Raw genomic sequence first — 72,089 nt, forward strand, 5'->3', positions numbered from 1 at the left:
TCTGACTGGTGTGAGGTGATATCGCATTGTGGTTTTGATTTGTATTTCCCTGATGCTGAGTGATATGGAGCACTTTTTCATGTGTCTGTTTGCCATCTGGATGTCTTCTTTGCAGAAATGTCTGTTCATGTCCTCTGCCCATTTCTTGATTGGATTATTTGTTCTTTGGGTGTTGAGTTTGCTAAGTTCTTTATAGATTCTGGACACTAGTCCTTTATCTGATATGTCATTTGCAAATATCTTCTCCCATTCTGTCAGTTGCCTTTTGATTTTGTTAACTGTTTCCTTTGCTGTGCAAAAGCTTTTGATCTTGATGAAATCCCAATAGTTCATTTTTTCCCTTGCTTCCCTTGCCTTTTGCGTTGTTCCTAGGAAGATGTTGCTGCGGCAGAGGTCGAAGAGGTTGCTGCCCGTGTTCTCCTCAAGGATTTTGATGGATTCCTTTCGTACATTGAGGTCCTTCATCCATTTTGAGTCTATTTTTGTGTGTGGTGTAAGGAAATGGTCCAATTTCATTTTTCTGCATGTGGCTGTCCAATTTTCCCAGCACCATTTATTGAAGAGGCTGTCTTTTTTCCATTGGACATTCTTTCCTGCTTTGTCGAAGATTAGTTGACCATAGAGTTGAGGGTCTATTTCTGGGCTCTCTATTCTGTTCCATTGATCTATGTGTCTGTTTTTGTGCCAGTACCATGCTGTCTTGATGATGACAGCTTTGTAATAGAGCCTGAAGTCCGGAATTCTGATGCCACCAACGTTGGCTTTCTTTTTCAATATCCCTTTGGCTATTCGAGGTCTTTTCTGGTTCCATATAAATTTTAGCATTATTTGTTCCATTTCTTTGAAAAAGATGGATGGTACTTTGATAGGAATTGCATTAAATGTGTAGATTGCTTTAGGTAGCATAGACATTTTCACAATATTTATTCTTCCAATCCAGGAGCATGGAACATTTTTCCATTTCTTTGTGTCTTCCTCAATTACTTTCATGAGTACTTTATAGTTTTCTGAGTATAGATTCTGCGTCTCTTTGGTTAGGTTTATTCCTAGGTATCTTATGGTTTTGGATGCAATTGTAAATGGGACTGACTCCTTAATATCTCTTTCTTCTGTCTTGCTGTTGGTGTAGAGAAATGCAACTGATTTCTGTGCATTGATTTTATATCCTGACACTTTACTGAATTCCTGTATAAGTTCTAGCAGTTTTGGAGTGGAGTCTTTTGGGTTTTCCACATATAGTATCATATCATCTGCGAAGAGTGATAATTTGACTTCTTCTTTGCCAATTTGGATGCCTTTAATTTCCTTTTGTTGTCTGATTGCTGAGGCTAGGACCTCTAGTACGATGTTGAATAGCAGTGGTGATAATGGACATCCCTGCCGTGTAAAGGTCAAGATTCTTAATATAGCCTGCAGGGCCCTGGGTGACTTGCCCCCTGTCTATTCTTCCAAGGGCAATTTTCACCAAATCTATTTCTGTTCTTGGTGGTTGTAGCACATGGGTCTTCAGTCAGCTTCTCGAACATACCAAATTCCTTGGGTTCAGGGCTTTTACACATGTTATTTCCACCCTTGGAAAGATCTTCTTCCTATCTCTCTAAACTCCCCCATCTATTAATCTCTACTCATCTTTTGTATCTGGACTCAGTGTAAGGCTTTTCTAAGCCCCTACACTAGGTCAGGTTCCTCTGTTACGACACCAGCATGCACAAGGTAAGAGAGGTATTTTGCCTAGTCCATCCTAGTAATGTAATTGATGGGTAGAAGACAGATTTCCACTGCCAACTTCCTACTGTGTATATCCTGAATTTGCTTCTACATTATGGAAAGGGTATGTATATTTGTTTCTCTTTCATAAGCACTCTGGGCATTGAAAATTAAAACACATGAAACTAGCTTAATTCCTAGCACTAATCTCATTTAATACATATCCTGTCTTTCTTTTAAATTTTGCCAGTTATTTGTGTCCTTTATAAAATATCAGCAATTTTAGAATATAATCAGCAATTCTCACATTAGTGTGAATCACATCGTTTTTCTCTGGATGGCATGGGACACTAAGAGAGCTGAGCCGATGAACAGGAGAAAGATGAAATGTCAGAAGACTTCAAACTGCAGAGGAACAGAGGAATAGATGGATGTACCACAAAGACAAAAGTGATTATTTCAAATTCCTGTCTGGGTTTGTATACCCTTAGGCTAGAGAACCATCACCGAAAGTCTTGTTTCTCTGGTATTGTCCAAGATTAGTCTGTTTCTTTCACATGGAAAACCCAGATGTATTTGTTTCCTCTCTAGATCTGTTGTGTATTACAGCTTGTATAAATGAACTAATTTCATATTTTGGCAATGATGACTACATTCTAAGATATGAAGTAAGGTATACACATGCATGTGTGTATATGTCTGCAATTTCACCTTAAGTTGGTGAAGTATAGGTGGGATTTTGACAACCTACTCATGTTTCACAGAAAATTGTTTTGAGCACAATTTTCTCCACATGTGCTGTCAATTGTTAACTCCTGATATTGAGAGAGGCTTAAGAGAAATTAAAATAAAAAACAAAAACACTTAATCATATAAATCAAAAAGAAACGCCCACATAATTTATTTAAAAGTGGGCATTATGGAGGACACAGATTGCATGGAGCACTGGGTGTGGTGAAAAAAATAATGAATACTGTTTTTCTGAAAATAAATTAATTTATAAAAAAATAAAAAATAAAAATGGGCAAACATAAACTAACCATTTACAATAGAAGAATCCTAAGTGATTAATGATCAACAGATATCATTAATAAATAGGAAACTCAGGTTAAGCAGTGTGATACCCAGTAGATTTAAAAGTCTAACAATACCAAATACTGTTACAATGTAGAAGAAAACACTGTTTCATATTCACTCAGTGGGAGTGAAAGTTGTTACAATAAATTTGAGACTTGTTTTCCAGTATCTGATAAAGTTGGGAATTTGCATCACTTAAAACACAGCAAGTCCACACTTACATAAATACTCTAGAGATAGTTTTTCTCTTAGAACTGAAGACAACGAAACATATGAGAATAATGACAATGGCCTAGTTTCTAATAGCATAAAACAGAAAGCAACTGCAAAATTGATGGCAAATGGTGGCATACTCACACAACTAAATGCTTTTCAGCAATGAAAATGAATGAATTAAACTCTGTATATCAAATAGATTAACTTCCCGAGGATAATGTTGAGTGATAGAATAACTTGTGGAAGTTTTTTGAAATGCCGGGCAATGGTACGTGTTGTTCCCAGATATAAACATGTGTAGTCAAAGTTTCAAAAACATGGGAAAAAAGATGATGACAACTTTCCTATACTAACTATATTCAGGGAAGGGAGGGAGAGGGAGTACAAAAGGGAATTCAAGTTTATTTTAATATTTTACGTGTTAAAATTTTTAACTCAAAATGTTAGAAATTTCTAGTAGCTAAACCACAGGTAAAGTGTGTTGGAAATATGTAGTTCTCTACAATTTTTTGTGTTTAATATACCACATAACAAAAATATTATAAAGTACATACAGATGTACATTACCCGTGCAGACTTAATGTTTCCATAACATGATGCTTAATTGGTTATAGCATTCATCAGCTTCCATTATAGTACATCTCGTTAAGATGCTATCTACTCCACAAGATCAGGATTGTTTCTTTTATTTTTTTTTATAGGCTTGTGAATTTATTGCCTCAATATTTGTTGTTGAGTAACTCTAACAAGTTCATTATAATATTAGAAAATGCATGTAAAATTAATAGCAAACTGGTCAATATGATAGTAAAGAGATCATAAGTAGGCAAGTGTGTCTCTACATGAGGGTTTTCTTCTTGCTTCAGTCTCCCCCTCAATTATAGGATGTTATTTCATGGCACTGACTTTTGCTGATGGTATGAGATGATTTTACAAAATATCATGTACTTGTGCACATATAAACAAGTTATGCAATGCAGCTCATGGTCATGTTTCTAAATGAATAACCAAATATGTTCATTGCATTCTCTCTATATATTTTTTCTGACCAAAGCCAAAGTTATTTTAGGAGTAGTAGGAAATGAAGGGGTCCTCAGTCATTTCTTTCTGTATGTCTGCAAGTAAAATTGAGTTGTGGTCATGATAAACTATGCATATCAATTAACTCTTTTACATTCTACATTTTATGTATTATTTCTCAAATCTCTGTAAGAAAACTTGTGACAAGAAACTCTAGTTTGATATCAATTTTCTTATGATCAGATAAGCATTTCATTATGGTTAAAAAAAGCTAGTTCTGATTTTTAAATTTTTATTTATTTATTTGATTTATTTGTTTATTTTAGAGAAAGTGCGGGGAGGAGCAGAGAGAGAGAGGGAGAGAGAGAGTCCTAAGCTTACTCCATGATGACCACAGAGCCAGACACAGGGCTTGATCTCACAACACTGAGATCGGGGCTTGAGCTTAAACCAAGAGTCAGATGCTTAACCAAGTGTGAGCTTAAACCAAGAGTCAGATGCTTAACCAAGTGTACCACCCAGGTTCCCCTAGTTCTGAATTCTTAAATCAGAGGAAAACTTTGGATATTATTATTAAGACAGAGTACAAACAGCATTGTTCCAGAAAATAAAAATTTTGTGGAAGGCTGGAGTCCTTCCACAGTCTGAGGTACAGAGATCCATGCATCATTGGAATCGGCCTTGATAACTCCAAGATGTTCTAATAAGGCTCAAGCATTTAGAACCAACCGTGGATCAGCAACATTTTTGACTAACCCAGAGTAGAGCAACATTCCCACAGGTTCTGTCATAGTATGATCTTTGTAAATATACTCAATCAGAAAAATCATATTTTGAAGAATAATTTTGTTTCCCAAACTGGAAACCGATCCTAGGACTAAAAATAATGACTTCCAAATGGTGTAATATTCTTCAAGTAAAATATTAAGAGAAACTCAACATGCAAAATGGATTAAAGATACACAAATATAAACGGATATAGTAGGACACCATCTTACCAAAAGTGACATATCCTCTTTGAATATGATTCAGAGGAGCAAGTTACTAGATCACTGGTCCAGAGGTTGTTTCTAGTAATGAAAAAATCCTTTAATTGGACTAATCTTCCCACAAATAGTAATTATAAACTCTGGCCAAAATATAAAGACACCTCTTTGAAGGTATCAAAGTCTGGCAGAAACTGTGTTCTGTGTAACTTTTAAAAGAAGAAACCCATAATGGATGAGACGTAAAATGTTCATGGCTTTTCCTGTGAGAGCACTTCATAGCACACATAGATGAAGCACCTAGAACTTAAACAGAAAAGCACAGTTTTATTCATCATTCACATTTTATTCACAACTGCAAGAGCAGTTAAAAATTATGAGAGGAAATTCTAGAGATGAGGGAGTGACAGAGGAGAGAGGCTCAAAATGTGTGTATAAGTCCCCTGAATCTGTGATTTGCCCCAAAGTTATGCATGCCTGGGAAATAATCTGAGAAGTCTGGAGGAACTGACCAGATTTTTTAGCAACTGCCTGCTGTAAAGGAGACAGAATTTGAAGTCTGAATCCTGCCAAATTAGAGAAACTTGGTAAGCACACTGTGATTTTTGCTGAAAACTTGGAAGGGCCACATTCTAGAAGTAAAAACTACATCCCAGGAGTAGATGATTTTCTCCTGGACTATGATCAAAGCCAAGGACCCAATTTAATAAAGCTTAAAACCAAGTATCTACAAGTTCAAGGCTATGTGCCAGTAACTTAATGCCTTTTAGAACAAAATTCTTCAGAGAACAAGAACATAATCAAGAATCTCTACAAGGTATCACCCACAAGGTCCTGTACATTATTAAAAAACTTTTAGATATGCAATGAAATGGAAATTTGTGAACCATAGTCAAGAAAAAAAAATCAGTTACTAGAAACAGATTTATAAACATCCTGTATGTTGGAATTCACAAATATACATTTTTAAATATTTTTGATAAATATTTTATAAAACATAGAGCAAAGTGGTAAAATAGAGAAAAAGATGAGAATTGTCAGGGTATACTTGGAAAAAATAAACAAGATCCAAATAGAAATTACTAAACTGAAAAATATAATATATGAAAAAAATGCTATTGTGTGAGATTGACAGTAGATTGGAGAGAATAGAAGAATCAATAAACCTGAAAAAGATTTTAAAAATTACACAAATTAAAGCACAGAAAGATAAAAATTATTATAACCAAGTCTTAATAAATTCTATGTGAGGTAATATTATATACTTTTATAATTGTATAATTATGCATTTGTATGGTTAGTGTCCCAGAAAGTGGGAAGAGAATGATGCAGGAAATATATTTTAATAAATATTGGTCAAAATGTTTCACATTTGATAAATACACCATTCCAAAGAACCAAGGAGCTGGATAATTCATAGGAAGACAAATTAAAACAAACAAACAAACAAACAAAAACAAAAAACCAAGCTCCATAGACTATAGTCAAATCGCTTAAAACAAAAATGAAGAAATAAATTGTAAGAGCATCCAGAAGAAAGGGACAAATTAAATCCAGGGAAACCAAGAATAGAATTAGTGTAGCTTCTCATCAGAAATAATGCAGGCATAAGAAAATAGAATGACATATTTAAAATACAGAAAAAATAGAACCTATCAGCATAGGATTACTTACCATGAAAAAAATTGTCTTCAAAAAATTAATGTGAAATAAAACATAATTTCAGATTAATGAAAGCTGAGGGAAATTGTCAGCAACATATGCATGTTATAAAAAAAATACCAAGGATGTCTTTCAGATGGAAGAAAATGACACCAGATGGAAAATTTAATTTACAAAAAAGAAAGATCACTAAATAATAATAAAATTTTCCTTTCCTAATTTTCTTTTGAAAACTCAACTGCCTATATAAAGCAAATGTACAACAAAGCATATGGAGTATACAACATGTAGAGAAACAAAATAAATTGCAGCAACAGCATAAATAATGAAAGGCTGTGAAAGAGAAATATAGCATTGCTATAAATTTCTTACATCAAACAGTTGGTGTTATAATATTCTTATATTACAATAATGTGATAGGTTAAGATTCAGAGTGCAATTTTCAGGAAAAAATCACTAAAAATAATACAGAGTTATAGTTATAAAGGTAATAGAGAAATTTAAGTGGAATAATAAAAAAAAATACTTGATGCATCCAAAAGAACATAGGAAAGAAGAGCAAAACAAGAAAAAAAAAGAAAGAAAATAAGACTGGAATGGGCAAATAGGAGGCAAATACAAATACAGATTATAAGAGAGATACTAAATTTAAGGACACCAATGAATAAATTAAGATGATGCAAAAGATATGCCATGAAAAAAATATACTCACGAAAGATGAATTGCCTATATTTATATCAAAGTAGTCTTTAAAAAGACATATAACCAGAAAAGATCATTTTATAATGATTAAATAATCAGTTTTTTACTAAGACTCCTGAATGTTCATATATCTAATCACAATGCTTCAAAGTACATGAAACAATAATCCCTGTCAAAATTCTACCAGCCATTTTACAGAGCTTGAACAAACAATCCTTTGTGGTTTCCATTTATATGGAACCACAAAAGACCCTGAACAACCAAAATAACTCCAAAAAAAAAAAAAAAAAAAAACTGGAGGCATCACAAGTCCAGATTTCGAACTATTTTACCAAGCTGTAGTCATCAAGACAGCATGTTACTGGAACATAGATCAGTACACCATACACAAAAATAAATAAAAAATTGATGAAAGACCTACGTGTGATATAAGAATCCATCAAAATCATAGAGAAGAACACAAGCCTCAACCTTTTTGACCTTGGCCACAACAAATTCTTGCTAGACACACTGCCTGAGGTAAGGGAAACAAAAGCAAAAATGAACTATTAGGACTTCATGAAGATAAAAAGCCTCTGAACAGTACAGGAAGCAATCAACCAAAATGAAAGGCAGCCTTTGCAATGGGAGAAGATATTTGCCAGTGATACATCTGATAAAGGGCTAATATCCAAAATCTATGAAGCACTTACAAACTCAACACACAAAAACCACATAACCCAGTTTAGAAATGGGCAGAAGACATGAATCGACATTTTTTCAAGGAAGACATCCAGATGGCCAACTGACACATGAAAAGATGCTCAACATCACTGATAATCAGAGAAGTACAAATCAAAACCATGATGAGATACCACCTTATACCTGTCAGAATGGCTGAAATTAACAGCACATAAATAGCAGGTGTTGGTGAGGATGTGAAGAAAAGAGAACTCTCTTGCATTATTGGTGGGAATGCAAATTGGTGCAGTCACTAGAGAACAGTATGGAAATTTCTCAAAAAATTAAAAATAGAACTATCCTACCATCCAGCAATTGTACTAGGCATTTCCTCTGGGATACAACAATATAGATTTGAAAGGGCACATACATCCTGATGTTTATAACAGCATTACTAATAACAGCCAAACTTTGGAGAGAACCCAAATGATGTCCACTGACTGATGAATGGATAAAGAAGAGGTGGTGTGTGTGTGTATGTGTGTGTGTGTGTGTAATGCATCTTGCCATTTGCAATGGTGAGGGTGGAATTAGAATGTATTACGGTGGTTGAAATAAGTCAAAGAAAGAGATACCATATAATCTCACTCTTAGTTGAAATTTAAGAAAGAAAATAGATGAACGCATGGGAAGAGTGGAAAGAAAGAAAGGAGAGAGGGAAGCAAACCATAAGAGACTCAATGATAGAAAAAAACTCAGGATTGATACAGAGAAGTGGATGGGGGATGGGTTGGATGGGTGAAGGGTATTAAGGAGAGCACTTGCTGTGATGAGCACTGGGTGTTGTATATAAGTGATGAATCACTGAATTCTGCTCCAGAAACCAATATTGTACTCTATGTTAATGAAGTAAAATTTAAATGAAAAACAAAAACAAAACCAAAATACATAAAACAGGGGTGTTGGGTGATTCAGTTGGTTAAGCTTCTGACTCTTGGTTTCAGGTCAGGTCATGATCTCAGGTTTGTGAACTCCAGCCCTGCACTGGGTTCCACACTGGGAACACAGCCTGCTTAAGATTCTTTTTCTCCATCTCCCTTTGCCCCTCTCTGTCTGCTTTCTCATAAAAAAACGACAAACAAAAAATGAAAACAACAACAACAACAAAAAGCCTACAGAAAACAAAAGTTAAGAACTAAAGAAAACATAGGATACAACATAGGATACCTAGCTGGCTCAGGGGTTGTGAGTTTGAGCCCCATATAGGATGTGGAGATTGCTTAAATAAGTAAACCAAAAAATAAATAAATAAAAATAAAAAAATAAAAAAAAAACTAAGGAAAACAAAGAAATCCACAAAAATAGAGATTTCATTTCTCTCAGTGATTATCAGAACAACAGACAAAAAATAAGCAGATAGAATTGAATAAAAGTATTTGGACACAAAGACAAAGACACACAGGAAGCTCCCCATGGGAAGATAGAGGTGGAGACTGGAGTTATGTTGCCATAATTCAAGGAATGTCTGGGGCTACAAGAAATTGAAAGAGACAAGGAAGGATCACCTCCTAAGAGGTTGTAGAGGGAGCAGCTCTGCCAATACCTTTCTATTCCTTGAAGCCTCTTGGGTTGCAGTACTTTGTTTCAGCAGCCTTACAAAATTAGTATTCCCACTAAGAAAGCTCCATTCCTGGATTGACTCTGTTAGCAAATTACATTGAACACTTAAGCAAGAAATAATACCAGTATTTCCAAACTTTCAGAATATATTGGAGGGAACAATCCCTAATTCATTCATAAAAATTGTACCAAGACCTTACAAAGAACAGTAGCACTCATCTACAAAGACACTAAATAAATACTACAGATACTACTATATATAAATATATACTACTATAAATAAATATTATAGATACTACAAAAATACTAAAAAAAAATATTAACAAATCATTTAAAGAATATATAGAAAGGAGAATACAACATGGTCAAATTAGACTTATTCCAGAAATTAAATATTCAACACTCAAATATTAACCAGTGTAGGCAACAACATTAGTAGAATAAAGGAGAAAAATCATGGAATAATTTCAATGGATGCAGAAAAAGTATCTGGAAAAAAGTTAAATGTCCATCTATATTAAAAAAACCCAATGAGAATAGATATAGAAAGGAACTTTTTGAATGTAAAAAAGATCACCTACAAAAACCCTACAGTAATGTTATACTTGATGATAAAATATTGACCACAAGGAAAGAAAGGATATCTACTCTTACCACTTTTATTCAACATTATATTGGAGATACTAACCAGTGCTGTATATGAGTAAAAAGTTAGAAAAATTAAAAAAGGAAGAAGAAACCCTGTTTTTATTTTAACACAGCATGATTGATTATATAGAAAACACTCAGGTACCTAGGAAACCTACTAGAGTGATGATAATTTAATAGGTTTATAGCAAACACATCCAAAATATATGTCAATTTCAAATACTAGCAATTATAATGTAGAAATATTTCTATATACTAGCAACAAACAGAGAATGGAATTTAAAAACATGTATACCAGCATCAAAATTAAAAATATAAAATATTTAGGAATATAACAAAGACAACTATGTAAGACCTCTGCACTGAAACCACAAAATCCTAGAGAGAAAGTAAAAATGTAAAAATAAATACAAGAGAGGATTCAAGATGGTGGATAAGTAGCAGGCTAAGACTACTTCAGCTAGCCGGAGATCAGCTAGATAGCTTATCTAAAGATTGCAAACACCTGAAAATCCATTGGCAGATCGAAGAGAAGAACAGCAATTTTGGAAACAGAAAAACAACCACTTTCTGAAAGGTAGGACCAGCGGAGAAGTGAATCCAAAGCTACGGGAAGATAGACCCCAGGGGGAGGGGCCGGTTCCCAGCAAGCGGCGGAGCAACGAAGCACAAAATCAGGACATTTAAAAGTCTGTTCCGCTGAGGGACATCGCTCCAGAGGCTACCCGGGGCGAAGCCCACGCGGGATCAGCGTGGCCTCAGGTCCCGCAGGGTCACAGAAGGATCGGGGTGTCTGAGTGTCGCAGAGCTTACGCGTATTGGAACGGGAAAGCCGGCTGCAGAGACAGAGCCGACAGTAAGCTCGCAGCTTGGGGTGACCTTGAATCGGTCGCAGGCTCGGTGAGCTCGGAGCGCGGCCGGAGGTCAGGCAGACGGGAGTAACTGGGCGCTGTTCTCTGAGGGCGCACTGAGGAGTGGGGCCCTGGGCTCTCGGCTCCTCCGGGCCGGAGACCAGGAGGCCGCCATTTGTGTTCCCGCCCTCCAGAACTCGACGGAAAGTGCTCAGGGAACAAAAGCTCCTGAAAGCAAACCCTAGCGGACTACTCACCCCGGCCCCTAGTAAGGGGGGTACAATTCCGCCTGGGGCAAAGACACTTGAGAATCACTACACCAGGCCCCTCCCCCAGAAGATCAACAAGAAATCCAGCCTAGACCAAGTTCACATACCAAGGAGTGCAGTTTCAATACCAAGGAGAGCAGCAGAATTCCAGAGGAGGAGAAAGCAAAGCACAGAACTCATGGCTTTTTCCCTGTGATTTTTTTTAGCCTTGCAGTTAATTTAATTTTTTTCTTTTTCATTTTTTGTTTTTTTTCTCGCCTTCTGGTAAATTTTTTTTTAACTTTTACCTTTTTCTTTCTTCATGTTTTTTAACTAGTTTATCCAATATATATATTTTTTCTTTTTTTATATATTTTTTATATCTTTCTTATTTGTTTTCTTTTTTTTAATTTTTTTCTTTTTTCTTTTTTTTTTCTTTCTTCCTTTTTGAACCTCTTTTTATCCCCTTTCTCCCCCCTCACGATTTGGGATCTCTTCTAATTTGGTTAAAGCATATTTTCCTGGGGTTGTTGCCACCCTTTTAGTATTTTACTTGCTCCTTCATATACTCTTATCTGGACAAAATGACAAGACGGAAAAATTCAACGCAAAAAAAAGAACAAGAGGCAATACCGAAGGCTAGGGACCTAATCAATACAGACATTGGTAATATGTCAGATCTAGAGTTCAGAATGACAATTCTCAAGGTTCTAGCTGGGCTTGAAAAAGGCATGGAAGATATTAGAGAAACCCTCTCAGGAGATATAAAAGCCCTTTCTGGAGAAATAAAAGAACTAAAATCTAACCAAGTTGAAATAAAAAAAGCTATTAATGAGGTGCAATCAAAAATAGAGGCTCTCACTGCTAGGATAAATGAGGCAGAAGAAAGAATTAGTGATATAGAAGACCAAATGACAGAGAATAAAGAAGCTGAGCAAAAGAGGGACAAACAGCTACCGGACCACGAGGGGAGAATTCGAGAGATAAGTGACACCATAAGATGAAACAACATTAGAATAATTGGGATTCCAGAAGAAGAAGAAAGAGAGAGGGGAGTAGAAGGTATACTGGAGAGAATTATTGGGGAGAATTTCCCCAATATGGCAAAGGGAACGAGCATCAAAATTCAGGAGGTTCAGAGAATGCCCCTCAAAATGAATAGAAGAGGCCCACACCCCGTCACCTACTAGTAAAATTGACAAGTCTAAGTGACAAAGAGAAAATCCTGAAAGCAGCCCGGGAAAAGAAGTCTGTAACATACAATGGTAAAAATATTAGATTGGCAGCTGACTTATCCACAGAGACCTGGCAGGCCAGAAAGAGCTGGCATGATATTTTCAGAGCACTAAACGAGAAAAACATGCAGCCAAGAATACTACATCCAGCTAGGCTATCATTGAAAATAGAAGGAGAGATTAAAAGCTTCCAGGACAAACAAAAACTGAAAGAACTTGCAAACACCAAACCAGCTCTACAGGAAATATTAAAAGGGGTCCTCTAAGCAAGGAGAGAGCCTAAAAGTAGTAGATCAGAAAGGAACAGAGAGAATATACAGTAACAGTCACCTTACAGGCAATACAATGGCACTAAATTCATATCTCTCAATAGTTACCCTGAATGTTAATGGGCTAAATGCCCCTGTCAAAAGACACAGGGTATCAGAATGGATAAAAAAACAAAACCCATCTATATTTTGCCTCCAAGAAACTCATTTTAAGCCCGAAGACACCTCCAGATTTAAAGTGAGGGGGTGGAAAAGAATTTACCATGCTAATGGACATCAGAAGAAAACAGGAGTGGCAATCCTTATATCAGATCAATTAGATTTTAAGCCAAAGACTATAATAAGAGATGAGGAAGGACACTATATCATACTCAAAAGGTCTGTCCAACAAGAAGATCTAACAATTTTAAATATCTATGCCCCCAACGTGGGAGCAGCCAACTATATAAACCAATTAATAACAAAATCAAAGAAACACATCAACAATAATACAATAATAGTAGGGGACTTTAAAACTCCCCTCACTGAAATGGACAGATATTCCAAGCAAAAGATCAGCAAGGAAATAAAGGCCTTAAACGACACACTGGACCAGATGGACATCACAGATATAGTCAGAACATTTTATCCCAAAGCAACAGAATACACATTCTTCTCTAGTGCACATGGAACATTCTCCAGAATAGATCACATCCTCGGTCCTAAATCAGGACTCAACCGGTATCAAAAGATTGGGGCCATTCCCTACATATTTTCAGACCACAATGCTCTAAAGCTAGAACTCAACCACAAAAGGAAGTTTGAAAAGAACCCAAATACATGGAGACTACACAGCATCCTTCTAAAGAATGAATGGGTCAACCGGGAAATTAAAGAAGAATTGAATAAAATCATGGAAACAAATGACAATGAAAATACAATGGTTCAAAATCTGTGGGACACAACAAAGGCAGTCCTGATAGGAAAATATATAGCGGTACAAGCCTTTCTCAAGACCAGCAGGAGAAGAGAAATCATAAAGATCAAAGCAGAAATCAATGAAATAGAAACCAAAAAGACAATAGAGCAAATCAACGAAACTAGGAGCTAGTTCTTTGAAAGAATTAATAAAATTGATAAACCCCTGGCCAGACTTATCAAAAAGAAAAGAGAAAGGACCCAAATAAATAAAATCATGAATGAAAGAGGAGAGATCACAACTAACACCAAAGAAAACAAACTATTATAAGAACATACTATGAGCAACTCTACACCAACAAATTAGAGAATCTGGAAGAAATGGATGCATTCCTAGAAACATATAAACTGCCACAACTGAACCAGGAAGAAGTAGAAAGCCTGAACAGACCCATCACCAGTAAGGAGATTGAAACAGTCATTAAAAATCTCCAAACAAACAAAAGCCCAGGGCCAGACGGCTTCCCGGGGGAATTCTACCAAACATTTAAAGAAGAAATAATTCCTATTCTCCTGAAACTGTTCCAAAAAATAGAAATGGAAGGAAAACTTCCAAACTCATTTTATGAGGCCAGCATCACCTTGATCCCAAAACCAGACAAGGATCCCACCAAAAAAGAGAGCTATAGACCAATATCCTTGATGAACACAGATGCGAAAATACTCAACAAAATACTAGCCAATAGGATTCAACAGTACATTAAAAGGATTATTCACCACGACCAAGTGGGATTTATTCCAGGCTGCAAGGTTGGTTCAACATCCGCAAATCAGCCAATGTGATGCAACACATCAATAAAAGAAAGAACAAGAACCATATGATACTCTCAATAGATGCTGAAAAAGCATTTGACAAAGTACAGCATCCCTTCCTGATCAAAACTCTTCAAAGTGTAGGGATAGAGGGCACATACCTCAATATCATCAAAGCCATCTATGAAAAACCCACCGCAAATATCAGTCTCAATGGAGAAAAACTGAAAGCTTTTCTGCTAAGGTCAGGAACACGGCAGGGATATCCATTATCACCACTGCTATTCAACATAGTACTAGAGGTCCTAGCCTCAGCAATCAGACAACAAAAGGAAATTAAAGGCATCCAAATCGGCAAAGAAGAAGTCAAATTATCACTCTTTGCAGATGATATGATCCTATATGTGGAAAACCCAAAAGACTCCACTCCAAAACTGCTAGAACTTATACAGGAATTCAGTAAAGTGTCAGGATATAAAATCAATGCACAGAAATCAGTTGCATTTCTCTACACCAACAGCAAGACAGAAGAAAGAGATATTAAGGAGTCAATCCCATTTACAATTGCACCCCAAACCATAAGATACCTAGGAATAAACCTAACCAAAGAGGCACAGAATCTATACTCAGAAAACTATAAAGTACTCATGAAAGTAATTGAGGAAGACACAAAGAAATGGAAAAATGTTCCATGCTCCTGGATTGGAAGAATAAATATTGTGAAAATGTCTATGCTACCTAAAGCAATCTACACATTTAATGCAATTCCTATCAAAGTACCATCCATCTTTTTCAAAGAAATGGAACAAATCATTCTAAAATTTATATGGAACCAGAAAAGACCTCGAATAGCCAAAGGGATATTGAAAAAGAAAGCCAACGTTGGTGGCATCACAATTCCGGACTTCAGGCTCTATTACAAAGCTGTCATCATCAAGACAGCATGGTACTGGCACAAAAACAGACACATAAATCAATGGAACAGAATAGTGAGCCCAGAAATAAACCCTCAACTGTATGGTCAACTAATCTTCGACAAAGCAGGAAAGAATGTCCAATGGAAAAAAGACAGCCTCTTCAATAAATGGTGCTTGCAAAATTGGACAGCCACATGCAGAAAAATGAAATTGGACCATTTCCTTACACCACACACAAAAATAGACTCAAAATGGATGAAGGACCTCAATGTGCGAAAGGAATCCATCAAAATCCTTGAGGAGAACACAGGCAGCAACCTCTTCGACCTCAGCTGCAGCAACATCTTCCTAGGAACAAAGCCAAAGGCAAGGGAAGCAAGGGCAAAAATGAACTATTGGGATTTCATCAAGATCAAAAGCTTTTGCACGGCAAAGGAAACAGTTAACAAAATCAAAAGGCAACTGACAGAATGGGAGAAGATATTTGCAAACGACATATCAGATAAAGGACTAGTGTCCAGAATCTATAAAGAACTTAGCAAACTCAACACCCAAAGAACAAATAATCCAATCAAGAAATAGGCAGAGGACATGAACAGACATTTCTGCAAAGAAGACATCCAGATGGTGAACAGACACATGAAAAAGTGCTCCATATCACTCGGCATCAGGGAAATACAAATCAAAACCACAATGAGATACCACCTCACAGCAGTCAGAATGGCTAAAATAAACAAGTCAGGAAATGACAGATGCTGGCGAGGATGCGGAGAAAGGGGAACCCTCCTACACTGTTGGTGGGAATGCAAGCTGGTGCAGCCACTCTGGAAAACAGCATGGAGTTTCCTCAAAATGTTGAAAATAGAACTGCCCTATGACCCAGCAATTGCACTATTGGGTATTTACCCTAAAGATAATAACGTAGTGATCCAAAGGGGCACGTGCACCCGAATGTTTATAGCAGCAATGTCCACAATAGCCAAATTATGGAAAGAACCTAGATGTCCATCAACAGATGAATGGATTAAGAAGATGTGGTATATATACACAATGGAATACTATGCAGCCATCAAAAGAAATGAAATTTGCCATTTGCGACAACATGGATGGAACTAGAGCGTATCATGCTTAGCGAAATAAGTCAAGCAGCAAAAGACAACTATCATATGATCTCCCTGATATGAGGAAGTGGTGATGCAACATGGGGGCTTAAGTGGGTACGAGAAGAATAAATGAAACAAGATGGGATTGGGAGGGAGACAAACCATAAGTGACTCTTAATCTCACAAAACAAACTGAGGGTTGCTGGGGGGAGGGGGTTTGGGAGAAGGGGGTGGGATTATGGACATTGGGGAGGGTATGTGCTTTGGTGAGTGCTGTGAAGTGTGTAAACCTGGTGATTCACAGACCTGTACCCCTGGGGATAAAAATATATGTTCATAAAAAATAAAAAATCTTAATAAATAAATAAATAAATGTCAAAATAAATAAATAAACAAATACAAGAATATAACATGCTAATTAGTTGTAATACTCATTATTGCTAAAATGTTAATCTTGTCCAAAATTATCTATAAATTTAACACCATTTCCATTAAAATATTAGCAGCTTTGTTCTTCCTGGAAAAAAAATGACAACCCAATTCTAAGATTTACACAGAAATGCAAAAGAACATAAATATTTCAAGTAATTTTGAAAAAGAACAAAATTGGAAGAATTATGCTCTTTAGAAGACTTTAAGGCCACAGTAAACCAGAGTGTGTGGTATTGGCCTAAAGAGACAAACAAGTCAGTGGAACATAATAAAGAGTCCAGACATAGATCCACATACATATGATCAATTGAATTTCACCCAAAATAATCCAATTGCGAAAAGATATTCTTTTCAACAAATTGTGTTAAAACCACTGAATATTCCTATGGAAAGAAAGGAACCACAATTATTTCCTTATACCTCACTAAAAAACTTTGAGAGAGTTCGCAGACCTCAACATGAAAGCCAAACAATTAAATCTTATAGAAAAAAAAAAAAAAACAGGGAAGAAACTTGGGATAGCCGATTTTCTTAATACAAAGAAACATTAATCATTAAATTAAGGAAAAATGGAAAGTTATTGAAAATTGAAATCCATGCTTTTTAAAAAACTCAACTAAAGAAATGAAATGGTAAGCCAAAGGTTTGAAGAAAATAGTGTGAATACTAGTATTTAACAGAAGACTTCTATCCAGAATTTGAACTCTTACAGTTCAATAAAGTTTAAAAAGCTAATTTGAAATTGGATTTTCAATTTTAAATTTTTAAAATTTAAAAATCCCGGAAAATCAATAAAGTTTAAAAATCCAATCCAATTGCATTAAAAATCCAATCCAAGACAGTAATGTCTTTTACTGATATTAAGTAAAAATTTTACTTAAGTAATTTTTTTTTACTTAAGTAAGATTTACATTTTTAAAAAATTTTAAAAATTTTTTAAAAATTAAAAAAATTAAAAATTTTTACAAAAATCTTTTTTTTACTTAAGTAAAATATTTTACTTAATATCAGTAAAAGACATTAAAGATTCTTTTACTAAGAGGTTTAGAAATGGCCAATAAATTTCACATGAAATGATCCTCCCCATCAGTGTCCATCAAGAAAATGCAAATTAAAACCACAAAGAGAATAACTATAAGAAAAAGATTGACAACATCAGATATTTATCGAGATGTGGGAGAAACTGGAATACTAAAATTTTGTGAAGGAAATGTAAAATGTTACAACTACTTTGGCAAAAGATATGGCAGTTCGTTACAAAACTGACCGCACGCCCAATGATTATCTTACTATTATATGGCAACTCAAAAGGAATAAAAACTATGATATATAAAAAAAACTTCTGCATGAATGTTTGCAACAGTGTTGTTTATCAATTCCAAAAGCTGGAAACAACACAAATGCCTATAAATAAGGAAATGGACTAACCAATTATGTTATATCCATATGATACAATATACTCAGCAATAAAGAGGAACAGACTATTGATAAATGCAAAAGCGTAGCAAGAATCTCACATATTAAGCAAAAAAAGCCAGACACAAAGATCATGTGCTATATAGTTCCATTATATAAAGTTCTAGAAAAGGTAGAACTAAGCTATCATGATAGAGATCAGAGGAGTGATCTCTAATTACAGTGTGTGAGAATTAGCTAGAAAACACTGGAGGGTATGGTACTAACTGGAGTGATAAAAATTTTTCTCTATCTCAATAGGGATAGAGAGTTTATGAATGTACACATTTATAAAAACTTCAAAAAGTAAATACTTAACAATTGTATATTTTGTTGGGATTAAATCATACCTGATTTAAAAGTATGTATATTAAATTCAAAATAAAATAGTACTGGCCTCAGAATCCTACTTCACCTCTTTGTAGACTCAACTTTGCTCCTACTTTCCCAAGTGCCTAGCAAGCAGAAAGAGAAGAGTTTAAAATGCCTCAAAGCCCTCCCTCTCCAGCAGGGTAGTGAGGGTCCTGTGAGTTCGAGGGGCTACTGGACCTTCACGCACACCTCTGTGATTCCTGCTTTACGGTAAAGGTCTGAGAGCTTCTACTGGAAACTGGGAAGGTGCCCTGGGGAGCTGGGGTAGGTGTGTGAGCACTGTGGGAGAGCAGAGGGGCATGGAGGACAGCTTCAACCCCTGATAGGGTCATGCTCCATCCCTGCCCCCTCCCAGCCCTCTCTCTGCCCCAATTATGGGACCCAGAGCGCAGGATTTAGGAAGCATCGCACAGCAGTCTGTTGGCACCTGCATGCTGGGTGCTCAGAGGGGGCTCAGGGAGAGTGGTGACCCAGTAGAGCCCAGGGAGCAGCAGACATCCAGCAGAAGATTATAAATAAGAAGTTAACTCTAACACCCAATAGGGGTTTTCTGATCTAATGTGCTTTACAATAACTCCTAATCTTTTTCTTTTTTTTCTTTTTCTGAAAGGTCAACTTTTAAATTTATGGTATTTTTACCTGAAAAAGAAAGTGAGAGTTGAAATTCAGTGATTCAGGGCTCATCACAAATGCCCTCCTTAATACCCATCACACAACCAGCCTATCCCCCACCCACCTCCCTCCAACAATCTTCAGTTTGTTCCCTATTGTTAAGAGTCTCTTATGGTTTGTTTCCTTCTCTCCTTTTTTCTCTTTCTCTCTTCCCATATGTTCATTTTTTTTTCTTTCTTAAATTCCACATATGTGTGAGGACAAATTTGTCTTTCTTTGACTGGCTTATTTCACTTTGTATAATACATTCTAGCTCTACTCTCATCATTGAAAATAAGATTTCATTCCTTTTGATGGCTGAGTAGTATTCCATATTCTACATATATGTGTGTGTGTGTACACACACACACACACACACACACACGCACACAAACATACACCAGATCTTCACTCTTTTCAAATGGGATTCCAAAAGCTGAAACCACTGAAACAGTATTCAAGAGGAGTGAGAACACCATCAAGTGGGACCTGGGAATACCATAATGCAGTCCTTTGGATCTTCCTTTTTGCATGCCTAATAGGACATATCTTGGGGCTATTATGACAAATGAACTGAATTATACTACTAATAATTTATGAAATTCAGTCTTACTACATATGGTATTTTTGTATAGATTATCATACTTCAGACTTACCCTAACTAAATGAAGTCAGTTTAGAGTTTATTTTATAAATAGAGAAAACTAAGATAGTAGTTTTTTAATTTACTTACTCAGTGACAGAAGGGGACTATATTTAAGTTTAACGTTATTTTTTTTTAAAGATTTTATTTATTTATTTGAAAGAGAGACAGTGAGAGAGAGCATGAGCAAGGAGAAGGTCAGAGGTAGAAGCAGACTCCGCATGGAGCTGGGAGCCCGATGTGGGACTCGATCCTAGGACTTCGGGATCATGACCTGAGCCGAAGGCAGTCGTCCAACCAACTGAGCCACCCAGGCGTCCCTAACACTATTTTTAAATATACAACCTCTATGGGTACAATTTTGTGAGACACCATCTTTTAGAAATCTATTGCTTTAAGTATCTGGAAATTGCCTGGTAGAGAAATTCAAGAGATTAATTACACTTAGAAATTCTTCTCACTGGGACACCTCGGTGGCTCAGTTGTTAAGTGTCTGCCTTCAGCTCAGGTCATGATCCCAGGATCTTGGGATTGAGCCCCACATTAGGCTCCCTCCTCAGTGGGAAGCTTGCTTCTCCCTCTCCTACTTCCCCTGCATTGTGTTCCCCCTCTAAATGTCTCTCTGTCAGATAAATAAATAAAATATTAAAAAAAAAAAGAAAAGAAAGAAATTCTTCTCAGGACTCTAAATTAAATAATAAAGCTTTTTAAAGATCTGCCATCCAAGTCTGACTTTCATTTTCCTTAATTGGAAATGTAATTTTGAAAATGTGTGTTCAATATCTTTACACTGTTAACACTATATGAATTAATACAAGTTCTGAATTATTGATTGAATGCATTCTGAATTATCCAATCACTCTGTCAGTTTAGTATTTATTTATCATTACTTGTTGTAAATGTTTGACTCCACAAATACTGTTATGGGTTGAATTGTGTCTTCTTAGAAAAGGTAAGTTTAAGTCCTAAGCCCAGGTACCTTGGAATTGGACCTTATTTGGAAGTAGGAATGTTGCAGATGTAATTAATTAAGATGATGTCATAGTGGAGGATAAACCCTATGCCACTGTGACTGGTGTCCCAATAGTAGACAGCCATGCAGAAACAAAGGCACACAGGACAACACCATGTGATGATGAAGACAGAGATTATAGTTATGCAGTTTGAGAGCCAAGAAACACTGACAATGGTTAGATAAGTTTTTCACTTTTCCATTTTTGTCATGGTTTTTATGAAGTGATAATTTCTCATTGTATTAAAACTTGAAAAATTCTTCCTGTTTTGTCCCTTCATGTACTAATGGTAAGCTATTATAGAAAATTTCCTTTGCTTTTTAAATATTTTTTAATTTTATTTTTGGAAGCACTTAAACTAAGCCGACCCAGATTCTCTCTTCACATAAAGCATTTATTTTCTGCATAAAGAGATTTCTCGGGTCAAATAGATTTTTTCAAAATTTAATTTTAATCATCCATCTCTGCATACTTTAATTGTTTAGGAAACTCTTCAGTTAACATTTTCTTAGCCCTGCACAGTCTTGTGATGCTGATGTTATGAACTTCTGACCACTGAGTGGAGTCCGCTATTTGGCAAATCTACTTAGGATCTGTTTTCACAACGTGGAACTTATTTCACACCACCTTTCTTGTTCAGGTTTGCATTGAAGCTTCCCTTCCCTTGGGCATGAGTAACAGTGTTATGACACTGGCTTCAATAAGCAACTTTTTATGGTGTCTAATCATGTGCAAATGTGTTAAAATTGGTAGTTTTTAACAAACAGTTATGGAACATATTACCGTAAGGCATTTGTTCGTGGCGTGACAATGATTGGCCCTTGGCCACTTAAATGTTTTATTTAATAATGTGGGAATTTCAGTGTGTTTTCCTTTCATTATTTTTAACTTGAAAACAGAAACAGAAAGCCCCTTCTTTAAAGTTAAAACGTTACCGCCTACAGTCTGTCAAAAGCAATATAAGCATCTGGATTTTAGAGAGGGGCTTTTGCAAGATGTTAATTTAATATACTGGCATATTTCATGCATGCTTTTTATATTCTGTATGCTTGAAGCTATCTTCACAGTGACCACCCAGGAATAATAGACTTATTTTCGAGATTGCATACTGAGAAGCAAAAAATCTTGTCCAAATAATAGTGTGAGTACTAGATTCAGATGAATATCCCTCTACTTAACACCACACATAAAGTTCCAGATAATCCTTTATGTACACTAAAGTAGAAGATACAACTTTTCAAGATCAAGCTTTGTCTTTCCACAAATGACATTAATTTTTACCCCCCCCCATACTATCTCACAGAGGTGGTTCTCCATTGGATCTGTAAATACTCTGTAAATTTTCAAATAATTGCTGAAAGTAATGTGTTTTCAAAACCAAAATTTTTAATAAAAAAAAAGGGAATAGTGTAATATTCTCCTTGATGTCTGTAGGGCAGAGCATCCTAAATTGGTAATGTTTACTGAGATCAGAGTATAAAAATATTCTTCATTTTCAACAGAGCTCAAAACTGTTATTTAACATTCATTCATAAACAGAACTTTAAGCCTGACTTCAGAGACCTTTCATGAGACTAAGCACTTAAGTTAGTTTAGAATTAACTTCAGTACTATTAAAAATAAGGAATTATTAAATATGATAAGCCAAGCTTGTTTTGATATGCATATTAGACTTGCATAGTTTCAAATTTTGAGAGATCTTGAAAAAAATAGTTTTATGTACAGTTTATACATAGCATAAGTTTTGTTTTGGTGGTCTGCAAACTCATTTGCAGAAGTAGGCTATCAATCTGAAAGAAATGAATGGGAAAGAAAATCTTTACACTGGAGCTATTTGGTTTCAAAACTGGAGTGCTTAGAGGTCTTGCTCTAACTTGGGGTGTGTGTGTGTGTGTGTGTGTGTGTGTGTGTGCACATGCGCGTGCATGCACATGCCCATCTAGGGAAGGAAGATGACAAGATATATTGTGATTTTCAGAATGGAGAAGCAGAACACATCCAGGATGTGTACCAGCAGATCAGCTGTTGGTAGCTTCCGTAGACAACACTTAATATTCTTGACAATTGCCCGTTAAGGCCATGCCCATGTGATTCTAATAATCCCTGTCCATAACCACTGCCAGAAAGATCAAGAGAGGGACCTCATCGAATCATCTATAAGTAACTATCTCAGAATTTCAGTTTTTAAATGGAGAACAAGGGCTTCCTCTGCTAAATGTAAAATGCAAAATGTGAAATATGATAATCATCTCAGCATATACAGTAGTCCCCCATTCTCCTTGGGGATACATTACAAGACACCCAGTAGATGCCTGAAGCCACAGATAGTACCGAACCCTACACACACTATGTTTTGCCTATGCAAACTTACACAACTGTGATAAATTTTAATTTATAAATTAGTAAGAGTAACAGTGATAATTAATAATAAAATAGAACACTTACAACAATATACTGAAATAAAAGTTATATGATTGTTGTCTTTCTCAAAATATCTTATTGTACTGCACATATTCTTCCTTTGATAATGTGAAATGATAAAATGCCCACCTGATGAGATGAAGTGGGGTGTATGATGTAGGCATTGTGACATGGTGTTAGGCTACTACTAGCATTTTGATGATATGTCAGAAGGAGGGTCATCACTTCCCCACTGCGGTTGATCTTGGGTAAGTGAAACCATGGAGCCATGAAAGCTACACTGCGTAAAAGAGGGGGCTACTGTAAGTTCTGAGGAATTGCTTAAATATTTAAGCCCTTGGTAACTTACAAATAAGACATTTATTTATTTTTAGACAGAGAGACTGAGTGCAAGAGGGAGTGGCTGTGGGGTAGATAGGGAGGAAGAGTGAGAATCCCAAGTGCAGAGCCCATAGTGGAGCTCAATGTCAAGACCTGGAGACCATGACCTGAGCCAAGGGTCTTGTGCTCAACTGACTGAGCCAGCCAGGCTCCCTTTTACATTAGACTTTTAAAGTAATTCTTCAGTTGATGTTTTTACTAGAACAATTTCAAGTATTATGGAAAATACTACTAAAATTAGATCAAATTCTTAGACTGATGTAATGATGTTTTTGCAAATATGCATTTTCTTGTTTGATAAATTATTTCTATTACACAATAATATGTACTAACTTAAGGAAATTTAGAGTACATAAAAAAGCAGGAGGGAGAAAATCAAAATCACTTATAATAATCACTCAGATTGAATAATGATAACATTTTTGTATGTATGTTGCAAAATATTTATATTTTTATATAAATATAAAAATATAAATATTTATATTATATACCTCATAATATATCAACATGTTATATATGTATGTACATATCTATGTAAGTTCTTATATATGCACATGCATGCATATGTATGTAAATGCCTATAAATATGCCTGTATACAAAAGGGCAAATGAATTTTTTATGTAAGCAATATATTTTTGTTTTTAGGAATCCCTAGTTCCTAGTTGTCTTGCTACATTGATAAGAAGAGCAACACTTATCTGTATAGGGAATATGGTCTTTCCGCCATTATGAGAAAACTGAGCTTAATGCCACCAAGGAAGAGGGAATACCCCTTCTAGAGAGGACAGGTAACTGTAAAGCCCAGGTTTTCTGGCCTAAAGTAACACAGAAAGAAGAAATAAAGAGGCAAGAATTTTTAGTCAGGTGCTAGCATTTTATTTCTATTCCACTTTGGCCTAACCTTAAAGATGGATATCATTGAACCATCGAAATAGGTATGGGATAATCTTGAGACCATTTGAGCTAATGTCCACTTCCCTAGAAAAATGGAAGCTGCTAGAAAAAGTCTGACTCCAGTTTGGAACCACAACAAACAAGATAGGTGACCAGTAACATGACACTGACAGTGGATGTGAGCCCGACATAGGCCTTTTGTCTCCCTGTGGCCTTTGGAAGGGGGATGCAGTTGAAGGTCTAGAAATCCCATTGAGCATCCCTGAAGGAACACATAATTGTAAGGTTGGCTGGGAGGGGGCAGCAGAAACAAAGTGTATGGACAAATGGGCCGTGGTGATCAGGGACTTTGAAACTAGATGTGAGGAGCCAAGGCCATGAACATAAATGGTCGGTACTGGTATGAAGCCCTGGAAGAGTAGATGGGACTAGTCTGTCCATAATGAATACAAGAACAAGGGTGAGGAGAAGTGAGCTGCAGAATCTAGTGCAGATGGAAGGCCATTGTGGGGAAAGGAGGTCTTTCTGCCCAACAGTCAGAAAGTCCTATAAATCTCCCACATACTCAGATTCATCTAGAGAGAATCAGTAGACACAGGCATGGGAAGGCATATAGGGAAACTATGCATTTCCCCCAAAGATACTGGATCTTTTGAACAGACTATTCCATTGGAAAAACCTATTACTTGCCAGTTAATTTATCCCAATCTATTATCTATCCCTTCCAGCCCAGCAGCATGGGAAAGAGTGAGGAATCAGATCAATAATAGAATATAAAGAAGTTATACTTACTTTTCATCCAGGGAGCAGAGTTTAAATAGGCAACCGTGTTATATATGTGTGTGTCTCTTAATTGTGTGTGTAAAATAGAAACTAGCATAACCTACTATTTTTAACGTATAAAATACCAGTCTTTCAATGTTTTTATTTTATGTCTATATGGTCATATATTAAATGTGCCATAACTTATTTAACCTACCCTCTTTTATTACATATTTATATTATTTCCATTTTGTTTTATAATAAAAACATTCTAAAATCAGCATTTTTCTTTTCTTTTTTTAAAGATTTTATTTATTTATTTGACACAGAGAGATCACAAGTAGGCAGAGAGGCAGGCAGAGAGAGAGAGGAGGAAGCAGGCTCCCTGCTGAGCAGAGAGCCCGATGCGGGACTCGATCCCAGGACCCTGAGATCATGACCTGAGCGGAAGGCAGAGGCTTAACCCACTGAGCCACCCAGGCACCCTAAAATCAGCATTTTTCAAAAGCTAAATTGGTGATGATATTTCACAATGTAAGAGGATTAGATGCTTAAAACTATTCATACTTACAATAATGATTACTATCTTAGCCCTGTGGTATAAATTCAGATGTTCACTGGTCCCTCTATAACATTGTCCTCTGAATCCTTGCCCAGGAAGAACTTAAGTGAAAACTGTAGAAAGCAGCTCCATTGAATAGGGTCCAGAATAAACATAGTTTATCCGGCCCTTTGCTGTAATAGAAATAATGTTGTGTTAAAAATACACATTAGCAATAAAGAGGAGGGGAAATTCAAAGTAAAGAGTTGGTTGTTATCAGAAAAGTGAGAGTAGTAAGATGTTTAAAGGCGAAAGTGGAAGAGTTGCTTTCAGTTTCAGTGAGAAAAATTAAGACAAGCCTTAGGCTAGGCTTCTAATAGCTAAAGTAAGGGGAGTGGGAATGGGTAATTCAGGGAAAACTTGTTTATAAAGACAAATTTTCTCTGTTTCAGTCCAAAAGGGGAGATGTCTTGGTACACTTTTTTTTTTCTTTTCTTTTACTGCATTGCATATCAGAGGTCTAATTCACCCCAGAGGTAGTCAGTGGCTTCATGGGAGGCATTGCTTTGATCCATGCACTTTATTTCTCATTAAAACAAGTGTAAGTTTGGTTATGGCACATTGCTTTGAAAGCAATCGCGATGGTGGGGGACAATAAGAGAGTGTGTAAAAGAAACAACTGGTTCCTATTCTGGGATCACTGCCAGCGTTTGATTCAAAACCAGAACAAGTGCTGGCTGTCAGCTGAATCTGTGCTTAAAATAAAAGAAGGCCCATAAGAGCCTAGATTAACAGGAAGAAGGGACAATCTAAAGCAGAAATCTTAGTACAAGTAGCTGAAAATGGTGGGTGCTGTCCCTACATTTCGTGTGGCTTTTAATACGATTGCAGATGACTTCGCTGATAAAACAAGATATAAGATTCCCGTAACCCAAGTGCCCTATGAAATATTTAATTAATAGTATTTATGACAACTGAATATATGAAAACCAAGAAGGATCGCAAATATAATTATGGTAAAACCTCTCTTCTCCCTCTCCCACTGAAACACAAGTTCAGAAATACGTGTGGAGCCATGTTTTATATTACTTCACTGCATATGAAGTTAACGAATTGTAGGTGGCCAGTAACTACATTTCCAATTTTGCTATAACCTCGTTAATTCTGATGTTTGAGGAGCAAGACAAGAGCCAGTCTCACGTTCTCCTATATACTCCCCAGTAAGTAATCAGTTTGTTATGCCAGATGGTAAGCAAGTCTGTAAAGGGAATAATTAATTCACCAGGGTGGTAGTAAGTTATTTTTAACATTTTATACAGAAGGAATATAAAATTTAGATGATTAGTACAATCACATTATATGGACGCATGAAAACAGGCAGAAAAGAACATATATTTGACCTTAATATACTGAATCATTTTGGACTATTAAGTATATATACTTAGAAATAATAGCTATGTATTTCTTTTCAAATATTTTTATTGGAAGGTGCCTGGATGGCTCAGTGGTTAAGCAGCTGCCTTTGGATTGGGTCATGATCCCAGTGTCCTGGGATTGAGCCCCGCATTGGGCTCCCTGCTCAGCAGGAACACTGCTTCTCCCTCTCCCACTCCCCCTGCTTGTGTTCCCTCTCTCGCTATCTCTCTTTCTGTCAAATAAATAAATAAAATCTTTAAAAAAATTTTATTGAGATATAACTGATATTTAACACTATATTAGTTTCAGGTACATAGCATAATGATTCATTATTTGTATACATTGTGAAATGATCAAGAGAAGTCTAGTTAACATCCATCACCATACATAGTTACATAATTTTTTTCTTGTGATGAGAATTTTTAAGGTCTACTCTCTTAGCAACTTTATAGTATGATTACTTGAGGTATCCATTCTGTACATGAGATCCCCAGGACTTACTTTATAACTGAAAATGTGTACCTTTGACCACCTTCACTCATTTCTTCTAAAACTTCCCATTTCTTGAAAAATTTTATAGAAATCAAGGTCTCTAATTCAGACTGTTTCCCCCATTAAGTTCCAGCTAGTGAAAATTTATAGTATCATTTAAAAGATACCCGCACTATTTGATTTCAAAGGCCTTCAAGGGTGCAGTGAGGAGAAACCACTTTGAACCCTTTATGACCAGAGAAAGCAGTGAGAAAAGTCAACCTTTCTTTTTTTTTCAGAGGCATAGTCAATGGTATACATAGTCAATGATTTAAATTAGTTTGTGAGTGGGTGGGAAATCCCATACAATTCAGCCATCACAAAGTTGACCAAGATGCAGAAATGCTTTGTATGTCCTGCTTTAAATAAATAAAGATAATTAAATAAACTTTTGCAGCAGTAGAATAAAGCATACATCCAAACTTTGCCCAGCCAAAGGCTGTCTTGGCCACTAGCCAGAAGCCAGAGGGCCAGGGCTAATTTGCATAAAATTGAACAGATTGCTGCAGCTGCCATCCTTATTAATACCAAGGCGTAATCATAATCAGGAGACATTCCGTCCAAAGTAGAGCCACCTCCTGCACAGAGCCACCCATTGCTTTGTGAGACTTATAGTTACTGATACGTGATCTCCCTTTAAAGAGAAAAGCAATCTTTTAAACACACACACACACAAAACCTTTTTTTAATTTGCTAAAAAAATCTCCAGCTCTTTTGCTGAGCAGATCTTTGGCTTATCAATATAAAACATTACAGATATCTCTGTATGTTGTCATTACTTGGATAAAGTAGTGGGTGGAAATTAGCAAAACTGTTGATTTCAAATTTTCTTCAAAGGATTTGTCGTGAACTTTTCACAACTTAATTTTTTTACACGTCTGCAATGTATTATTTATGATACAGTGACTGCTACCAGTTGCTGATGATGTCACACTTGGCTTTTTACATTCTGTCACCCTAATTTCAACTGCAGGAAACTCTACACGGCAGTGAAATGCAGAAAGATGTCAGAAAGCATGTGCTATGACTTATCACGCCCCAAACATGCTGAGAACACAGACACTATGTAATGCCTGATAGAGTGCTTTTGCATCAGGATATCAACAGCTCTCTCTTTGTCAGGACTACTAAATGAGTTGGAAGATTGCTGTTCTACAGTTTCTCAGTCAGAAGGGCTGTCAGCAGCTTCATGAAGGCCATCTGGGGAAAACAAATTCTTGGCCCACAGAACCATGACGTAACATACAAGGAGCACTGGCAAGAACGGGGTGGATTATATTAAAAACCTATCATATTTGTTAGCTAACTGTGGATGACAGCATTGGAGTGTACAATAAAAAGCTTTTATGGTGCTCTGAAAATCCCTTGAGTTTACCACACGGGGATACATCTTGAGTTCATCTCTTGGTCTGGAACGCAGTAGAAGTTGAGTGCTGTTTTTTTGTTGTTGTTGTTTTTTGTTTTTTGTTTTTTTTCTGATCATAGAATGCACATTGATATATTAAAAGAAGCTCTAAATACCCACTTAGGACCAAAATTTGTAGGTAACATTGAAGATTTGGCATGCATCCTTTCCCTCTTTCTATTATTTAAGCATGTTTGATTTTATGGTTAGGATTATATATTCATCACCATAGAATTCCCATTGGGCAAAAGGCTCTATCTCTATGCTAATCCTTAAACCAAGTATTAGGGATATTTTTAAGACATACTCAAAGAAATGATTAAAATATAATATAAAATCCATATCCTATTAGGAAGAAATAAAATATCATATAGTTTTTTCTCTTTGCAATAAACTTCATTCATTCCCGTGTCTTCTATTGTCCTATAAGTGAATAATTCTTAAATTTACAACTCAAGTTTTAAATTTTATTTATTATGCATATTCCTATTTTCATGTTATAATTTCTCTACGAATATCATGGAAAGACATCACATGTAGAGAGATCTCTCAAAACTCTACCTTGAGATCAATGACATCTCTATTTTCTAAGTTTTTGTCTTAATTTTCTGTATTTAAGCTCATCTATAACTCCAAGGTCGTTGATCTGGATGTCAATAAAAATGAGCTCCAAATACTGAATCTACACTTACAGTCATTGCCTGGCGCTCACCTTCTTTTCTTTGATGCACTTCTGACTTGGTTACACCTCTCCAACTTGTGTCCTCTTTTGAGAACCACTTCCCTTTGGGTTCAGCACCTTGAACTTAGACACTTGAAATCTAAAACTTTCTAAAGACTATAGGATGTTCTTTCTCCTTTACAGGTATCTGAGGCTAGGGCAGCATGTTATAGTTTTAGCTCAGATCCAAGACTTCCAACTCCATCAAGGCCCCTTGGTTCTTAAAGGGAAACTTCTCATGCTACATAAAGAGAAGGAATATTTATCTGAAGAAGGATGAAATCAAACAACTATTAAGCCACAGTGTTGGTATTAGAACTTGGTTCTGATAAGAAAAAATGATGTTAAAAAGCTCTTGCAGCCATTTATTGATGTGTTTTTATTGACTTTTTTAATTCACTTTTTTTGGTTGGCTTTTTGGTTTTGTTGTTCATTTTCTATTCTAATTCTCTTTTTGAAACTATGTGTGGTGGAAATGATGAGACAAGCCTGGGGATAATATTCACTCAGGACAAGTTCCCACCTTAAAAATTTAAATCTGACTCCAAATAAGAGCATAATAATGTAGACAATTTTGCCTGTGTAGACAAACTTAGAGAACCCCATTGGTTCACACATTTCCTATACCAATTTCTCACATAAGGTTTTAAACCTAATCTAATCTGGTAACACGTAGCAACTTTAGCTGGACTTGTTTTTTGTGTGTGTCTACCTCCATCAGAAAATTTGAGAATACTCATATTAAGTGGTCTACACAGATTCAAAGATTTGGCAATTCTCATACTAGCCTTATTCATCAGAGCTAAATGAGCTCTCCATCATCACAAGATTAAGATGGTGTTCTGGGTAGGTTTCCCCCAAAATACTACCTACTTATCTCCACACCAACCAAACTTACACATTTATAAGACTGGTTTCCAGCCTCCCAGGTGACTTAGTAGTCATCCTCATCTACTATCCTTCCTCCATCTCCCACACTTACTCAAGTATTGTGGATTCCATTTCTATAATTTGGTCATTTCCTACATTTCCAATATCTGGATTACTGCAATAGAGTCTTCATTTTGTTTCTAGCCTCAAATCTGTCTTCCGAAAACTTCAATCTTCCATTAAGAATAGGATGTTCTCCCTAACATACATATTTTTTCTCATTTGCCAAGTCAAAGGCCTTTGAAATACCCTACTACCTACTACCTGAAGTACTTGGGATGGTAGTCAACCAACCATATGATCTGATTTTAGCCTACTTTTTCCTTACTAACTTATTTTTATGGTGATCTACATTCTGAAGTCCAGCGAATGAGGCTATTGGCTATTACCTGAATGTAACTGTGTCTTTTCATTATTTGCACTTGTGCCATACTGGTATATTACCTTCTCCCCTATCAAAATTCACTAAACATAAATGTCACTCAGAGAATGTGATTTTATAATTAATTTTTCTCTTACGCACTAAGGTTAGAGCTACGTAGCTTATCAGAGGTTTTGTACTGAAAGTTACCCAATTGCAAGTAAGTGAACATTCTAGAAACACTAGGTGGTTGAGATCAGACAGCTCACAGTTTATGTCACTAATACACACTTATCACATTATAGTTTATGATGAAGTTAAATAACTGTAAATATGATGTTCACTTCAACTCGCATACCTAGATTTCATTGACTTGGAAGTCCCCACTGTGTGACTTCAGGCCTCCAAGTCACTCCCATCCCACAAAGTCCTGGTTATCTCTGAGAGGTCATGGCAGGGCATCCATTTGCTCTGTAACAAACTTAGAACTTTAAGCTATTTGCCACCAAGTTTTTACAGCAGATGTGCCACATTGGCTTGTTAATGATCTGTTGAAAATAATCTCAGAAAAATCCATGTGTTGGATTTTCCCATTATATGCAGCCTATCCCTATGAGGCCACTGAATGGACAAAATCATGTAGTATTCCAAGGTAAAGGGAAATTAGCACAAGAGATTGACTTTCCCCAACTTTGCATCACATTTTTATGTTGATGCTCCAAAACAATATTACTGTGTTCCAAACTTTCTAAGTCTCTCTAAAAAATATTTCCTTCAGCTCCTACCTGTATTCTTCATCTCCACGGGGACTCAGAATCAGCCACTGGTATCAACAGGTAATCAATGTGTAAGCTATTTTCCATTGCTTTCCATTGCTTTATTTTCCTTGGTCCCCCAAACATTCGGATACCAATATTTGTTCTCACTCCCCCTCCAGGTAAAAACTAAATCCTCAAGCAAATCAACTTAGTAGATAGACACCTAGAGCATTTTAGTTGGACATGTCTTTCTTGGACAATGAGTATTTTATACACGATCTCTTCTACAAGACTGCCTGTTAAGTGTAGGTCATGCCCATGTCATAGTCACTTTTGTATTCCCCAAGGCACCTTGAGAGTGAGTGGCATATAGTTGGAGCTGAACAAATGTTTGTAGTTTGAGGAACAAATGAAACTTTACTAAAGATTGTAATGGTAGGTGATCTAATATAAAGTATTGAATTATGTCATTGGAATAATGCAGTGTTTTTAATTAAACAGGTTTATAAGTGGCCACACATAAAACTAGAATACCCCTACAAAAAAAGGCACATATATTGATTAAGTAGTAAGTTGAGCTGGAATAACATTTTTAGTCATTATGGTTTATTCTTTGATTTAATAAATAAATAAATTCCAATCCTTTCTGTCTATGTAAAGTGAATCCAAAATATTGAATATAACATTAGTACTTTGGGGATATTTTCCTAGTCTAAGTACCCTCAAAATCCATTTCTTTCATACATTATTTTGCCTTGATTTCTTTTTATCTGTTTTAATATCATTCCCTCCTTTCTTCTAATGTTATTTCTCTCTTTTAATATCATTTGTGGTTCTTTCTGCAGCAAGAACAGAGCACTAGAACATGTCAAATATTTTCCATTCCATGATTTAAATTTTTTTACAAGAAAATTTTCTTAGATTTTCACCTGCTTGCCCTTAAATTGCCTTGAAAGACATAAATAAATCACCAGCACTCCCTTTCCCCCGTCTCTTCATTCACTTTAAATGAGAACAAGAACTTGGTAAGTATTCTCTGGCTCACCAAACCTCCCCGAATGCCAACAGGGACCTTTGGCTCAAGTCTACATTTCCTTCTATTAAAAAGGTGAACTGCAAAGTAGATTCTGAAAAGTTAATCCTTATAATTTAAGCCCTTATTTGTTCCACATGAACTAACTTCCAGATTGTTACTGAAACAAATTTTCTTTTATTTGTGTATTCAAATGAGTATGATTCATTTAAAAATCAGTTCCACTGAACCACATTTGCATATCCTAATTAGTTTAGCATGTTCATTTTCCATTCACATGTTTTTCAAATAAATGCTTTTGAAGAATACTTAAACTTAACTAACATCTGAGGCTGCAAGTTCACAAAAAGAAAAAAAAGAAAGAGTTGACATATATACTAGCTAAAAAAGGCAAGAATTTCAATGTGTGGAACAGAGGATGTGGATTTGATTCCTGTTTCATAATGGGGTCTTGATTTGTGTTTAGTATGTACCAGGATGTGGGTGGCTTCAAGACCAGCTCATCCGTACATTTGTATAACCAACACAGGATGGAAATTGAAGTAATATTCTAAGACTCTAATGTATATTCAGAACTTATCAATTTTTGAAGAATTTTTTTAGAGTTTATTTATTTATTTGAGAGAGAGAGAGAGCACAAGCAGGGGGAGAGGGTAAGGGAGAAACAGACTCCGCATTGAGTAGGGAGCCTGAAGGGGGGCTTGCTCCCAGGACCCCGGAGATCATGACCTGAGCTGAAGGCAGACACTTAACAAACTGAGCCACCCAGATGCCCCTGAAGAATATTTTTATAATCTAAAATAAGCTAAGAATAAGGGGCTATATCAGGAAGAAACTATAATATGGAACGCTAGTCATCAAAAAACAAAAACAAAAACAAAAAAAACACCACCAAGTATACATTTTGTATCACGTGGAAATACAAACCTTTGATTTGGAAAAACCTTTTCTACATGGAACATGGTCTGTGATCAGCCTTGAACAGAAGGGAAGAGAAAGGGGGAAAAGGCTTTATGTGGCAAGCATGGTTTCAAATACATGATTATTGGAATTAGCTGCCTAAATTCATTTTTTAAAACCCACTCATTCCTACAAATGAAAAAAACACAAAATAGAATGATGTCAGTTGTGTTTTTCAGTCTTGTTATAAAGCACTGTTTTGTTAAACTCTGCTTAGGTTCTTATGAGACTGTTAGCTGATCATTTCAGAAATCATTGTTATTTAAATCCATTCACTTGGCTACTCTTATTCCTTCTCCCTTTTACTTTTAAGAAATATGGAAAACAGAACACTCTGGGCTGAATCTTTTTAATCCAGACCCCAGGTCATGGATCATACCTGGGGCTCTGGTGCTTGCATGTTTCTTTCTACGCATTAGCACTGAATTTTTGAATTTGAGTAATTATTTAATGCATCTGTCTAATCTGAAATAGTTAATAATGGTATCCTATTACTTGATTTCAGAAAGCAGTTGTGGCTAGAAGGCTGTGCTCTATGTTATGTCTCATTTAAAAGACGAAAGCAACAAAGTCGTTTTAAGAACACTACAAAAGTTATTTGTATTGGAATATTTTATTATGGGTTATTTCAAATGTTAAGTTATTCAACAAATGAAATCAACAGCTAATACTTGGGAATGAATGACATAGAATGGCCTATCTTATAGTGCCCTAGGTATTAGGGATAAAAACTCTGAGTTACTTAGCCCTAGAGTCTCCATGCCCATGAAGATACTTTGCTATTCCACTTCCAAGACTGTGTGTGCACAGGCTACTTACTACACAGGGAAGAACAATTCTACTAGACAGCAGAATAATCTGGGAGTTGGGAGACAAAAAGGAAGATTTGAGACTGAAGAAGACTCCCTTCCCCTTTAGGATCAGGGTAAACTAAATAAGCCCAACACTAATGGGAAATCATTCTGAGTTAAAGATTTGTAAGTAAATAACATATTACATATTTAGCAAAGCTCCTTCCCGCCTCCACAATCAAAATCAAACCTACCTGAAAAATACATGGAGGGATATTTTGTTTTGTTTGTGCAAATCCTCTCATATTTTATGTACTAAAGTATTAAAAGAGAAAGAAAGAGATACCCAAACTCTAACAAAAGCGTGTTTCGGAATGGAATGGATGACATGTGTTTAAAATGGTGTCACAGCCACACATTTCTTATTTTATTTGCATTTCCTAGAACTAGAGGAATGTTGAAAAAAACTCTGTAAGTTAGCTAAGAGGGTACAAATGGAAGAGTATCTGTGCTCCAGCTGAAAAACGTATAAGCGGTGTCATGTTGGAGATCATTTCTAACCCTCTGTTGCTTTCTTGTGTGAGAAATGAAGTCGAGGTGCTTGGCAGTTCTTGTCAACAATATGTCGAGGTGGTGATTGTACGATGCTGTGGCAGCAGGGCTTTCAAACACAAACACCAGGACCTGTGAAGTATGTGTCTGTGATTAGTACCTGATGCTACACACAGTGGATACCCAAGCTCATGTTTTCAATGGAATATCTTCTTTATAAAACCAATGATGCTTCCTCCTCTGGTAATCACACTAATGTTGAAAAGATCATATGGCTACAATCAATTCTTCAGCCTGAAAAAGTTTGTTTCTTCCCTTTCCAGATCCATCAACAAAAGCACATGAAATGCCATTTGCCTAGCTATAGACATCAACTTTCACAACGAACACAAATAACTATACAGATTGAAGAAAGTAGCAGAAATGCCTATAGCTCCTTTATTCAAAGGAGCAAGAATTATGTCACATTGCCCCACAACTGTAGGAAACTGAATCATTTCAAAAAGATTATAAATTTTAAGAAGACAAATTATAATCTCTCATACTAACTTCTCTTTATTTTTCAAATGAATATCAGATGCATCCTTCCCATCATATATGCTGATTGCACAGTAAGACTTAGAGGAATATGTACATTGGTTCTGTGGAAAGCTTATACAGTTATGTCATGTCTGCAGTGTATTTACCTGAGTAGAAATCTTGACTATGTTTCTCAATAAATCATGTAGCTCTTTCTAACACAGAAAGACTGTGTTACCTGGTAAAATCATTTATGGAAAGGATACTTAATGTATAAAGCAGGGTGAGGAAAGTTAAGGTAAAAAATGATTTCTTATCAATGTTTTGAACTATGGGCATGTGCGTGTGACTGTTTAGAAGTAGGTGGCATATGAAGGACATAGAATTTTCATATTTTTTACATATCATATTTAGCACTTACTAATTTATATTATTTATGCAAACACCAGCAAGAAAAAATGGTATGTATTTCAAGATATTGAAGAGGCAGAATTATGTATTTCAATGAGAGGTAGTGTTTCTGGCCATGAAGACGAAGTGCTACCTAAATTCTGGTGAATACAAAAGTTAAACAAACAAAAGCACATGTAACTTCCCACAAGAAACTTACAGTCAACCAGAAGAAGCAAACTTATGCAAAACAGTTATTGAAAGTCATATTTCCCTCTTAGCTCCCTGTTCTAAAACTTAGAGCCAAATTTTTATCTGTCAGTAAGAAACACAAAGTTCAAGGGATTGATCTTCACTTCTGTCTTCATCTTACTTTTCTTCCCCTTCAAATTCTTTACTTTTTAATGTTTCATTTTTTACCTGTTTCAGTGAGGTAACTTAAACCTTCTTTAAAGGTGTAAAATGAAGACTTAGCATATGTAGGGAATTTTTAAGTATCCAAGACTCATATAATTAAATCTATGATTTAGGAAGAGAATTCTGACAGCATTGGGGAATATGGTTTAGAAAAGGTAGACAGGGCACTTTGGGATCCATCGCCATGGTCCAGACAAAAGGCAATGAGGGCCTAAACTTGGTCAAGGGCAATGAAACTAGAACGGAGGGGACACATTTGAGAGACATTGAAGCAGTAGTTTCTAGGGCTTGCTGACCATTTGTACATAGTATATATAAGAAAAAGAAGACATAAAAATCAAAGATATCTGTTCGGTTTCTTGTCTAAGTGACTTGGCAAATGTCATTGTCTTACAAAATATGAAGAACCCTAGAGAAGAAGGAATGTGGCGGGAGTGCATAGCAAGATAATGAGTTCATTTTTAGACAGTGGAATGTGAGTGCTTGTAGGACCCTCAGGTAACAGTTATCTAAGAGAGATGGAAATCCAAATCAAAGTTCAGTGGAGAAAATGACTACTCAGGAAACACAGAATTTGCAGTTAATATGTTATTAATATTTTTGTAGGAACAATTTGGAAGTGTGAGAGCGTGGTGATGTAAGGGAGTCATATACAGAAAAAGGGAAAGATGGAGAGAGCTTCAGTTTAGTGATGGGGCAGAGATGCTTGATGGATAATTAAACAGTGTTATGGTGCTTTTTGAGAGATAGGCTGTTGATATACAAAATGGAGAAACAGCCAAATGGGAGCAACGTTAAGGAAGAAATGGGTATGGAGAATTAGAGTGGGGATGGAGGAGAGTTAATAGAATATTCATGGTGGAAAAAGTGCTGAATCGGTAGACTTAGTTATTGATTTAAGACCTCTCAGGAACTAACTGTAGAATTTTTCTGATCTTATGTGTAAAATGAAGAGTTTGGATTAGAAGAAAAGTCCTTGTTCTAGGGAATCTAGATGATCTTGTATTCACTGTTAGCCCTAACTTTCTATAATCTCAGACTCCCCGCTTAGGGGAGGAGAAAAAGAGAATTGTGTAGGTAGACTCAGCTTAATCCAGAAGAATTAAGAACATTTCTATATGATCCACATTAAAAAAAAATGAAAAAGATTGTTCATGCCTTTCAATCCAGAATGGCAATAAAGAAAAGGTAATAAATTTATCAGAATCAGTGACAAAAAGGAATAGTGGGCAGAGGTCCATTCAGCTCAATCCCCTATCTCTTTTGCTAAGGCAGAATATAATCATAGTCCAGGTATATCCCTTTAGGTGCAGCACAGTGGAGACAGGAAATGCAAAGTCACATGATCCTGATTAGCCAATGGCTTTACTGCTTTGCCAAGGTTCTTGCCAGGAGAACATGAAAAGAATCCAACCTTTAAACAGGTTCTGACTGAGAAAGAATTTGTTGTTCCCTTATGGTGCCCTTCCTACGCTCTTTGCTCTTTGCTCTAGTGTTTTAGAGGCAGGACTTGGTCCTCAAAAGTTCTCCCCCCCGGGGTTGTATCTCAGATACAGAAACTTCATGCTGGTGACTTATTTACACATCAGACACATGATTTAGAAGTAGGGATCTTACTGTGATTGACTCCACTGTTTTATCTTGCCTAAGGAGGCAAAGTTTAGTAATAGCAAAAATTAAAACATCTTGCTGATTAATGCAACATGTTAAACTTCTGCTTTTTTTTTTTTTTTTTTTTTTAAGTGAAGTAGTTTGGGTTCATATAAAACAGACACTTGCTATCTTTTCCTTATCTCTGAATGTGAGATAATCACAAACAGCTTTTAGAAATCTCCCGGTCAGGGGAATGTTGGCCAGACAATTGTGTGATGTGGCCCAAGACACTAGAAACGTTGGCTGGATGCCAAGGAACTTGCACCTTGAAGTTCAACAGGGGAAAAAAAAAGCTATTTTTCCAAAGGTATAAAGATGACTGTCATTGGAAGACCCAAGTCTAATGTGAAGGAGATGGATGCATATGACTGCAACATAAGACAGCAGCTTTTTTATTGTTTAAATGTATTTTTAAATGTTTCCTTTGAAACAGACAAATTGTAAGAAAGGGAGTTATTTCACACTTTAAATTTCTGGGTGCAACTGTCAGTGATCATACCTATGAGCCACCTCAATTATACAGTTTGTATCTGATGATTTTCTAATTTTCTTACTTATATTACAAATAGTCTTTTTGGATGATGGTGATAAATCTGCACATGGATAGAAGAAAGAGATGTCACCAGACATTTAAAGTAAAACAGCATTTCTCAAACTTGTTTTTGCTATTACCTCTTAAAGAGCCTTTTAAGATATTTTTCCAAATATACCTCTGCATGACATTTTAATAACATAAATATACCATATTTGTTTGTGTTTGAAAGATATTTTGTCTCTCAAAAATTTTTTTCATAACCTTAAGAATGATATTGCCCCTATTAAAAATGCTTGGGGTAGAGAGAAATTAGAACCTAGAGATGCAGCTTTTGATGTATAATTTCTCCTCAAACTTATGGGAGTTGCCTACATATCAACTCAAAAGAGAAAACCGCAATCCATCTGGAGTATGCTGAATACTCTTTTGCCATAGAACCTTTACATATTAATTCAGGTACTCTTTCGAGTACTATGAATATTTGGAGAAGAGAAACATTCTAGATGGAAAAGGAGGTCAAAAGCAAAAGGGAAGCTTCCCTCCACAGCTAAAGTCCCCCAGAGAATGCAAATAGTTTTTACTGAATCCTTGCAATGGATGAACAGAAATTCTAAATTATTAAATCCAAATTATCACATTTTTTGTGCATAAATAAGACTTTTTTGTATGTAAATAAGATTTGTATTCATATGTATTTTATTCATTTTTTTTAAGGTACTGATTTGGGGACCAGACCATGTACTGGAGACACAGAGAGTTATGTCATGAAGCAATTGCCCTGTAATTGTTCACATTACATCAGAACCAGCTATGAAAACAAGCCATTTTAGCAACATAAAAAGAACTACAGGAAAGGTGTGAACCTGGTCATAGACTAACACAGAGAGTAATGTGGGCAATCATGAGGTGATGCTTGAGCTACTAGTATTCTAGAAATCAGAAAGGGAAACTAGGGAGGAATGGTGTACTGGGGCTCAGAAAGGGTTATTGTGACTTTCTTTTGGAGAAGGAGAGAGATGTAAACATGCTTATAAGAGTGACAGGAAGAATGTGCTAGAAAAAGAAGTTGAAATCTACAACATTGGGCATAACTATAGAGTTGCATAGGTGGAGGAAAAACTATCTGCTAGGAGTCAGAAACTTAGGTTCCAGTATGTCTTTACTATTTTTTTTTCAATGTGTATTTTATTGCCATGAAATGCACATCAAATTTATCATTTCAGAAGTTTTTATGTGTACAGTTCAGTGGTATTAAGTACATTCATGTTGTACAGCCATCACCATCATCCATTACCAGAAGACTCTTCATTTGCAAAATAACTATTAAACATGAACTGTCTACTCCCATATTCTGTCTACTCCCAGCCTCTGGCAACCACCACTCTACTTTCTGTCTCTATCATTTGGACTAGTCTAAGTCCTTCATGTAAGTGGAATCATACAGTATTTTTTTTAGATATTTTGTGATGGACTCATTTCATTTAGTATAATGTCCTCAAAATTTATCCATGTCTTAACATGGGTCAAAATTTCCCCCCCTCTTTTAAGGCTGAATAATATTCTATTATATGCATATATACACACATTTTTCTCATCCATTCTTTTACCAATGGCATTGGGTGACTAAGCTTTTTGCTATTGTTAGTAATGCTGCTATGTACATGGGTATACAAATACTTCTTTGAGTTTCCACTTTCATTTTTTTTACTATATTCCCAGAAATGAATTGCTGAATTATGGGGCGTTTTTATTTTAAATTTTTCTGGAACCACTAAACCATTCTCCATAAAATCTGTACCACTATACATTCCCATAAACAGTGCACAAAACATTCTAATTTTTCCATGTTCTCAGCAACACTTATTACTTGCTGGGTTTTGTTTGTTCAGTTGGTTTTACTTTATTTTGTTCTCTGACAGTAGTTATCCTAATTGGATATTAGGTATCCCTAGTATGAGAGGACATCTCGTTGTAGTTTTGATTTGCATTTTTCTTTTTTTTTTAAGATTTAATTTATTTATTTGACAAAGAGAGACACAGTGAGGGAGGGAGCACAAGCAGGGGGAATGGGAGAGGGAGAAATAGGCTTTCTGCTCTGATCTTAGGACCCTGGGATCGATCCTAGGACCCTGGGATCATGACCTGAGCCAAAGGCAGATGCTTAATGACTGAGCAGCCCAGGTCCCCCTAATTTGCATTTTTCTAATGATTAGTGATATTGATCATATTTTTATGTAGTTATTGGCCATTATCTTCTTTGGAGTAATGTCTGTATAAGCCCTTTGCCTATTTTTAAATCAAGTTGTTTGGTTTTTATTGTGGAGTTTTATTAGTCCTCTGTATGTTTGGGATATTAATACCTTATCAGATACATGACTTGCAAATATTGCTGGCTTCCATAGACTGCCTTTTTACTCTGCTGATAGTATTCTTTCTTTTAAAAAGATTTACTTATTTATTTGGGAGGGAGAGAGAGAGAATGCAAGTTCATGAACAGGAGGGAGAGGCAAATGAAGAGGGATAGAATCTCAAGCAGACTCCCAGCTGAGGGTAGTTCTGGACATGGGACTCAATCTCATGACCCTGAGATCACCACCTGAGCCAAAATCAAGAGTCGGATGCTTAACAGACTGAGCCATCCCAGTGCCCTGAAAGTACCTTTTTTTTTTTTTTTTTTTTTTTTTTTTTTAAATTTTCAGGAAGTCAAGTTTGCCTATTTTTCTTTTGTTGCCTGTATCCTTGGTGCCATATGCAAAAAATATTCACCAAATCCAATGCCATGAAGTTTTGACCTAAATTTTCTTCTAAGACTTTTACACATTTAGATCTTACAGTTAGGTCTTTGATCTCTTTTGAGTTAATTTTTGTATATCATGTTAAGTAAGGTCCAACTTCATTCTTTCACAATAGGTATCCAATTTTCCCAGTTCTTAATAAAAAAAAAAAAAATGTTCTTGCCTTATCTTGGCTCCTTATTCAAAATCATTTGACCATATTTGTGAGGTTTATTTCTGGGCTCTCTATTCCATTGATCTACATTTCATATTTTATACCAGCACATACTATTTTGATTACTGTAGCTATTTAGTAAGTTTTGCAATGAGGAGTCTGATTCCTCTAGCTTTATTTTCCTTTTTAAAATTGTTTTGACTATTTGGGGTCCCTTGAGATTCCATATCACTTTTTAAAAAAATATTTTATTTATTTATTTGACAGAGATCACAAGTAGGTAGAGAGGCAGGCAGAGAGAGAGGAGGAAGCAGGCTCCCTGCTGAGCAGAGAGCCGATGCGGGGCTTGATCCCAGAACCCTGAGATCATGACCTGAGCCGAAGGCAGAGGCTTTAACCCACTGAGTCACCCAGATTCCCCTCCATATCACTTTTAGAATGGATTTGCCACCAAGAATATCACTGGGATTTTGATCAGAATTGTATCAAATCTGTGGATCACTTTGGGTATTACTGACATACAATACTAAGTCTTCCAATTTAAGAACATGGGGTGTCTTTCCATTCATTTGTGGGTTTTTACACTTCTTTTAGCAATGTTTTATCGTTTTTATTTCACTAGCCTTTCACCTTTTTGGTTAATTCCTAAATATTTTTTGATGTTATTGAACATGAAATTGTTCTTTTAATTTCTCTTTGGGATTGTACATTGTTTTTAGAAATGTAATTGATTTTTGTGTGTTGACTTTGTATCCAGCTAATTTGCTGAAATTTCTTATTAGTTCTAACAATTTTATGTGAAATATTTAGGGTCTTCTACATTTAAGTTCATAATATCTAGGAATTGATCATTTTACTTCTTCATTTCCAATTCGGATGCTTTTTATTTTTTTCTTTCCTAAGTCCTTGGTCGCAATTCTAATTCTATGTTGAGTGGAAATGCTGAAAGTGAACCTCCTCACCTTGTTCCTGTTCTTGCAGGAAATGCTTTTAAGTTTTCACCATTGACTATGATATTTGTTATGGGTTTTTCATATATAGGTTTTTGTATGTTGAGATAGTCTCCTTCTCCTGGTTTGTTGAGTATTTCTATCATAAAATGGTGTTTAGTTTTGCCAAAAACCTTCATTGACTGAAATTATTTTTTTTTCCATTCTTCTAATGTGATGTATTACATCGATCACTTTTTGTATGTTGAACCACCCTTGCATTAGAGGAATAAATCCCACTTGCTCATGGTGCTTTTAATATGCTGCTGAATTTGGGTTGCTAGTACTTTGTTGAGAATTTTTGCATCAGTATTAATCAGGGATATTAACCTGTAGTTTTCTTTTAGTGCCTCTGTTAATTTTTTGTAGTGTAATTTTAAAATTTCCCTTTCATTTACTTTTGTATATATTCTATAACTATTTTCTTTCTTACATCCTAAAGTTATAACATTCTTGAATTCATCAATTAACTAAAGTAATACACAGAATTATGTAGAAAAAAATGTGGAATTACAAATTAAAGTTATAATTAATTTTATAACTTCCCATATATTTACTTTACTGTTTTTTTTTTTAATTTCTTCTTAAAGCTTTGAGTTACTGTCCAGTGTCTTTTTATAGTAACCTGTAGTTTTACAGTTAGCTTTTCTTGAAGGAGGTCTAATAATAATAAACACACTCTGCAGTTTATCTGGAATCACATAATTTCTTCCTCACTTCTGAAGGACAATTTTCCCCAAATAGGATTCTTAATTGACAGAGTTGTTTGTTTTTTGTTTTGTTTTGTTTTTCTTTTTTTTTTCTTTCTTTTCCTTTAGTACTTTAAATATATCAACCCCACTACCTTCTGGCCTCCAAAGTTTCTGATGAGAAATCTGCTGAGAATCTTATTAAGAATCACATGACAAATTGCTTCTCTCTTGCTGCTTTCAAAGTTTTCTCCTTGTTTTTGTCTCTCAACAACTTGGCTATAATGTTTCTCACTGTGGGTCTCTGAATTCATCCCACATAGGATTTGTTAAGCTTCTTAGATATTTATATTTATGTCTTAGACTACATTTGGGAAATGATCAGCTATTATTTTTTCAAATACACTCTGCTATTTTTTCACTCTTCTGAGACTCCCATAATGTATATGATGGCTTGTTAAATAGGGTCCAACAAATCACTTAGGCTCTGTTCACTTTTCTTCACACTTCCTCTTTCTCTTCCTCAGACTCAGTAATTTCAGTTTTCCTATTTTCAAGTTACCAATTCTTTTGCTTGTTCAAATATATCTTTGAATTCTTTTTGTTAATTTATGTCCACTATTGTACATTTCACCTCAAGAATGTTTTGAGTGTTGTTGACACACATTGTTACATTAGTTTCAGATGTACAACACAGTTATTCAACAACACTGTACATTATGCTATGCTCTCCAAAATGTAGCTACCATCTCTCATCATGCAACACTATTACAATACCATTGACTATATTCCCTGTGCTGTACCTTTTATTCTTGTGATTTACTCATTCCAAATTGAAGCCCATATCTCCCACACCCTTTCAACAATTTTTTCCATCAGCACATCCCCTCACCTTTGTTCTTTGTATTTATGAGTCTGATTCACTACTTGTTTGTTTATTCACTTTTTTCTTTTGTTTTTTGGATACCACATATGCATGAAGATCATATGGTATTTATCTATCTCAATCTGACTTATTTTATTTAGCATATCTTCTAGGTCCATCCATGTTGTTGCAAATGGCAAGATGTCATTTTTTCTGGTTGAGTTTTATAGACACACACACACACACAGCATATATTCCTTATCCATTCTTCTATTGTTGGGTGCTTGAGCAACTTCCTTATCTTGGCTATTGTTAACAATCCTGCAAAAAACATAGTTTTCTTTGAATAAATATGCAGTAGTGGAATTACTAAATCATATGATAATTCTATTTTTAATTTTTTGAGTAACTTCCAAACTGTTTTCTGCAGTGGCCATACCAATTTTACATTTATACTAATAATGTATAAAAGTTCCTTTTTCTCCATATTCTTCTCAATACTCTCCTTCCTTGCATGTTTGATTCTAGCCATTCTGGCAGATGTAACATATCTCCTTGTGGCTTTAACTTCCATTTTCTTGATGATTAGTGATGTTGAGCATCTTTTCTTGTGTCCGTTGGCCATTTGTATGACTTCTCTGAAAAATATCTATTCAGGTCCTTTGCAAATTCTGAAATTGGATTTTTTGGTGGTTTTTTTTTTTTTTTTTTTGGTGTTGTGTAAGTTCTTTATATATTTTGGATATTAACCCTTTATTGGATATACCATATGCAAGTATCTTCTCCCATTCAGAAGTATGACTTTTTGTTTTGTTAGTGATTTCTTTTGCTCTGCAGAAGGTTTTTATTTTGTTGCAGTCTCAGTAGCTTGTTTTTGCTTTGGTTCTTTTGCTTTTTTTTCTCTTGTCTGATGTTAAAGAAATTACTGCCTATGGTCTCTTCTAGAAGTTTTATGATATCAGGTCTCACATTTAGGTCTTTAATTCATTTTGAGTTTATTTTTTTATAGGTATAAGAAAGTGATCCAGTTTCAATGTTTTGCACTTAGAAGTCCAGAATTATTTTGTCTTCTCTTTGGTTTTTTTTTTTAATCTCCTTTCCATGAAAAAAAATTTTTTTCTTTTTGCATCTTTTGTTTTATTTTTATTTATTTATTTGCATACAGTATTTTCTGGATTTTCTCCATGTCTTCCATGAGTTTTTTGAGCAACTTTATTGCTATTTTTCAGATTTGGGATTTGAAGCCACTCACCCTGACTGAAGTCAGTTTTCTTTAAATGTAAAATGGGGATGATAACATAATCCTCATTGGGCTGCTTTTGAACATTTAGAAGTGCCAGGAGGTAATTAATATAGGTTACTGATAGAGCTTTAAATGTGTATCTGTGCATATACTATCATGCCGTGATTACTTTTTAGGATGATATCATTGACAGTGATCATAATTCAGTAGGAAGTATTGGGCTAAAGAGGTGATTGTCAATAATCTTTTTGTGGCTATTACCACATTCATATAGTCTCTTGCTGTACATTTTGAAGTCTCAATTTTCAAATATTTCTACAACACAAAACATTTTTGAGAAATCATCTTCAAATAAAACTTGTCTTTCAAGTTATTACTTTCTAAGGCAGATTTCTAAGCTGCTCTACATCAGAGTGTGACAAATATAACAATTACAATTTGCTTTTTGTTGTTTTTGTTCCACTAAATAGTGATCCAAACAAATTTTATTAACTTTTATAAAAGATCAAGGGTATCCAAGGATTATTTCCTTGCTCATTTATGCACATAAACCATGCATCAAATTTAATAGTGTGGGAACTTGCCATCATGCTTATCATGAGTTGCTCTCTTGTAGAATTATTGAGCTCAATTTTATGTTTATTATATTCTTGTTCTCTCTGGAGAGTCTTCCATCAAGACCCCATCTGAGATAAAGGGGTAGCAAAGAAAACATTTTAAATTATAGAGCAGAAGCCAGGATTATCAAAATGAGCCCAATATAAGTCATGTTCTTAGTTGTTATTCTTGTGTTGGAAATAGCAGTGGTGACTTCACTTTAAAAATCTAGAGGCACAGGTGCCTGGGTGGCTCAGTTGGTTAAGTGGTTGCCTTTGGCTCAGGTCATGATCCCCAAGTCCTGGGATCAAGACCCATGTCAGGCTACCTGCTCAGCGGAGAGACTGCTTCTCCCTCTCCCTCTGCCTATGGCTCTGCGTATTTGTGCTCTCTAGCTCTCTGTCAAATAAATAAATTAAATCTTTAAAAAAAATTAAAAATAAATAAAAATAAAACCCCAGAAGCAAAAAATATGTTGACAGGAAATATATATGCTCACTCTTACATATATTTTTCTTCCTTGTCCCCCTACAGTTAGCAGAGGTTATAATGCTTGGGCTTTCCTGGAATAAGACAGCTGTTGGATATGTTTCAGTTTGGAGTGCTATTTTACACTATCAGCAGAAAGATTAAAACCATCCTTTTTGCTATAAATGTTTTCTACTGAAGATACATAATTAAGGCAGAGACTAAATTGACTATATAAAACTACAATATTATTCCCTTATTATAAACCCAGATATCTTAAAGGTTAATTGTATGTAATATATGTTATGACTATAATATAAATAATATACTATATGTTATACAGTATAAAATGCAAAAAATATATCTAATATAAATAATGGCTAAGAGTTTGATAAAATAAATATGAGATAAATTGATATGAAATTTGAGCAAATATCACAATCAACATACTCTGTTGTTTTTTATTTTTCTGAAATACATAATTTTATCATATAAAATTTCACTCCTATTTAGAAGAAAATTAATAAGAAACATTTTCTATATTTTAAACACACACACACACACACACACACACACACACACACGTGTATATATATGTGAATATATGGCCGAGGAAGAGGGGGAGGGAAAAAGAATCTTAAGCAGGCTCTACACCTAGCACAGAGCCTGAGCAGAGCTCAATCTCAGAATCCTGAGAACACAACCTGAGCTGAAATCAAGAGTCAGATGTTTAACTGACTGAGTTACTCAAGCACCCCAAAATATATATATTTTAAAGTATAAAGTATTGTGTTATTTATAGCCTACTTTATTCTAAACAGAATTTGTGGCATTTTATGGAATAATGTATAAAATAACAACATTAAATAAAACAAAGATACTAGGAAGAAGAAAAAAATAAAAGTAAAAAAACAAGTGACATACAGGACATAGTAATTACAGAAAACATACTTTTTTCCCATCTTATATAATTTTTATTTTGCTTAAATAACTTTCTTTAGTATTTTAAATTCTTTTTTTAATAATTTAAAAAATTGTTATAGACATATAATGTATTATTAGCTCCAGGGTTACAGGTCCGTGAATCGCCAGGTTTACACATTTCACAGCACTCCCATAGCACATACTTTCCCCAGTGTACATAACCCAACCACCCTCTCCCTACCCCCTCTCTCTGGACACCCTCAGATTGTTTTGTAACATTAAGAGTCTCTTATGGTCCTGATCCCATCTTGTTTCATTTATTCTTTTCATACCCCAAAAACTCCCCACATTGCGTCTCTACTTCCGCATATCAGGGAGATCATATGATAGTTGTCTTTCTCTGATTGACTTATTTCACTAAGCATAATACACTCTAGTTCCATCCACGTCATCGCAAATGGCAAGATTTCATCTCTTTTGATGGCTGCATAGTATTCCATTGTATATATATACCACTTCTTCTTTATCCATTCATCTGTTGATGGACATCTAGGTTCTTTCCATAGTTTGGCTATTGTGGATATTGCTCCTATAAACATTTGGGTGCACATGCCCCTTTGGATCACTACATTTGTGTTTTTAGGCTAAATACCCAGTAGTGCAATTGCTGGGTCATAGAGTAGCTCTATTTCCATGCTGTTTTCCAGAGTGGTTGCACCAGCTTGCATTTTCACCAACAGTGTAGGAGGGTTTCCCTTTCTCCACATGCTCATCAGCATCTGTCATTTTCTGACTTGTTAATTTTAGACATTCTGACTGGTTTGAGGTGGTATCTCATCATGGTTTTGATTTGTATTTCCCTGATGCCGAGTGATATGGAGCACTTTTTCATGTGTCTGTTGGCCATTGGATGTCTTCTTTGAAGAAATGTCTGTATGTTAATGTCCTCTGCCCATTTCTTGATTGGATTATTTGTTCTTTGGGGGTTGAGTTTGCTAAGTTCTTTATAGATTTTGGATACTAGCCCTTTATCTGATATGTCATTTTCAAATATCTTCTCCCATTCTTTCGGTTGTATTTTGGCTTTGTTAACTATTTCCTTTGCTGTGCAAAAGCTTTTGATCTTGATGAAGTCCCAATAGTTCATTTTTGCTTTTGCTTCCCTTGCCTTTGGCAATGTTCCTAGGAAGAAGTAGCTGTGGCTGAGGTCGAAGAGATTGCTGCCTGAGTTCTCCTCAAGGATTTTGATGGATTCCTTTCTCACATTGAGGTCCCTCATCCATTTTGAGCCTTTTTTCATGTGTGGTGTAAGAAAATGGTCCAATTTTTGTGCATGTGGCTGTCCAATTTTCCCAACACCATTTGTGGAAGAGGCTGTCTTTTTTCCATTGGATATTCTTTCCTGCTTTGTCGAAGATTAGTTGATCATAGAGTTGAGGGTCTATTTCTGGGCTCTCTATTCTGTTCCAATGATCTATGTGCCTGTTTTTGTGCCAGTACCATATTGTGTTGATGACGACAGCTTTGTAATAGAGCTTGAAGTCTGAAATTGTGATGCCACCAACTTTGGCTTTCTTTTTCAATATTCCTTTGGCTATTTGAGGTCTTTTCTGGTTCCATATAAATTTTAGGATTATTCGTTTCATTTCTTTGAAAAAAATGGATGGGATTTTGATAGGGATTGCATTAAATGTGTAGATTGCTTTAGGTAGCATAGACATTTTCACAATATTTATTCTTCTAATCCAGGAGCATGGAACATTTTTCTGTTTCTTTGTGTCTTCCTCAGTTTCTTTCATGAGTACTTCATAGTTTTCTGAGTATAGAGTTTTTGCCTCTTTGGTTAGGTTTATTCCTAGGTATCTTTTGGTTTTGGGTGCAATTGTAAATGGGATTGACTCCTTAATTTCTCTTTATTCTGTTTTGTTGTTGGTATAAAGAAATGCAACTGATTTCTGTGCATTGATTTTATATCCTGACACTTTACTGAATTCCTGTACAAGTGCTAGCATATTTGGAGTGAAGTCTTTTGGGTTTTTCACATATAGTATCATATCATCTGCAAAGAGTGATAGTTTGACTTCTTCTTTGCTGATTTGGATGCATTTAATTTCTTTTTGTTGTCTGATTGCTGAGTCTAGGACTTTTAGTACTATGTTGAATAGTAGTGGTGACAATGGACATCCCTGCCATGTTCCTGACCTTAGCAGAAAAGCTTTCAGTTTTTCTCCATGGAGACTGATATTTGCGGTGGGTTTTTCATAGATGGCTTTGATGATATTGAGGTATGTGCCCTCTATCCCTACACTTTGAAGAGTTTTGATCAGGAAGGGATGCTGTATTTTGTCAAATGCTTTTTCAGCATCTATTGAGAGTATCATATGGTGTTTGTTCTTTCGTTTATTAATGTATTGTATCACATTGATTGATTTGCAGATGTTGAACCAACCTTGCAGCCCTGGAATAAATTCCACTTGGTCGTGGTGAATAATCCTTTTAATGTACTGTTGGATCCTATTGGCTAGTATTTTGGTGAGAATTTTCACATCTGTATTTATAATTCTCTTTTTGATGGGATCATTATCTTGTTTTGGGATCAAGGTGATTCTGGCTTCATAAAATGATTTTGGAAGTTTTCCTTCCATTTCTATTTTTGGGAACACTTTCAGGAGAATAGGAATAAATTCTTCTTTAAATGTTTGGTAGAATTCCCCCAGGAAGCCATCTGGCCCTGGGCTTTTGTTTGTTTGGAGATTTTGGATGACTGTTTCAATCTCCCTACTGGTATGGGTTACATATTTCTTCCTGGTTCACTTGTGGTAGTTCATATGTCTGTAGGAGTGCATCCATTTCTTCCAGATTGTCAAATTTGTTGGCATCATGTTGCTCATAGTATGTTCTTATTGTTTGTATTGCTTTGGTGTTAGTCGTGGTCTCTCCTCTTTCATTCATGATTTTATTTATTTGGGTCCTTTCTCTTTTCTTTTTTATAAGTCTGGCCAGGAGTTTATCAATCTTATTAATTCTTTCAACGAACCATCTCCTAGTTTCATTGATTTGTTCTATTGTTTTTTTTAGTTTCTATTTCATTGATTTCTTTTCTGATCTTTATGATTTCTCTTCTCCTGATGGGTTTAGGCTTTCTTTGTTGTTCTTTCTCCAGTTCCTTTAGTTGTAAGTTTAGGTTGTATATTTGAGACCTTTCTTGTTTCTTGAGAAAGGCTTGTACCACTATATATTTTCCTCTCAGGACTGCCTTTGCTGTGTCCCACAGATTCTGAACTATTGTGTTTTCATTATCATTGGTTTCCATGAATTTTGAAATTCTTCTTTAATTTCTTGGTTGACCCATTCATTCTTTAGAAGGATGCTGTTTAGTTTCCATGTATTTGGGTTCTTTCCAAAGTTCCTCTTGTGACTGAGTTCTAGCTTCAGAGCATTGTGGTCTAAAAATATGCAGGGAATGATCCCAATCTTTTTATACCAGTTGAGACCTTATTTATGACCCAGGATGTGATCTATTCTGAAGAATGTTCCATATGCACTAAAGAAGAATGTGTATTCTGTTGCTTGGGATAGAATGTTCTGAATATGTCTGTGATGTCCATCTGGTCCAATGTGCCATTTAATCCTTTATTTCCTTGTTAATCTTTTGCTTGGATGATCTGTCCATTTCAGTGAGGGGAGTGTTAAAGTCCCCTACTATTATTGTATTATTGTTGATGTGTTTCTTTGATATTGTTATTAATTGGTTTATATATTTGACTGCTCCCATGTTAGGGGCATAGATATTAAAAATTGTTAGATCTTCTTGTTGAACAGACCCTTTGAGTATGATATGTGTCCTTATTCATCTCTGATTATAGTCTTTGGCTTAAAATCCAACTGATCTGATATACGGATTGCCACTCCAGCTTTCTTCTGGTGTCCATTAGCATGGTAAATTGTTTTCCACCCCCTCACTTTAAATCTGGAGGTATCTTCTGTCTAAAATGAGTTTCTTGTAGGCAGCATATTGATTTTTTTTTAATACATTCTGATACCCTGTGTCTTTTGATTGGGGCATTTAGCCCATTTACATTCAGGGTAACTATTGAGAGATATGAATTTAGTGCTATTGTATTGCCTGTAAGGTGACTGTTACTGTATATTGTCTCTGTTATTTTATGATCTACTACTTTTAGGGTCTCTCTTTGCTTAGAGGACCCCTTTCAATATTTCCTGTAGAGCTGGTTTGGTGTTTGCAAATTCTTTCAGTTTTTGTTTGCCCTGGATGCTTTTTATCTCTCCTTCTATTTTCAATGATAGCCTAGCTGGATATAATATTCTTGGCTGCATATTTTTCTTATTCAGTGCTCTGAATATATCATGCCTGTTCTTTCTGGCCTGCCAGGTCTCTCTGGATAAGTCTGCTGCCAATCTAAGATTTTTACCATTGTATGTTAGACTTCTTGTCCTGGGATGCTTTCAGGATTTTCTCTTTGTCACTAAGACTTGTAAATTTTACTATTAGAAGACAGGGTGTGGACCTATTCTTGATTTTGAGGGGGGTTCTCTGTACTTCCTGGATTTTGATGCTTGTTCCCTTTGCCATATTAGGGAAATTCTCTACAATAATTCCCTCCAATATACCTTCTGCTCTCCTCTCTCTTTCTACTTCTTTTGGAATCCCAATTATTCTAATGTTGTTTCATCTTATGTAGCACTTTTCTCTTGAATTTTCCCCTTGTGGTCCAGTAGTTATTTGTCTCTCTTTTGATCATGTTCTTTATTCTCTGGTATTTGGTCTTCTATATCACTAATTCTTTCTTCTGCTTCATTTATCCTAGCAGTAACAGTCTCCATTTTTTATTGTACATCATTAATAGCTTTTTTGATTTCAACTTGGCTAGATTTTAGTTCTTTTATTTCTCCATAAATGGCTTTTATTAATCCAGACAGGGTTTCTCTAATATCTTCCATGCCTTTTTCAAGCCCAGCTAGAACCTTGAGAATTGTCATTCTGAACTCTAGATCTGACATATTACCAATGTCTATGTTGATTAGGTCCCTAGCCTTTGGTACTGCTTCTTTGTTCTTTTTTTTGTGGTGAGTTTGTCCACCTTGTCATTTTGTCCAGATAAGAATATATGAAGGAGCAAATAAAATACTAAAGGGTGGCAATGACCCCAGAAAAATGTGCTTTAGCCAAATCAATAGAGACCCCAAATCGTGAGGGGGGGGAGAAAGGGGGTAAAAGGAAGTTCATAAAAAAATTAAGAAAAGAAAACAAATAAAGGAAAAATATAAAAAAGAAAAATATATATATATATTAGACTGGTGACTAGAACAGGGTCACCCACTTGATTTGTGGTGTATTTTGGTCTCTTAGAAGAAACTACCTTCCAAAATTTTAAAGAATGAAAAACATATATAAGGATAACAACATAAGGATGGATTATGACTATAAAGATGAATTTTTTTTTTTTAATTTCTGAAAAAAGAATTGATGAGATAAGTTGGTTGGGAGAATACAGAAATAGACAGTGAAGAGAATTTGCTCAGGTTGGAGACTAGAAGAAGCCCAGATTGTTCTAGGAACAATCCTAGATTTAGGGTGTATTTTGATCTATTAGAAGAAGTTGTACCCCAAATTTTTTAGAAGAAAAAACTCTATGTGTATACAAAAAATAAAGTTAGATACAATGAAGGATAAAATATGACTATAATAATGAAGGTTCAAAGAAGATTATTTTTTTTTAATGAAAGGTATTGTTAAGATAAATTAGTTAAAAAACGTTAAAAGGGGAAAGGGTGAAAGTTAAAAAAATTAGCAGAAGAATAAAATAAGATTAAAAAAATTAATTAACTTTGCAAGACTAAAGAATCATGGGGAGAAAGCCATGAATTCCATGCTTTGCTTTCTCCTCCTCTGGAATTCCACTGTTCTCCTTGGTAAGTGAACTTGGTCTTAGCTGGATTTCTTGTTGATCTTCTGGGAGCGGGGCCTGTTGTATGATTCTCAAGTTTCTTTGCCCAAGGTAGAATTGCACTGCCCTTACCAGGGGCCAGCCTAAGTAAACCACTCAGATTCACTTTCAGGAGCTTTTGTTCCCTGAACGCTTTCTGTAGAGTTCTGGAGGACGGGAATGAAAATGATGGCCTCCCAATCTCTGTCCCAGAAGAGCTGAGAGCTCATGGTCCCACTCCTCAGTGCACCCTCAAAAGAAAAGCACTCAATTATTCCCGTCTCCCTAACCCTCGTCTGCGCTCTGAGCCCACCCAGCCTGTGACCAAGCATCTCTGTCTCTGGCACACAGCTCTGCCTGGAGTCTCTGAACCCCACAGATCCCTGAGCTCTTCCAGAGGGGTCTCCCCAGATCTTGTGGGGACCCCAATCACAGAGCAGTGGTCTCTGTCATGGATTATGATTCACGGTAACTCCGAGTTGAGAGCTCACTCCTCAGCTCTGTCTCCATAGCTGGCTTCCCTGCTCTAATAGCTGGAAGCTCTGTGACACTCAGATACCCCTGATTCTTCTGTGACCCCACGGGACCTGAGACCATGTGTCCCCGCATGGGCTTCACCCTGGTTTAGCCTCTGGAGCAATGTCCCTCAGTGGAGCAGACTTTTAAAAGTCCTGATTTTGTGCTCTGTTGCTCAGCCACTTTCCAGGAGCTGGCCCCTCCCCCAGCAGTCTATCTTCCCATTGCTTTGGATTCACTTCTCCACCGGTCCTACCTTTCAGAAAGTGATTGATTTTCTGTTTCTAGAATTGCTTCTCTTGTCTTCGATCTCCTGTTGGATTCGTAGGTGTTTGGGATAGTTTGATAAGCTATCTAGCTGATCTCCTGATACCTGATGTCATCTCAGCCTGCTACTTCTTTGCCGTCTTGATTTCTCCTCTTACAGAAAACACACTTATTAATTTTTGTATATCTGCTTGTGAGCATCCTATAGAATAAAATGAAAAAAAAAAATCAGTTACAAAAATAATCAGTTACAAAAGTCAATGTTAATAGGATTAAAATAGGACAATTGATTTATAGAGTACTTTCTTAGTGTTGAAACCATAAATAAATCACTGAGTAAACTAGATGTTTCAAAAAAAAGTAGAATTTTTAAGTTGAAAACCACTTCTATAAAGTAAATGTACTTTATAGAAGTAATGTAAGATTTTATAGGCCTATCTCTTATTTTAATTCATCATGCTTTGGTAGATTGAGGACTATTATTAATAGTCCTCAATCTACCAAAGCATGATGAATTAAAATTAATTCTATTAAGAGATCCAAAAAAGAAGAGCTAGACAGCTACATGATTGTCCTTGTTAATCAAAAGATGAAATATTTACCACAGAGTATGGGGGATTGGGGGTGGGAATTGATTTTTCTAAATTTGGGGAGTGAATTAATAGTAAAACTATTTTTTTATATAAAGCTTTGCAAAGATTCTTTGTTTCTTGTAGTCAGAAGATCTTAACTGAACAATCATGAAGACAAAAGTTATATTTTCATTGTGATTGTCAATATTTATTATAACTACATTTAATGACAAGGTATAATAACAATGCCTTTTATAATTATCAACAAACTATTTTTAAGGTATTTTTTTGACTAGAATTTTTTTCTTTAAAAAAATTTGTTTTGTGCTTTCTTGTTTTTAGTGTCCATTCTTACTCATTTGTTATGCCTGGTGAAAAATATTTAGTAAAAACATGGATAGAAAAATAATTTTAATTATTTGTTTTCATTCAATATGTTCTCCTTATCCTCCCCTTTTCTGACCTCATTTAACTTTATTGTCCATTTGGGATTTATTCCCTCAAGGGGAAATGGCAGAGTAGAAAGCAGAAATAACCTCAAAGTCACTCTTTAAAATTTCCAAATCTTAAAAGCACTAAAGTCATTATGTTAACTGTGCCTGAGGCAATATAAAATGAATCAAAATAAGCAAAGAAAAAAAGCAAGCAAAAAACACAGTAAGTGGAGTAATACTTCAAAGGGAAAAGCAAAAGGTTAGTGGAGGAAGAAATTTTTCTCTCTCTTTCTCTTCATATATATATATAGAGAGAGAGAGAGAGAGAGTAGTCATAACCTGGAATTTTTAAATAGTTTCTGCTTCTGTAATTTTAGGATCAAGTTACCTGATGGAACTATTAAATCCATAAATTGGAGAGTAATTTACATAAAAATAATAATAAATTCTGAAACACGGTTCCAAAGCCTGTTTGATCAGATTATAAAGCCTATGAACCTTTCCTGCACATGAGGAGGGAAAATGATGATAAGAGTGGCTCTTGCGGGGACGCCTGGGTGGCTCAGTGGGTTAAAGCCTCTGCCTTCGGCTCAGGTCGTGATCCCAGGGTCCTGGGATCGAGTCCCGCATCGGGCTCTCTGCTCGGCAGGGAGCCTGCTTCCTCCTCTCTCTGCCTGCCTCTCTGCCTCCTTGTGATTTCTGTCTATCAAATAAATAAATAAATCTTAAAAAAAAAAAAAAAAAAAAAAAAAAGTGGCTCTTGCTACTGAACTCAGATGACCATATAATTTATCAATCAAGCTGAGACTCTTATGAGAGTGAAAAAGGATGCTATGAAAAATCACACCAGAAAAGTTGGTGTAATGGAATTTTTCCAGCAAACTGAGAGGTCTTTTCACACTTACTTTTAACAGAAGTGAGAAGAGAAAGTTAAATTTGGCATGCGTAGTGCTCACATTCAATGATAAGACCTCTGTCTTACATGATTTTAGGATGCTTTCTCAACTTAGAAATCAAACTTAGTTAATAGCTTCCTTCTGATATGCGATTTCAAATTATTTCTGGATTTAATTTTTTTGCAGGAGCAAATAAAATGTAACATGATAAACATGCAGTATTAAAATCTTTCCCCAATAATTTAAGACAGTATCATTCCAAAAACTGGAGAGAATTTGTTTTCGGGAATTTCTTTCAAAGGCAAAATGGATAAAGAAAAAGATGATCCCTAATATACTGTGGCAAATAAGTGAAAATTTAACTGGAGAAGTCATAGTCCAAGGAGCAATTTTATGGAGAGAATGTAGATTTCCATGTATCCTTTGCTTACTGTTTGAACATTTAATCTAGTACAAACTTTATGAAGGTTTTTAAGATCAGGGTATGCAATGTAAATTTTCTTTAAATGTAGACTGCAGGGCATGGTTGTAATTTTTTTAAAGTGAATTAGTGCAATTTTATGAAGTCTAAATTGACCTTCATAACAATCAGATGTATATGTATGTATGTAATACATATTATATATATGTATATAAATAATATATATATTTATATATATTATAAGTATATATATTTATATATATGTATATAAATAATATATATTATTTATATGGTAAATATAAATAATAAATATTATTTTATATTTTAATCTGCTTAACTCATAAAGTTTTCTTTTATATAACTTGTGTCACTTGTAATAACTAATGGTTTTTTACTGTTTTTATGTACTATAGTTTATTAAAACTAAATTCAATTTTCTCAAAATATATTCTGCAAAACCATTAGCCCATAAGGTGTTCTGGCTATATTCTGTGGTTAAACACATTTGGAAAAACAGCATAGTATATCCCTTTATTAAGGATTTACAAAGTACAAACTAACTCATTCATGTAGATTTGCATGAAGAAATTTTTAGTTTGATTAACATAGTTTTTTTCCCGAACTTATTTTGTCAAAGAACCTTTGTTTTATTTAAATACTTTTAATGTTTTATAGAATTAGTATTTGGCTAAAACACACTGAGTGACATTAATTTTTAGAAGTCCATGTAGTTGAACAGTCAGGCAGTTTTCTATCATCTCTATTTAAGCAATGTTCACATTTTATGGTATTTAAAATGGTAAGGATAGCTAGCTAATGATGTTATAGTGTTTAGAAATGATTTACTAAGACTATATTAAATCTAGATATGTAATAGTGGGTAAACTGGCTTTCAGTTTACTCATAGCTGTAAATTCTATAATTTGTCTTTTTATTATGGATGGATATGGATATTAATGGAAGGGATTGTTTTAAAGGATCATAGTATCGTTAAGGAATATATATTGGGTCAGAGATTTTCTTACTGGTTATTTGGCTACTTCACGATTGTAACTGATTTGTCAGTGGGAAAAGAATAAAATTTTATAGTTTATGTATAATTATGTGTAAATTAATGAAGATTAAAATTCCATGTTTTGTCCAGACATTAAGCTGACCTAAAATATATATACCTAGAACAATTTAGAGATATATCTTGGTGTAGAAATACATTTATTCTTTCTACTTCAAAACCAATAAAAGTATTTTGGAAACCACAAATAGCACTAATAAGAATTTACTTTGAAATCTGAGATTTTTTTTCATGAGTCTTCTCTGTAAAACAGAAGAAATATCTGAATAAGACAATTTTAAAAAGTTTTAACATTTGAAAAATTATTTTTGAGAGCAGGAAATTGGGTGCTGCACATTTAAAATTATGCAGGTATTTCCACAATCATAAATTATTTAGGTACTTGTGTAGTTGGCTGTATGAGTGAACTGATTTGCCTTTGTAGTTTCAGAGTAATGGAAAATAAGGTAGATATTTGGGTTCTCCTTTTGTGTACTTCTTGTTTTTCAAAATATAACTAATATAGGTGAGAGTTTGAAAAATATTTTGACTTTATAAATACCATAGAAGTCAGTATAATTTTTTATGTTTTTGAGAACCTAGGAACACTTAGTGAATGTCTAATTTTTCAATGCTATTTTTATTTTCTAATGAGTCATTTAATTGATTACATTTCCTGTTATGACAGCTTTGGTCTTGCTTTCCTCAGTTTGGCTTGTTTAAATTTATAAACTCTATATTGTACTGTTTAATTTATGTGGTCTAAAACCTGTCAGGGTGTACTGCTATTGATGACTTAATTCCATATTAAAGATTTACTTCAATTTTATTTATAACTAAAGTTTTCTTTATATTCAGATTAATAAATATTATTGTCCTTTTATATTCCTCTTAGCTATGTTGTGGATTGTTCTATAAGAAAAATCTCATTCAAAATGACTTATATATTATGCATTCTTTTCATAAAAATACTTCCTTACCTCTTTCATATATAATTACTTTTAAGTTGAAAAAATATCTTTCAAAAGTACAATTCTGCCACTCTACAAAGCCAATCTCTGTTTCTTTCCAGATCAGATGACTTTTGTATGGAAGTCACATTTTCATTATCTTTTTTTTCTATTAATCTCCTACAGAATTCCATTTCAGTCTCATGTTTCTTAAATAGAATGCAAAGGTAGAGTGATATTAGCAATCTGAAGACTTGCACATATACATTATAGATAATATTTCAGAAAGATGAAAAAAATGTCTGGTCTCATAGAATGCTTCACAGGTTTATTAGTGGTCTTGTCATGGTAATTCTCCCCCTTCTTTCACCAATATTGTTTGTTTAACTTTATGTATCCCTAAGAATCTTGTTTTCCATGTAAATACTGTGCACAAAATAATAAAATGTGTGACATTTAAAATATTATTTATGACATGTTTTGTTGCTCAAAAGTGAGGTATTTGTTTTTTTAAAAGATTTTATATATTTATTCACGACAAAGGGAGAGAGGCAGAGGGAGAAGCAGGCTCCCCAGTGAGCAGGGACTCTGATGCAGGACTCAGTCTCAGGACCGTGGGATCATGACCTGAGCCGAAGGCAGACGGTTAACCATCTGAGCCACCCAGGTGCCAAAAAGTGAGATATTTGAATGGACAGATATCAAATTACTTCTTTTATATTCCTCTTCATAAACCTCCATATGTAGCATTTGTTTTCTTCCTCTGGTCAAATGATGGCAATTAGTCAACTTGAATAGAACTGATTTCCCAAATTATATGTTCAGAAAGATATTATATAAAGCATGTTTTATATACTTTCTTTGCCTGAATAACAGATCATAGAGGAAAATCATTTCATGTTATTGGAGGTATTTAGAATTGGAAGCAAAAATGCTTGTACTCAAATCCTGACTTTGTTACTTATTGCTCAAGATTATGTGCGATCTTAAGCAAATTCTGAGCCTCTTTAGTTTATGTTTTCTCATCTAAAATAAAGCTAAAATATGGGGGTGGAAATTTTCAGCATTTAGAGGGCAAATTAATATTTATTTCATACTTTTTATGGCTAATAAAGGATACAATCATTTAAAATGCAAATTAGAATGTTTGCTACACAGCAAAGAATCTTCTTTTTTTTAAGATTGTATTTATTTATTTAATTAGAGAGAGAGTGCATGAGTGGAGAAGGGGCAGAGGGAGAGGAAGAGAGAGAATCTCAAGCAGACTCTGAAAGAGCAGAGTCTGATGTGGGGTTTGATCTTGCAGCCCCAAGATCATAACCTGAGTAAGAATCAAGAATCAGATGCTCAACTGACTGAGCCACCCAGGCACCCCATAGCAAAGATTCTTAATATGGTAGTTATAAACTTCTTTCTTTTATTATCAAAAATCTTTAAATATATCCAAAGTATAAATACAAATTCCTCTTTTAGACTAGAATGCTACTAAGTTAGTAATTATGAAATTATGCTGTAAGAGAACACTGATAGTCCTTGAATTGAATGCAAATTGAATAATAGAAATCTTACTTCAACTAGGATGAAAAGGTATTAAAATTTCTCAGTTATTTTTTGTGCATATATTAGTGTTTGATTGTTAGTGGAAATAGCAGTTAAATATAAATAAATGAATGAGTGGCAAATGCTAACAGGAAAATTGCAGAACATCTAAACATTCTTAATTAAAGTTTTCCCTCTGTTCACATGTAGTTTTTTTAATTTTATATTCCACAAGGATAATAATCATACTTTTGCTAGAAAATTGTTCTTAGTTCATTCAGTGGAGATACACACATTTTATATGTTCTGCCCAGCACTTAGAATAGAATAATACCTGGAAAATAAGTATTCAATATATATTCTTTGAATGAATGAATAAATAGCTGAATGCTTTTAAGAAGTACACTCTCCTGATACTTACATACTTGTCTAAGTTGCAATGCAGGATGGTAAAACAACTTAGCAGATGTATTGTAATGACACCTAACCTTATCTAATAGGCCACTGATGGTAAAGAATCCAAGTTTTACACCACAGGAAGTAGAGCAAAGTTTTTAAGAACTTCGGTTTTAACTAATCAACTTAATTAATGTCCAGCCTTGCTTGCCCTTGATAAATAAAATAGATATTACTTGTTTTACAGACTTCAAAGATTAAATGAGTTAATTTATTTAAAGTAGGATAAATCAGGTACTTCTCAGTGGCTCAGTCACTTAAACATCTGGCTCTGGATTTTGGTTTAGGCCATGATCTCAGGGTCACAAGCTGGGCTCTGGGCTTAGCGGGGAGTCTGCCTGAGATTCTCTCTCTCTCTCTCCCCCCGACCCCCCAACCCCCCCCCACACTCTTTCTCTCTAAAATAAATAATAAATAAATAAATAAGTAAGTCTTTTTTAAAAAGTTCGATAAATCGGTGCTTAGCACATATTAAGCACTGTTAATAACAGCCATTATTAACATTGTCACCATGTATTACATGTTATAGGCCTACCTACTTAAATTTGGGAATTCACTTAGCCTACCAATGGTTTTTCTCAACAAAAACACGAGAGAGTAAAATAGCAGTTTAAATTCTGACCAAAAAGTGAAATTATTAGAATATGTAACAATACCCATTTGTCTTTTTTGGTTCAGGCTGCTATAACAAAATACCACAGACTGAGTAGCTTATAAACAACAAATTTGTTTCTCATTGATCTCGAGGCTAGAAGTCCAAGAGCTAGGTGCCAACATGGTTGGCTGAAGGCACTCTTCTAGGTGGCAGACTTTTTTGTATCTTCCCATGATAGAAAGAGCAAGGGGTCTCTGTGGAAACTCTTTATAAGAACACAATCACATTCATGAAGGCACCATCCCTGTGGCCTAATCACTCCCAAAGACCACTCCTACTAATAGTATCACTTTTGGAATTAGAATTTTAACTTATAAATTTTGGGAGAGGACACAAACCTTTCAATCATAGCACCACTGGGTGGTGGGCTTTAAAACCATAGCTTCTGTGATGTATATGATGCCTGTTCAAGTGGTCTTGTGTCTCAAGGTATATAGACATTAAGTCCCTTGAAAGTCAGTTGTAACATCTGTAAAGGCACAGCCATTCAGATGCTTTCCTATCTTTATTCTCAATTTTATTACATTTTATTTTTGAATACTTTTAAGTGCTAAGAAAACTGGGATAGAACAACTAATATTCTCACATATCTAAACTTTTGGATTTTAACTAGGTTACAAATTGAAAGTGTGGGCACTTTACAATAAATAGCCCTATTCTGCTTGCTATCTCACACAGCATAACACGTGTACTGTGTGTTATATTTCTTATCACCTAAGGTACAAGAGATTACAGGCTCTACTACTAAGAGTACTCTGTTTTCAGACTGATGATGAATATTGCTAAGAAATTTTCATATTAGAACAGCAACAAACAGCTGTTTTGTTCAAAATGATTTAGTTTGGGAAGGGTGGGTGATAAGATGGTTTTAAAAGGAAAAGTAGACAAAATATGATGGAATAATGAAGTAGACGGGATATTATTTTAAAGATTTATTAATTTATTTCAGAAAGAGAGAGCGAGCACACATGCACGAGTTGGAGGGAGGGGTAGAGGGAGAGAACCTTCAAACAGATTATCTGTTGAGTCCAGAGCCCGGTGTGGGGGTTGATCTCACAACCCTGAGATCGAGGCGTGACCTTAAACCAAGAGTCTGACACTTAACTGATAGAACCATGCAAGCACCCCACTTTGGGTTATTTTTAAGTCAAATAAAATAAAATTATAACCACTTTGGTTATTTTTAAGTCAAATAAAATAGTCCTGAAATTCTTTTCCATTATTTCTATGTGAAGAACCCAAATTTCTGATTTTGTCTTTATTTCTTTAGTAAAAGAATAGTTGCTAAAAGATACATGAACCATTTCTATGAATTCTTTTCAGAACAACAGGGGATAATTCAACTGCTTAGCATTCAGTTCCTTCCATATAACTGATACCTGAGCTAGACACTGAGGATAAAAGATGAACAAGGTTGCAAAGACAATTTCAACAGAATGAGAAGACAAGCCTTAGTCTGGAAGGACATATTTGCAAAAGAGACATCTGATAAAAGATCATTATCCAGAATAAACAAAGTAGTCTTAAAATTCAACAATAAGGAAAAAAAATTAAAAATGGACCAGAGACCCTAAATATGCAACACATGGAAAAAGATATAAAGATAGTCAATAGTCACATGAAAAGACACTCTACACCTTATGTAATTAGGGAAATGCAAATTAAACCAACACACCACCACTGCATTTCCGGTAGAACAACCAAAATCCAAAATACTGACAACACTAAATGCTGGTGAAGATGTGGAACAAAAGGAGCTCTCATTCATGATTACATAAAAACCTGTATGCAGGTGTAAACAGCAGCTTTATTCAGAATTACCAAAATTTGAAAGCAACCAAGACGTTCTTCAGCAGATGAATGGATAAATAATCTGATACAGCTAGACCATGGAATACTATTCAGCACTAAAAGGAAATGAGCTATCAAGCAATGAAAAGACATGGAGAAACCTGAAATGCACATTTCTAAGTGAAAGAAACCAGTAGGAACACACTAAATACTATGATTCCAACAATATGACATTCTAGAAAAGACAAATCTATGGAAAGAGGAAAGATGTCAGTGGTTCCTAGGAGTTGGAAGGTTGGAGGGAGGGATGAATTGATTGAACCCAGGATTTTTAAAGTGGTGAAATTACTCTGTATAATAAGGATACAGAGTATAGCATAACAAGTATAAAATGGTGGATACATTTGCCCAAACCCATAGGAATGTACACTAAGGTAATCTAAGGACTTTGGGTGATAATGATGTATCACTGTAGCTTCACCAAACAAATGTACCACTCTGGTGAGGGATATTGATAATGAACAAGGCTATGCATGAGTAGGAGTAGGGAGTATACAGGAAATCTTTGTACTTTTTGCTCAATTTTGCCAAGAACCTAAAACTGCTATAAAAAATAAAATCCATTAATAAAAATTGACCAAAAAAGGGATGAACAAGTTATACTCTCCAACTTTGGGAAGCTTCCCATTAATAGTATGAAGAGAACTGGTTTTGGAACAAGGTCTAGTGTTAGTTTTACATTTACCACTAAAGACTTACAGGTTGTATAAAATTATTTAATGTCTCTGAAAATCTTATAGAATAGCCTGATTGATTTTCATTATCATTCATCAATACCATCATCTTCTTCTTCATCATCTAGTTATCACCACCTTATGTAGTCCCTCCCTCATTTTCTCCTAATTGCATAATTTCAATTGCACAATTTTACTGCCTCCTACGTTTAAATTCATTTTACACACACTGCCAGAGGATTTCTGTCATTCTTCTATTTAAAATCCTTTAATAGCACCTTGTATCTTCAGGATAAATCCAATCTCCTCAACACATTCTTAAAGGTCTTTTAGGATCTGACCACTGCATTCTAATCTTTCCACCATTTTATGCTCTGTGTTCTAGGCATCATAATTTTCTTCCTTACAGATCCTTGAACATGCCATGCTCTTTCACATGGCTGGATGTGGGCATATGTGTATTCCTTTGCCTGAAATGTCCCACTTTACTTTTTCTTCGAACCCTTCTTTACTAAGAAATACCCCAAAGGAGATTTGGAAATCTTTGATCCTGATGATCTGAATTGTTTGGCCTTCTTTTGCCTCTAGGCAAAGGATTTATTGCACTGTATTTTCAAAATTCATTCTGTACTAATTCAGTTACCCACATTTTCATCACCTACACCCAAACAGCTGATTATGACTGGAGAAAAATCACACACTCAAGTCTAAAGGTTTTGATTTATGATCAGTAGGCTCAGATGGGCCCTCAGCATAGCCCAGAAATCCACAAGTCCAGTTATATTTCTCTAGAAAAGCCTTTTTTCATTATGGTGATAATTATTAATTATATTTTTTTCTTCTTTCCCAATTTATTTAAATCTCTTGTATTCCTCTCACTTACCACATACTTCATTGAGACCATACGGCCCTGAGATAGAATCCTATGTCAAAATCTAGTTCTCTACTGAGACTTGAAACAAGCTTTCTGGTCTTGTTCTCAAGAATTTTATTCCTTCTCTATACTCTTTTTGCTTTCTTATCTTGCTCTCCCACCAAGCTGAATTCCTAGTGTATAGAGGCAATTTCTTTTGCCTTTGTTTCCTGGGAAATATTAATTGAATATGTATTGTATGATAAAGTCATGGTAGGTTCTGATAATATAATTCTCAATTTCAAGGACTATTGAGGGAGGAAATGTAGACACTTAAATAATAAATATAAAATGTGATATGGTCTAGGTAAAGGGCTGGGTCAGGGAAATCTTGCTCTTAAATTGACATTTAAGTGAAATCTAAGAAATGTTCTGTACTTACCCAAGAGAAGAGGAGAAATTATGTGTTGCCATAAAAAAGGTACAGTATATACAAATGTCCAGAGGCCATAAAGTGTATTCACTATTCAACAAACTGAAAGAAATCAACATATTATATGTTTCAGGAGGGATTGAATTAGGGGATTAAGATAATGAAGTTCCCAGGGGCTAGTTAGGGAATTTAGATTTTTATCTAAGATCAATGAGAACCCATTTAAGGATTTGAAGCATGAGCTAACATGCTCAGAATTTATTTTTGAAAAATAACTTTTATCATAGGAGCTGACTTGCTTACATCAGAACAAAAGTGAATTTGGATCAATCAGATAACCGTTTCAATTGTGTAGGCTAAAGATAATGACCTACCGGTAATGGAATTGAGAATCTTCAGTATACAGAGGGGAACCGAAGCCTTAATAATGGAGAAGATTTCTAAGAAAAGGACAAAAATGGCAAGAGATTGAGGACAATTCCTTATGGAAGAGTCAAAGAAGAGAAATCTGGAAAGTAAACTGAGAAGGGGCAAATAGAAATAAGAGAGGATCCTATCAAGTGAGTAGATGTTGCTGAAACCTGGACAACATGTTTCAAGAATAAGAGATTAATTAACAGGGTCATATGGTTTAAAAAGAATTTATAAGATTCCAAAGGGAGTGGATACATAGAGAGGTGGTCAAGAGACTAAGTTCTGGAACACCCCACCATTTAAAGTTCAAGAAAATGAGGGGAACCAGCACCTTTCAGGAATATCAAGTCATTGAACACTGAATCTATGTTGAGTTGTACCTGTGTATGTTTATGAAGGAATGGAAGACAGAATATTCAAAAGCATCAAGGTTTTCTGAGGATAAATGAGTTGTTAGAGGTATAAATTACTCATGATTCCTCTAGGTTTTTGCAAACTTAGTATTACTTGTAAATTGGTATTAATTCATTCATGAGGAAAGTGCCCAATTTTCTAAGAAATAATTTGTTAGATAATATGTATAAAAGCCTTTTTATTTTAAAAGGGACTAAATTACACTTTACACAAATGAAGTTTTGTTGTTTATTTTTTAATTAAGGAGAATCTGTGAATTCTGAAAACAAATGGGCCACTTTGAAATTTATACAATGTTTGAATAATGCCTTTTGGTCTAATATAAAGAATATGCAAATCTCTTTTAGCCTTACTCAAAAAATGGAGTGAAAATTATCAGGTAAGGAAGCTTTAATAACATGGTCATGATATGAATGCTTATGAACAAATACCTAAGAGATGACTCTTAGAAATAACTAATTTATATTAAAATTCCCTCTTTACATTGTAGGGCTAGCTAAATAAATTCAGTGTCAGTGTTGCTAAAAAATGCTTAATGGGTATAACATATTTTCCACTAAAAGCTTCATATGTGTTTGGTGAATACAGTGGAGAATTAGGATATTTTTTTGCATGCTGACTTAATGTTATGCCTATGTAGTCAGGTTTAGTAGAAAATGCTACTAACTCATACATCTACAGTTTATGTGTAATTAGGGCAATACCAACCAGATGTCCCACAAATTCTTGAGCCAAGCAAATAACATGACAGAAAGCTGAGTTAAAAAAAATAGAAAAACATCAGAGGGGCCCTTGAGGAAGATGCTCCAGTTTCATAAGCACTAACATTTCAACATGAACATTTCTAAAATGTATATTTCCGAGGCCATTTGGAGTCAATACAAATTCTCTGAAAATGTGGTAGGTTTCAAAACCTCATTCAAAGGGGAGAAAAGACATTTTGCCAATTACATCACATTTTTGCTAGTTTTGTACAGTTTTAATTTAGGCCAGCCTAACATAACACCATGCTAATCCCATACACCCACTATATTAAAATCACTTAATAAAATAATTGCTTCTAAAATATATTAATATAAACATCCAATATAGCAAACAGCTGAATGCCATATTTCTTTTTTCTTCTGCAGTAAGGGTTGCTTTACCACAAACATCTTGGAAAAACACGGGTTCTCCCATCTGCTACAAATTAATGTGAATCAGATCCTAGCAGTCATATTGTCTTTTGTCTATTCTGGGTGCATTAAACACACAATCCGAAGTGAAGGTAAATAAGATGCCCTGCCATTCTCTGTATGCTAAGGAGCTGGGTCTGTTAAATAGACTGCAGTGCACCCTGGGAAATGTTGGATCTGTGCCTGCAGTTCTATTTGTTCAAGTAGCTCATCTTGAAAGCCTGCCCAACCTCAGCTGTAGACTTGGAAGATACAAAGCAAGCAATTTGGATTTTCCAAATTATCAGTCCTTGCAAAGACAGGAAGGAGTCCAGTAATGATAAAGATTCTTCTAATTCTTAAGTAACCAACCCCCATGGGACAAGGATCATTTGAAGAAACTTGGACTCTTTTGTAAGCCAATTTGAATGTGTGTGTGTATGTGTGTGTGTGTGTGTGTGTGTGTGTGTGTGTGTGTTGTCATCTCCATAAGGTGACTGAAAAATGCTTGGTATCATTTCCCAACATCTGTGGCTATTGCTGCCTTTCCAACACAAACTTCCAGATTTTGTGTCACAGCTGTGGTAAAGATTGCAGTTGGCATAACAAGAAATCTCCCCCTCGTGTATACTATGAAAAGCTTCCAGTACTGGTGCTGAGTTCAAAGCCTTGCCCAAAGTAAATCTTCACAGGCAATGTCATTATGTCTTCAAAAAGTGTTTAACAACAATCACCAATCCGGTCAATCCTATATGGAGGTGTGGCTACATCCGAAATAAAAGCAGTCACAAATAATTGATGTCATTGCTTTGGAGACTGATGCAAACTGAGAGGATATGCCTAGAAAAATTATTTGGTGGGATTTATGTCTATGTTTGGGAACTGAAACAGATATTTCTTTGGTACAATCATTCCATACCAAAATATTTGAATAGGAAAATTTCCCCCACTTTATGGTATGGTTCTTGCAGTGTCTTTTATTTCTAAGATTTCATAAATGTAATTTGAGTCTGCATTAATAAGAAAAAAATGAATTTGTCCTACTCTGTGTTAAAGCGTATCATCAAAGGTAAGTTAAATTGTTTTTAAAAAATAGATAATTGAATAGGCATCTTAGAGATTTCAAGAAAATATTTTTAAAAATTGGCAAATTTTTCTTCTATATGTATTTTGTGCCCAAATAATTATTCAGGGTAAATCCAGAGTCTATAGATTAAAAACAAACAAACAAAAACAACAATAGAATTGAGACTTGCAATAATTTGGCCAGCACACAAAACCACTTAGTTAAAAGAATCATTTACACTAATTGTACACCTGATTCTAAAATAAACTTACAAATTAAAACCTATAGTAATGACTAGAAAGCTAAGTCATTGCTGTGAAAAAGTACAATATAACTGTCATGATGGTTTTCTTACCCTAATTTTTATAGATGCACTTATTAATAACCAGCACTCTCAGCTCAATTACTTCCCAGAGCTCTCCATGCTATTTTTTAAAAATTTTATTTATTTATTTATTTGACAGACAGAGATCACTAGTAGGCAGAGAGGCTGAGAGAGAGGGGGAAGCAGGCTCCCCACCAAGCAGAGAGCCTGATGTGGAGCTCGATCTCCGAACCTGAGATCATGACTCACACTGAAGGCAGAGGCTTTAACCCACTGAGCCACCCAGGAGCCCCCAAAGTTCTCCACACTTTTTATACAGTGATGAATATCAGTGGCTCAAATTACTGCTTCTTAGAACCATTTGCCCAGTCTTGTATTTTATCTTTCTTTCTATTCTGTTATTTTTACTCTTACTGTACTTAAGATTTTTGCATTTGCATATGACAAATAGGAAAATTGCTAGATACACTGAAGAAATATTTTTCAATTGGACTACAAGCCAATTCCAAATATGTGCTCTGACTCTCAGCACAAATTATTTTCTAATATGCTAGGAGAGTTTTAAGAAAAATTAAGCATATATCTGGCCCTCAAGCAGTTTAAGATCTAGATGTAGTGGAAAATGAGCATATAAGTTATTCATGCAGCAAAATGCATATGAAAAGTTCAGAATTTTGAGGGTGGCCAATTGGTTTTTGAAAGATTATAGAATTTATAGTCATAATTACCATGTCCAAATCATATTCTATGGCTATCAGCTATGTAATTGTGGGAAAGCTGGTGGGCATTTATCATCTTTCTATATGGAGTAATCCTCCTCTTGTTTTGTGTAAATTTTCTTCTGTGATTTATGGTGTAGCCTTGCAATTTTAGAAAACTTAAGTCACTAGGATGGTGCATGACCTAGTCTGGGCCAAACAAAATAATTCCTTAATATATATTTTTTCTAAATCTGATGGATAAGATTCTTTTTTAATAGGCAGGACACCATAAGGATTAGAATCACAGCTACTAAAAAATCTCAATTGCAAACATACAAGAATAGCTAGCACGAACAAAATAAGCCAGGGTTTTAAATGGAGAAGAAACAAACAAACAAACAAAAAAAGGATTCTCACAATGTTTGGTCCCTGGTTACAATTATTTTAACCTACTTTTTTGCAATCTTTCACAAAGTTTAGTAATGTGAAGAAATTAAGGGGTTTTGGTGTTGCTGTTGGTGGTGATGGTGGTTTTGGGTTTTGTTTTTCTTGGCCAGGTTTGTTTTCTTTCTTTTCCCCAAATTTTTACTTTAATTCTAGTTAACATATAGTGTAATATTGATTTCAGAAGTAGAATTTAGTGATTTGTCACTTACTTAAAACACCCAGTGCTCAACACAAGTTCCCTCCTTAATGCCTATCACCCATTTAGCCCATCCCCCACCCACCTCCCTCCAACAACCCTCAGTTTGTTCTCTATATTTAAGAGTCTTATGGTATGCTTCCTTCTCTTCCTTTTTTTCCATTTCTCTACATTCATCTCTTTTGTTTCTTAAATTCCACATATGAGTGAAATTATATGGTACTTGTCTTTGAATATTAAAATATATTAAAATATATTTATATAAATATATATAATATATATAAAATATATTAAAAATATATATATAATGGAATATTAAAAGAAGAGGTGATTATATATATATATATACATACATACACACCACCTCTTCTTTATCCACTCATCAGTTGATGGACACTTGGGCTGCTTCCATAATTGGTTTGGTTATTATTGATAGTGTTGCTATAAACATCAGGGTGCATGTGACATTTTGAATCAGTATTTTTGTATCCTTTGGTAAATACCTAGTGCAATGCTAGGTTATAGGGTAGTTCTATTTCTTATTTTTTCAGGAAGCTCCATACCTTTTTCCAGATTGGTTGTATACATTTACATTCCCACTAACAGTGTAAGAGGGTTCCCTTTTCTTCACATCCTTGCCAACATCTGTTGTTCCTGTGTTGTTAATTTTAGCCATTCTGACAGGAGTGAGGTGGCATCTCATCATGGTTTTGATTTGGATTTCTCTGATGCTGAGTGATGCTGAGCATCTTTTCCCTTGTCTGTTAGACATCTCTATGTCTTCTTTGGAAATTTATCTATTTATAGCTTCTGCTCATTTCTTAATTGGATTATTTGGTTTTTTTGGGTGTGGAGTTTGGTAAGTTCTTTATAGATTTTGAAAAATAACCCTTTATCAGGTATGCCATTGGCAAATATATTTTCCCATTCTGGGGGTTGTATTTTAGATTTGTTGATTGTTTTCTGTGCTGTGCATAAGATTTTTATTTTGATGAAGTCACAATAGTTCATTTTTGCTTTTGTTTCCCTTGCCTCCAGAGACGTGTCCAGCAAGAGGTTCCTGTAGCAAGATGTTCCTGTGGCCAAGGTCAAAGAGGTTGCTGTCTGTGTTCTCCTTTAGGATTCTGATGGATTCCTGTCCCAATTTAGGCCTTTCATCCATTTTGAATTTATTTGTGTGTATGATATAAGAAAGTGGTCCAGTTTTATTCCTCTGCATGTTGCTGTCCAGTTTTTCCAACACCATTTGTTGAAGAGACTTTTTTCCACTGGATAGTCTTTACTGCTTTGACAAAAATTAGTTGACCATGTAGTTGTAAGTCTATGTCTGGCCTTTCTATTCTGTTCCATTGATCTATGTGCTCGTTTTTGTGCCCATACCATACTGTCTTGATGACTACAGCTTTATAGGATAGCTTGGAATCTGGAATTGTGATGTCTCCTGCTTTGTTTTTCTTTTTCAAGATTGCTTTGGCTATTCTAGTCAGGCTTGTTTGGATTATGCTTCTAGTAGTTTTACGCAAAGAACTTTGACTGGTAACTGTGACTGAAAGTGACTTATAGCTCCTGATTATGCTAGGTTCTGGTTTTTTTTTGGTTGTTGTTAGTCATTACTTGAATAACACATATATGCACATGCACACATATTTTTAACTTAAAAAATATACACCAGAGAAAAAAGAATGAATAGCTCCCAGATAACTGTGTGAAACAGAATCAAATTCAATAGTATAAAGAGAATTCAAGTACTCAGAATTTAAGTATTAAAATGTTGAAGATAAAGAGGAAATAGAGGGGGGAAACAAAAGTCAGAAATTATATATCAAAATGATATTAGTAAGACCAAAGATAAGCATTTTAGTATAAATGTAAATGAGTAAAAAAAAATTCAATAAAAAACTTAGGCAAAAATACTGGAATCCCATTACCGCATTCTATTTGTAACAAAGTAGAGGATGATTTA

This window comes from Mustela lutreola, chromosome 1, assembly GCF_030435805.1.
Source record: "Mustela lutreola isolate mMusLut2 chromosome 1, mMusLut2.pri, whole genome shotgun sequence".
In the NCBI taxonomy this organism is placed as follows: domain Eukaryota; kingdom Metazoa; phylum Chordata; class Mammalia; order Carnivora; family Mustelidae; genus Mustela; species Mustela lutreola.